This window comes from Saccoglossus kowalevskii, chromosome 22, assembly GCF_978046115.1.
Source record: "Saccoglossus kowalevskii chromosome 22, keSacKowa6.1, whole genome shotgun sequence".
Lineage (NCBI taxonomy): Eukaryota > Metazoa > Hemichordata > Enteropneusta > Harrimaniidae > Saccoglossus > Saccoglossus kowalevskii.
The window spans coordinates 19,211,351-19,279,705 of record NC_140662.1 but is presented as its reverse complement, the minus strand read 5'-3'; the positions used below and the strand labels follow the sequence as shown (position 1 = coordinate 19,279,705).

Below are 68,355 nucleotides of genomic sequence, written 5' to 3'. Positions count from 1 at the left end.
GACAATCTGAATACTTCATATCTCACAATTCAAACACATTTTGGTTAACATATTGTTGCAGGTCTTGATCAAAAGTGAAAGAAAAATGGATTACTTTGTAAAAGATGAAAAAAGTTGACTCAAAAAATTTTAAATATTGACCCCACCATGTTGCACTAAATATTGTAGTAACTAAATATGCAGTAACTAAATTATTGAAATACGCTAAATTAGTACACAAGATCACAAACAGCATGCTAGTGATAATAAACAATATTTACTATCTGAATTTTCAAATACCTCATAAAAAGTGTTCTTGGTGTAATGAGGTGTTTATATGCAAGGGATTTTTCCACAAAAACCATGAATTCAGCCAAATTTTTTTAGTGTTAATTAGCGCTTAATGTTGCCCAAACGAATTGTTTGGCTGTGAAAGTTTGGTATTTTACCCCCGATTTGTAGGAAACTGAAAAACGTGTTTCACAACTTGTCTCTTTCTTCAGTTTTAACCTTTTCCCATTTATAGTCTGCACTTTCCTTCAAAAGATTGGGACAAAAATAGCCAAAATTTGTGAGTGAGAACTGAAAATTGTCTCAAATTTTGTCTGTTGGCTCCAAAATTAGGGTTCATGTCAGAAAAATTTGTCGAGAAAGTCTGGTGGTGAAAAAGTTAAGCTGCCCCCCAATATAGTAAATATCGGTAAATTTTATTATCACTTGTACGCCAGCTGACTGTGGACAAGATGTCATTGCTAAAAGAGCAGTTTGTAACTGTCATGTAATGAATATCTATTTCACTACCTATAATAGAAAAACGAAATGATGACAAGATCAAGACACGATGCATTCAAACAAATAATAATGCACTCTGAATTGGTTAGTTATCTAACTATTCAAATATCTTTGTTACACTTGTAATTTCTTGTTTACAGATTGGACATTGTTTCTTCTCTTCGAAAATTTTATCTGCGCAGGTTTTACAAAACTTGTAATGTGAGCATGGCAAGAACACATGTGATCTTCTTTTAGTTGCACAGATGTTGCAAATATAGGGTTGAGCCTGTCAAAAAAACATAAAATAATTCACTGTGAAGTCAAAACGCGTAAAAACCCAATAAATCTAATGCTGTAGACGAATTGTTGTTGCATGAAAAAATGGTATATGCAAGTATTTATCACCAATTTCAAAAGTAAGAGTTGTAACTTTACATTTCACTTACGTTTATTACACTCGAATAAAGTCTACGCTTGAAAAGAATGCTATTTACGAAGAAAATAGTATTAGTTGAATTCAAACATGCTTTAGAAAGCTTGATAACTCAAAATGACTTGATTTTGGTCACGATAGCAGGCTGGGGTCAGGTTAAATGAGATATAAGTGAAAGTTTTAAAGACCTCATGGAAATCTCACCAATTTAATTCTGAATTAACAGACAGATAACCGGCAATCATTTGGCTCAACGTTTAAATCCCCAAAATACATTGTCACCTACAGAGAACAAATTAAGTGATGTGTGTTTCTCTGAAACCGTTGTGCACTTACCTCTAACTCTGTGCATATGTCTTTACAAATACTAGCAACCTCGTTACAAAGAGTGGAGGCATATTCTTGTGTTCTATTAGCTGTAAGTACATCGTTTGCCCTGACAGACAAAAACAAATACAGATGACTTTAATTATCTATATCAGTGTGATATGCTGCAAAAAATAATCTGCCCGACCACATGAAACTTAGAAATAGAAATGGACAGAGTAATAATTTTCATACAATGTAGACATGGTTTCAGTATCTTGTCGCTGTGCTACTGGGACAGAGACTGGAAATGAAGTCTTCATACAATGAAGCACTCAATTTTATATTATGGACACCTTTTCACCACCATTTCATCGCAAATTCACAAAATATTCCCATTTTTAGTCAGCACTTTCCTTCAGAAGATTATCTGATACATGAAGTACAATATATGACATACCCATAGTTATTGAAAGTTAATGACATTAACTGTATCCTTATGCGTAAATGTGAATTATTCAAGATTATATGCATTATATATCTTGTATATGCATCATTGTCACAGCGCATATACACATGTACTATGTTGAACTTCAACATCAGCATTCTATTATTTTAGGCCAGTCTGGAAGAATACCTCAGCATTGTCAGATGATTATTTTTTCACAAACATGGAAGTTGACCTTACTTTTCTTTAAGTTTATCTCTATAGTGTGTGACCTTCTCCACCATCACAGTGTGTTTATGGTCCAATGTCTTGGAGTACCCTTCCAACTGCTTTTCTCTATTATTCAGTAGCTGAATCTTATGATTCAAATCTTTTTCTAACTCCAAAATATCATCTTCTTGTGCCTTAATATGTGCATCTTTGTCTTGAATTGATTTCTGAAAATAAAGTAAAAAATTGTAATGATCATCAATAATTAAATCACATGATGTTTATTTTTTCCTTTTGAATGAGTGTAGTTAAAAAAGAATTTGTCCGGCATGACCAAGATTCATTTCAGAAATGCTCACTGTTTTTTTTAAAAAAAAAAACAACAACAAATTTGAACAGAATTGTCAAATACATGTACAATATATGTGACATGATGTTTGATGAATATGTACAGTTTGATCATGATCGCTAAAGAAATATGGCTTCAAAACAGCGCTCACTAAAAGAAAATGTCCACCAGTCAGCCATTTTGAATCTTATCTGAAAAACTGAATGATGTCCATCAAGGTCTAAATTGCAATTAGTCAGTGATTCTAAATTAGATCACTAACTAATGAATGTTTATAAGTATCCTAAGATGCATAATATATGAGCGAAGTTTCAACGTAATCGGTCAAGGCACGTCCAAGATACAGGTGTGATCACACAGATACATAAATTCTTGTTAATGAACTATGTTCAAATGGGGCTATTACAGAGATGAAGAAAATTGGTGACTACACTGACCTGCCATTTTCCTTTTTGATCTTGAAATTGTCTTTCATATTGTTCTCCTATTTCCTTGATCCTGGAATCAGAGTCTGTGTTCCTGACCATTGAATCCATCAGTTGTTTCTCCAAAATGGCATTATTTCCACGCATCTTCTTAAGTTCATCTTGGAAATTTTTTTCATAGTCCATGAGATCAATCTGTAATTAACAATTAATATGTTAGGGGGTCACTATATTTACATCATCCATACTTCCCTGTACCAGACTTCCCTTGGTGCTAGTTAACATCTTCTATATACCAGACTCCCTAGTTGTTAATACCCTGCAACAGACACAATATGTGCAGGTTAACACATGCTTCCCTTAACCAGACTCCCTAAGTATGTGTTAGTTAACATGCTTCCATACACATTGTTACAGTACTAAATTCCAGGTGTTTCCGAACTGAATTTCCAACTCTAGACAACATATGTCGATATCAGACTCACTAGATGTCCTTTACAAGACACAAGCAATGCAGGTAAACAATTCTATCATGCACCAGACTCCCTAACCTCTTGCTAACATGTTTCTCTGTACATTGTACATTCTTAGTGTCAGTTCTTTGAATGAGACTCCCTAGGTGCCAGTTAACATGCTGTCCTGTACCAGACTCCCTAGCTTCTCACAAATATGTTATCTCTAAGATGCATTTACATTAGAGTGTATAGTATTTAGGTACTGAATTCAGAACTCGAGACAACATATGTCAATATATCAGACTCCTCAACTTATTGCTAATATGCTTTCCTGTACATTGCACATTCGTAGTGTTAGTTCCCTGAATAAGACTGCCTAGGTGCCAGTTAACATGCTGTCCTGTACCATACTCCCTAGCTTCTCACAAACATGTTATCTCTAAGATTTGTTTACATTAGAGTGTATAGTATTTAGGTACTGAATTCAGAACTCCAGACAACATATGTCAATATATCAGACTCCCTAACCTATTGCTAATATGCTTCCCTGTACATTGCACATTCATAGTGTTAGTTCCCTGAATGAGACTCCCCAGGTGCCAGTTAACATGCTGTCTTGTACCAGACTCCCTAGCTTCTCAAAAACATGTTATCTCTAGGGCTAATCTGCACTGGCTCGGAAGGTTGTAAATGATTAGCTAGTTTGAATTTGCATAACAATACTGACAATGAATGTGCATTCAACGTCACAAGTTTTTTTGTTTTTTTAGCCAATCAGAATTCATCTTCCGAGCCAGTGCAGATCAGCCGTATCTCTAAGATTTAACATTACAGTGTACAATATTTAGGCACAGAATTTAGAACTCTTGGCAACATATGTCAATATATCAGACTCCCTAACTTACCTGTAAGCTTTTTATTTTACTTCTAAGCTCTTCTTCTAGTGTAACACAATGAGCATGAGTTTTAGAGTAGTCCAGAACATGTCCAACTGCATGTAACTCAGTGCAGTAAGGAGATGTCCTCTGACACTCAGGACTAACAAAGTGAGACACAATTTTCATAATGGATTGGTCTATGCCTGGTTCTCTGGAATGCTTGGTAACCTTCTGTGGAATGTGATCTCTACGCAGTGCGATAAGACTATTACAGATACGTATTTCTCTGCATAAGCATTTCTCAGCTCCACACATTTTTCCAAACTTGTGAATGATTCCGATATCCAGCATCCAAAAAGGAAGCTCTATTCTCTTATCATGAGTCACTGGTCTCTGAAACAAAACAAGTTATTATAAATAAATTTTACAATCCAATCTGAAGAATGAACTAAAGTGCATTAGAAATAAATGCACATACATGTACCAGACGGTCATGATTGTCAATAACTATATACTGTAAACAGTTCAATTTTCACTGCTACAAATGTTTGTGATTTCAGGTACCTCACACTCGATCCATGTTGTGGGACCCCAGTAAAATTTTCACTGCTAAAAATTTTGCAGTTTTCACTGACTCACTTCAACCTCTTCACCGCCACCTTGCCCAAAAATTTCTGCCAATTTGTCTTGCATTCGACTATATTTCTGTACATGAACCCGAGTGTGGAGCCAACAAACAAAATTTTAGACAATTTTTAGTTTTTACTCAAAAAATTTGGCTATTTTTGTCCCAATCTTCCAAAGGAAAGTGCATACTGTAGAATACTTTATTTTCGCTTGGAATTTATTTTCGCTATTTTCGCTGAAGGCATGATTCCGTGAAAATTTAATCCAGCGAATATACTTTTTTTCCTATATTTTACATTAAACTCATCAAAAATCAGTGAAAATAAATTCCAAGCAAAATGCCCAAAAAGCCTTTTCAGTGAAAATTAATTCCAGCGAAAATAAAGTATTCCACAGTATTATAAATAGGACTAGGACTGTTTTATGAATTTGTAATATCAAGTATAATTTAATTCAGTCTGCTCATTTTCATTCTGGTCTATTCAGTGCAAAACTGTGATTCTACAATATTTATGGTTTATGGTTTTATTACCATCATTAGTGTGTTAGTCTCATTTGGTTTAAACAATCTTAACTAAATTGTGTTAACACAGCACTTTTATGCTCAACATTAGGGTGCTCGCACTGGCCACTAGAGGGCAACATACCCACCTCTTCATCTTTGGTGTCAATGACATCTATCATAGATAAATTTAATTTTGGTTCAACTAGATTAGCTAACTTTATTCCATGCTGCAAAATACTTCGTTGATCATCAGTAAGTCGTGCAAATGGTTTAACAAGCAGTGTTTTGGTTTTCATGGCTTCCCTGGCTTCTTCTAAAGTAGTGTAGCGACCAGATTTGTGTAAAAGAGTCAGCAAGGTTTGATTGCAGCGCACGACCTAAAAAATAGCATATATCACCAGTTAGAGGAGCATTATTGTTTAAATAAATCATATGTTCCTGTTGATCATACAAATCAGATACTTTGGAATACTTTATTTTCGCTGGAATTAATTTTCGCTGAAAAGGCTTTTTGGGCGTTTTGTATGGAACTTATTTTCACTGATTTTTGATGAATTTAATGTGAAATATAGGAAAAAAAGTATATTCGCTGGATTTTATTTTCACGAAATCATCCATTCAGCGAAAATAGCGAAAATAAATTCCAAGCGAAAATAAAGTATTCTACAGTAAATAGAGGAGAACTCATGAGTGACACTAAAATATAAGATGTTAGTAGTGAAATTACTATATGAGTTTAATAAATCTGATAATAAAGGGGTAATTTCATAAGCTGTAATCAATTGTTTTTATTTTCGTTATAATGTAATTTAAATAAAAACGTAAATTCATAGACATGGACAAGGTGTAAAATGTAATCAGCTATTTTATTCGTCCGCAATTTGTACAAAAATCATATTTTATGTATGTATAAAGCATTTTCCACCTTAAATGTTGTAATTTGTATGCAATTTCCAATTTTGATTTTTAAACACAAATTATCAAATATATTATAAAAATGTAATTAGGAAATTGCTTTATTTGTAAAGTGTAAAAACCTATTTTTTACTGCAAATGGAACTTTCATTATATTTCTTGTAAAATCGTAAAATGCCGTTTTTATTTCCTGTAACTTATACAAGCTAGCTCTCACCCTGGCTCCCCTTGATAATGTAGGATCACAAATTTGATATTGTGTTCATCTCATGTATCCATTCTAAAAGGCTAAAAACTAATGCAATGATTATTATTAGTGGGTGTGTATGTACAGAATTCTGGCTCATTTGCATAAAAGAATGCTGTTCATGAACATTGATTACCATTAGCTTACTGTAAAATATTTATTTTCGCTTGGAATTAATTTTCGCTATATTTGCTGAAGCAATGATTGGGTGAAAATAAAAAAACAGTGAATATACCTTTTTTGCTATATTTTACATTGTCAAAAATTAGTTAAAATAAATTCAAAAAAATACCCAAAAAGTCTTTTCAGCAAAAATTAATTCTAACTAAAATAAAGTATTTTACAGTTACGATTAAGAAATAGTTTTCGAGCCATCACAATATTTATGGTTTAGAGGGATATAAATATTTAATAATTTTGTAGTCAAATCATCTGAGTCTGTTTTATATTACATGAGATTCACTACACATGGGTCAATCTAATTTCTGTGGGCGCAGAATTTGAGGTTAGAAATATAATTTTAAATATATGCAGCTTTATATCACACAATAATAATACTGAAAATTCTGTGTGAAACCGTCCACATCTTGTTGCCGTATTTTTAGCAATAGCAGTAGGGAACCTACAAACAAACAAGTCTTCATTAATTGCACAGTCTTCATTGCAATTAAGGGAAATGTTATTCATAATAATACTGAAATACTCAGTGAAACCGCCCACATCTTGTTGGCGTATTTTTAGCAATAGCCAATCATGTCAAAAGGTGAATCTGCTTGCATGGACCAATCAGATTTCCTAAATTTTTATTAAAGTATAAGAAATATAGAAAATTAATATACTGCTTTATTACACTGAATTGTCATGACATAAGGGATCCAGTTGGAATACAGCAGTAGATGTTGAATCTGGTGAGAGTAAATAATATAAGTATGTTTTGAAAACCACAGTACACTGACTAACCTTTCTCTGTATTTCATCTTGTACTTTACCAAGTTCTTGCCAGGCAAAAGAGTCAATTACTGGAAAGGCATCGTCATTCACTCTGTGAGAAAAAGTATAGTAAATGTATAATAGAAGAGGCCTCATGCATTGAAAATGGATAAAAACTACATATACATAGATGGATTTATTTATAGTACGTTTTCTTTATTGAAACACATCCCAGCGTTCATGTTCGTAAGGATTAATTCAACTAATTGCAGCGAGTTTTATAGAGCTTTATGAAAGATGGCTGGCTGAGAAGTACGTAAAGTCGCAACTTCATACCGCCGTCAGCCTTTGTATCTCAGTAATTGATGGTCAGTAGGTGTTAAGTCATCTCCTCCAGCCATTTAACGGCCAATTAAATACACAATGCGAAAAGCACTTGCGACTTAGCGAGGGGCCACTGTATTAGCAAAATAAACCCCTGGGCTTAGGTTAGAGTAATGTATTATATCAACACTGACATAATGAATAATAAAAACCTTTCTATTTAAATATAATAGAAAACTTACTTGCGGAACTGTTCAGCCATCAGAGCTGCTGTTGTTTCTGTCATGGCATATGTATTGGCATGCCTCACATCTCTACAGTTACTGTAGAAAATATTTAAAATATGTTTTGGTTAGGTGTTTGTGTCCAATGTTTGAAGAACAACATTTTCATATTAGAATTACATGTATATGTCTATCAGAAAGATTGCAGAGTGGTAACGCAGAATGAAGGACGGGATGGCATAGGAGGGAGGGAGGGAGGGAGGGAGGGAGGAGGGAGGGAGGGAGGGAGGGAGGGAGGGAGGGCGGGAGGGACTGAGGGCGGGAGGGAGGAGGGAGGGAGGCAGGCAGGAACCACAAGAAAAAAAGAGATATGGAAGGAGAGAGAGATGGAAGGAAGGAATTAAGGATGAAATGAATGAATGAATGAATGAATGAATGAATGAATGAATGAATGAATGAATGAACGAACAAGCAAAGGATGGTAGTGTGGTATCACAAGGAAGTAAGGTAAGCCTAATTAGGAAGGAAAGAAATGGTATATAATACTTACGGATTATTTGCCAATAAATCAAAGTATCTGCCAGCTAAATCGCTTCTTTGTTCTAAAGCACGTGGCCACATAGAACTCAACTACAAATGAAAAATCCAAGGTGAATTCAATGAAGGTTTATGTTCAGTGATACAAAGATGATTTCATAATTACTATGAAAAAGCTGGCAAGAACTGAACAACAATTTGGTATCAAATCTCTGCTTTGATGCAAATATCAAGGATGTCAGTGGGAGTGAAAAACAAGGTTTAGATACCAAATACATGTTTGTATGGTGAATAAGTGGCAGGGGTAAGAGCCTACATTTGGTAGGAGTGTCACGACACCGCTCATAGGATCTAAAGTTTCATGAAAAACTGAGATAAAGTATTCCTATCAAAAGTGCTATTCATAATTACCGTAAAATACTTTATTTTAGATGGAATTAATTTTAGCTGAAACGACTTTTTAGGTGTTTTGTATGGAATTTATTTTCACTGATTTGTGACTGAGTTGAATGTAAAAAGGTATATTCAGCGTATAAGGTATAAAAGGTATATTAGGTATAAAATTAATTCCAAGCGAAAATAAAGTAATTTACGGTAATTATGAATAGCACTTTTGATAGGAATACTTGGTAACCAATCTCAATTGGCTGAGATACGATATTCCTATAGAAGTTACTATTCATAATTACCTTATGATCAATCTCGGTTGGCTGAGATACAGCATTTCTATCTCTATCGATTCTCAATTCACAAAAATTAACACCAGTATGCAAATTATCCTCTCTCCAATCAGCAACCCAGGTACCTTTAACAAATAACTGACCACGAAATTGATCATCAAGCAGTAGGGAACCTACAAACAAACAAGTCTTCGTTAATTTCACAGTCTCTCATTCCAATTAGGGGAAATGTTATTGCCTAAAATAAAGTAATTTATTTCGTACTGTGGCCAAGTACATGTAATATAATAAAAAGCAAGATGGCTGCAAGCCTGTTATCTTTTATCTGTCATTGTTATAGACATGTATCGTTACATGCATAATATATCCAATCAAGTTGAATGTGCAAATGACTGATCATGTGACCAGGTAAATTATTTCTAAATGAATTTTTTCGTGTATGGACAGTTTTTGAAAGTGAATAATATTCTAATCTACCGGTAGTATCAACAAAAATCATTTTCCCGACTTCTATTTGTTCACAAACTTTATATTTCTATTTGCTATTATTTCTCATATTTATACAATTTTTGGTTCCAAATTCAAGTAAAGAGTATATCTACAGTATCATAAGTGTGTGCCAGCTTAGGCCAAAAAAAAAAATTGTTTTGTTGCTCTCAGCAACCGACCAAAAAATATGAAATATCGGGTCGCAGTTTTTTTTTTATTTTTTAATAGGCCCAAATATTAAAAACTCACCATTTTAAGCAGTAAAAAAGTGTTCCTCTAAAAATTATCGATCCCGGCCGTTGTTTGATCCCCAGGGTCCCCGGGGAATAAGTGCCGACTTTGAACCTCGAGTTGATCTGTATTTCACTGACATGTTCCGAATACTATAAAGTCAATATACCTTGGCTATTTACGATACCCTTAGTTTTTACAAGTTTAAAAAAAAAAATCAGACCGACCGACCCAATTTTTCTGACTTGAGGGCAACTTAAGTTTTTTTTCTTTTTGCCCTTATTTGTTTACCATTACCCAGTCACAATCTTTCTAACAATGTTTTAATGGTGAAAAATTAAGCAACTTTACAATTTAATGAGAATGAAACATAAGTCAAACATGAACATGTACCATGTGACTAACATACATTGTATCTTAGAGAATTCACAACTAAGAGTATCAGTTGAAATATACTCATGTCAGACGTAATCTCAGGAGGAAATCTGAATTTCTTTGCAACCAGACTCACTCAGGTTATGCTAAATGATCTACTAGTATGTACATTATTTTTTATATTTAATAAATATTTTTTTTTTATTTTTTATTTATATTTACAGATGATGAACATTTGATGCAACATTTGTGGAAGACATTCCCAGAAACAAACATAGGTGTGTATTATGATGAATGTGACACATATATAAGACTATATATGAGTATCATGGATATAGTAGTATCACCAATATCAGCAGTAGACCATCTTTGATCCTATCATAGAACAAATCATGATGCATATTTTTGTTTTTATTTTATGTCAGATGGCCATCTTTGAATCATAGTACATACCAGTAGGTGAAAGAGATATTATAGTAGTTTGGCTAAAAAAGGAAATGGCTGCCAGTTGACCATCTTTGATCTGATTGTGAAACTAATTGTCACGGACATGTATCCTAACATTTATAATTTGAATAAAACAAAAAAACAAATGTAAATGATACATTTAAAAAAACCCAATATGGCTGCTAATTGGCCATTTTGAATCTTATCACGAAACAAATCTTTACAAACATGTATCTCAACACGTATAATGTATGTAACTTAATTTGAACAAAAACTGATAAAGTGTGTCCAAGTAACCATATTCTCAAAAAACAAGGTGGCTGCTCGTCGGCCATCTTTAATCTAATTATGAAACAAACTGACATGGACCTGTATTCCAATGTGTATGATGTACAAAATGGTTGCTAGTCACCCATATTTCATCCAATCGTGAAACCAATTATCATGAATATATATCCAAGCAATTATATGTATAATAGTATAATGTATGTACCAACAACATGTCCAAAATACCACATTTAAAAAAAAATTACTGCCAGTTGGACATCGCTAAACCACTGCATGTGCTCATGTGCTTATATGATCAATTTGGGCCAGAGGGTTCTGAAATATGACTGTGGATGGACAGATGGGTGAATTATAGATGGACGAAGATCAAAATATAGGTCCCTGTTTTTGAAATTTGTTTCAACAGGAACAAATAAACATTCTTACACAAATATTTGATTTGATACATACATGTACTGTAGAATACTTTATTTTAACTGGAATTGATTTTGCTGAAAACACTTTTTAAGTGTTTTGTATGGAATTTATTTTCACTAATTTCTGATGAGTTGAATGTAAAATATAGGAAAAAGGGTATATTTGCTGGATTTTATTTTTACTGAATCATTCCTTCAGCGAAAATTAATTCTAAGCGAAAATAAAAAAAAAAAAAGTATTTCACAGTATTTGAAATCCTGAGGCTGTGTGACACTTGGATTTGGTTCAGAAAACTGATCACATGATAAACATGTGCCTTCAGGTGTCACACAAAGAAAATACAATGTATTTACAAACAAAAATACAAATAGAACAACACGTACACCACTTAGAATACCTTCAAAAGAAAGGCATCTTTCCAGCCCTGAATGCTACCAGCATGGCAAGCAGGCATATGTACTTTGAGTTGAGTCAAACTAGAAATCTCTCTAATGTTGGGCAGGCATTCTAACCACGTGCATGTCATTGAATATTTAATTTATTGCAGAAGAACTATATTTCTAAAAGACCCCGAATGAGGGCAGTATACTCTAAGAGATGCTTACCATTTCCAGTGTCTACACTTTCATTGGGTGGAGTTAAAAAGAGGAATCTTTTTCTGCATTCAGCCCATTCATCCAATGATACCGATGAGATAGAGCAGCATGTATCACCATCCTTCAATTTGACGGGACTAATATATAAAAGAAATTATCACATTTCATTGTTACCATGCTATGATTGGTTAGAACTTAGTCACATGACATTGAATACAAATAATACATTGGTATATTGCATACACGCCTTTGGGGAAAGTCCCGTTTGGACGCTCACATCAACGGTAAATTCAAAACGAATGTCTGGCTGTGTCATTGTAGGTCAGTAGTCGCTGAAATGCGGACTGTAGTACGAAAATAAAAGAAGTGAACAGTGTTTTACACTGTGGCAGGCAAAACAAACTCAAGCTTCCATACAAGGGCATGCGATCAGTAACAGGTTGACCTCTTTTTGCACAGAATATTATGCTGAATAATCAGGCCATGTTTCAACTTTGTTCCACGAATAAACTATGCAACCATGTGATTTTTTTCATCTAGGAGAAAACCAAAACTGGTCGTAATTTTTGAATAAGAATAAGTCGGCAACTTTTGGTGAAGTCGAAAATTTGGAGGTCAAAAAAATACTGAAATTGGGCAAATAATTACACACTCAAATTTTTAGAGAGGACGAAATTTTAGAATTTTTACGGTACCTACTACCTGACATTACACAGTATATTTAACATAGCTGATGTCACTGAAACTACTATGGAATGATACTCTGCATAACAAAATGTCATTCACTGATCTGCTGTTGTCATTTTCAAGGTTTTGAAAAAAGGATTGCCATCCAAACTATATAAACAACCAACAAACTAGAATAGCAATTAAATAAGATATGATGTTTAAGATTTTTTTTATAAATATTTACTTATGAATCGCATCAAGAATCATTCATGATGATTGAGTTCTATGCTGTGAGCATTCTACTTGCGATTTGCATATAAAAGTGTCAGGAGAAACAATGCTCAGGGGGACGACATCCGGACATTTTCACCGCATGGCAACCATCACGATGATAACAAAGGCCAAAAATTCTCAAAGAAAACGATACTTCGGGATGGTTGTTGAGACTCCCCTGAACAGTGTAACAAGATTACCCATGCATGTGTAACATATAAATTTGGTTGTGCAGGACTACATTGTGCTTCAAAGTTGAGTTTATGTTGAACGTTTTCTCAAATTTAGCTATTTTCACTGTCCCTTCGCTCGGCATTCCACAGCAGCACATGCAGAGCCCATAGAAATACGTAGTACAGTGGTGTGCGTCTTAGCAATGTGGAACGTCTTGCGACGTAGCTTCGCCCCAGAAGATAGAGACATTTAATCCCTTAATCTGCTACAAAACCATGTCTTTCTTACAGTTACTCTGAAATTAACTAGTCAGCTCTTCAAAACACAAATTGGTATGCATATGTATTCCTATTTTCACAGAGATATGTGTAGAGGGGGGGGGCAACTTTTTCTAATATCACAATCAGTGAAATGGAATACCGGTATATAATGACGCTTTACCTGAATGTTATCACAAATTTAGTATAAGGTAAATAGAGATTGTTCTGTAACAAGTTCTTAGAGAATGAGGGAATATCTGAAAAATCAGGAGTAAGCAGCGGTACTATAAAACATGTTAAAAAAGCGACATGCAATTTTAGCGAATTGTGGTAAAATGACGTAATACCGTAATGTTGATTTTAAATAGCGAATCTCTCCTGTCATTGTTGATTTCCTGTTTTCACAATACTTGTCTGTCGCGTGCCAAAACAAATGCACAGTTATCACCTCCATAAAAACAAAGAAAAAATGTATAAGCCTTGGTCATTTTGAATTTATAATAAAGTCATTATCAACATCTTGAATTAGCGAATCAGTTCTCTCGCTAAATTCACTAAAAAGACATGCTCACAAAAAAGACATGTTTTACAGTAATAATTTCCCCCAAAATAGCAATCACTGAAAATGGCAGACCAGATGGAGAGACAGTGATTGCATAATTTGGTGTTATGCGAATTCTACAATGATAAACAATAGATAAATGTGCACTTACCATGGTGGGAATTTCATGTCATAATGTCTCTCCTCACTACCACTGACCCAGGCTGAAAATAATGTCAGAAAATACAGCAAGCTTTAAGTGTTATGTCAGAACCTTATGGTCTTTTCTACATGTTAGAGGGTATGGAAGTTATTTCCGAAGAGAAAATAATTTTTATACACCACAATTTATGTAATTTATCTAGGTTCTGTTTCGTGAAACTGACATCCTCCTAGGAATAAGATCATTCTCATATTGCTCTAATTTCCATAACGTAGAAGATGAAATACATCATTTGATAAACAGTAAATTATTCAACAAAGAAAGAAACAAACTATTCAACACATCAAACATAACAAAGAACAATATCAATTTATACTAAAATCAAAACACCACAATATTATAGTTGCATTACCATACTACCTGCCATCTTGTAACAGGATTTAAACAAATTAATTTTTCAGTTTTCTCACTTTATATTTTATTATTATTGAAACCTTATTTTATTTTCATTAACTTCATTTTGAAAATAAGAAAATTAGAAATGTCAGAATTTTTATTTTTATTTTTATCTTTATCTTATCTTTATTGTATTAAATAGAATAATCCAAACATAAAACATTTCCTCATATAATACTATATGTACAATACTATGAGGTTATTACGAGGATACCTCAAAGTATGCACGAAGACAGTACAGCGGGAGTATTGACCGATGACAGCGAAGGTTGATGCACGGCGTACTGTCTGAGTGCTTATTTTGAGGTGTCCTCGTAATAATCTTATTATTATACAATTTTTCCTTCCAAGGATACACCATGGGAATGCTAAAATCCAAAATGTTTAGAACAGAATCAGAAAATTTTGTTGTGTGGATTCTGGTCAAACCCTGTAGCAGCCATGTTTGTTTTTATTATTAGAGAACGCTTACGCATGTAATGATTCCATTTTTGGGATTCGCATTACCTAAAAAATAGAGTAATAATACAGTTGTATGAAAAAAAAAAAAATACTAGTCAGTTTTCAAAAAGCGAAAAAAAACTATGCTGTCATAATGAAAACAATATTTTGGCTTACTACCAGTACACTTATCTAATTGACAGATTTTGATAAGCATATTACTAAGATCTGGTTCTCATTATCAGCAGAATTAATGTCTTCATTTATTTCTACGTCTAACAAATGTTTATTTCAGCCAAATTTTACTCCATATCACACAAATTGCATTTGCTAGTTACATCAAAATTGAACTTGGTTGACTTTTCACAACCAATCCATGTCTACTACAATAAGAATTACCATATATGGGATACAATATTTACAAGCAACTACAACCAATCCATGCCCACCACAGAAGGAAATACCATATATGGCATAGAATACTTACAAGCAACTACAACCAATCCATGCCCACCACAAAAGGAAATACCATATATGGCATAGAATACTTACAAGCAACTACAACCAATCCATGCCCACCACAAAAGGAAATACCATATATGGCATAGAATACTTACAAGCAACTACAACCAATCCGTGCCCACCACAGAAGGAAATACCATATATGGGATAGAATACGTACAAGCAACTACAACCAATCCATGCCCACCACAGAAGGAAATACCATATATGGGATAGAATACTTACAAGCAACTACAACCAATCCATGCCCACCACAAAAGGAAATACCATATATGGGATAGAATACTTACAAGCAACTACAACCAATCCGTGCCCACCACAGAAGGAAATACCATATATGGGATAGAATACGTACAAGCAACTACAACCAATCCATGCCCACCACAAAAGGAAATACCATATATGGGATAGAATACTTACAAGCAACTACAACCAATCCATGCCCACCACAAAAGGAAATACCATATATGGGATAGAATACTTACAAGCAACTACAATCAATCCATGCCCACCACGAAAGGAAATACCATATATGGGATAGAATACTTACAAGCAACTACAACCAATCCATGCCCACCACAAAAGGAAATACCATATATGGGATAGAATACTTACAAGCAACTACAACCAAGCCATGCCCGCCACAAAAGTAAATAGCATATATGGCATAGAATACTTACAAGGCTTGGATACAACTACAACCAATCCACTTTCATCACCAAAATCTTCATAGGCTTGAAGTTCAAACATCCATCTCTCCTTATTAGTTTCCATGGTAACTTGATGACCACTTCGTATCAAAGCAAGAGCTCCAACTTTTAGACCTTCTCCAAATTCACCAATCACGTCTTTGTGTCTTGATTTATGCGTGTAACCAAGCAACAAAATCTTTTTCTCTAATGCAGTTTCTGAGTTGATCATTGAGAGACGTTTGCCATGTTTGTCATAGTGCAGAATCCCATAACATTTCTTTGGTTCTTTTTTGATTTTTACATAAGCTTTATACTCAACGCAAGTAGAATCATCTTGTGTCTAAAATATAAATAAAACTGGTTCATTGAAATTTCTAGCCTTTGTTTAATAGACTATATTAATTTATTAACATTAATTTCTAACACTTGTTTAATTAATTAATTAATTAATTAAGGCAACAATACTACTTCTTGATTGACAACAGCAACAGAATATTTGACTACTGTAGAATAGTTTATATATGCTTGGAATTTATTTTCGCTATTTTCGCTGAAGGGATGATTCCGTGAAAATAAAATCCAGCGAATATACTTTTTTTCCTATATTTCACATTAAACTCACCAAAAATCAGTGAAAATAAATTCCATACAAAACGCCCAAAAAGCCTTTTCAGCAAAAATTAATTCCAACGAAAATAAAGTATTCCACAGTATTATAACAGCGCTCCCTAAGATTTTTTTATTTTTTATTATGGCACTATTACTGCATACATGTAACTCTTGATTAATTTACTATTACTCTAAAATATTTTATTTTCGCTTTTTTCACTGAAAGAATGATTCACTGAAAATAAAATCGAGCGAATATACTTTTTTCCCTATATTTTACATTTAACTGATTAAAACTCATCAGTGAATTATTTCCAGCTAAAATAAAGTATTTTACAGTACACTACTAATTAGAGCTAGACCACACGCAGTGAATAAAATGTCCTTTAAAATTTTACGTCACAATTATAATCAGTTTCAACAATTTCTGAAAGAATTTCATTTTAAGCTTTAAAAAAATAATGTTAGTTCAGCTAAAATAAAGTATTTTACAGTATAGTAACATTAGTTTCTATCTCTTTTTAATTGATTATGGTAATTACACTTTATTGTCTTATTATGGAATCTTACTTGCTGTATTTGTACAATACCATGCCCATCTAAAAACTTGTCCATTGTTGAGGACAGTGGTCGATGCACGCATCCTGTTTAATATGGGACTCATAGCGATGTATACAACGCATGTAAAATGCATTGTTTGTTAACGTGAAATTCAAACATGCACTGACCATCACCCTGACCATCAAGTCAGCTTAAAAGATAGCTAAATGTTAGGTTACATATTACTACACTTTAGCTGGTAATAGACTTTGATCACCATAGTACAACCTAGTTAGACCTTGAATACCATAAAACTCCCTAGGTAATATTTAACAGACCTTGGTAACCAAAGAACTCCCTAGCTGGTATCTAATGAACCTTGGTAACCATACATTATGATCCTACACATACATGTACATCATGTAATGCATACATTTTCAACTCACATTTTTAAAATCAACCTTCTGTTCAGTTGCAAATAATGTTTCCATGACATTCTTTTCACTGGCATCATAAACACCATCATGCCAGTTCTGTATGAATTCACGGATACCTTCCCAGGTTTTCCAGGTGTGAGCATATTTGGATGTCAAGTTAAGGGGTACAATCTTGCATGGTGGGGGGCAGTTAGGCTGAACCTGAGTTTGAGATTGGGGTATAGGTGTATATGTTGACATCTGTTCACTGGTTGCAGATGACACCTCATAATCCATCTGCTCTTCGTGACTCATGGTGATATTTCTGGAAAAAACAAAAGTTGTACATAATTATATCTGGAGTTGTATAAGTGCATATATACATGTGTCACAATTGTAGATTTGAAATGTGTTCGCAATGAGTGATAGATCCAGGGGATAGAATCTATGGTCTTCAGACTTCAGTGTTAGAAGTTGTTGTTTTATGAGTTCTACAAGGTCTTCAACAACATTTGTCAAGTCAAGTTTCTCATTGGTTTATCTTAGAGCCTGGTTCATTGGTTTATCCGACAGGCCTAACCATTGTTCTTCCGATAGCCCAGGCCATTGGTTTATCTGATAGGCAAGGCCATTGGTTTTGCTGACAGACCAGACTATTGGGTTATTAGAACAAACAGGCCGATTGGGGCATCTGACAAACCAGGTCATTGGTTTATCTGACAAACCAGGTCATTGGTTTATCTGACAAACCAGGTCATTGGTTTATCTGACAAACCAGGCCATTGGTTCATCTGACAGCCCAGGCCATTGGTGTATCTGATGACCTAGGCCATTGGTTCATCTGACAAACCAGGCCATTGGTTCATCTGATGACCTAGGCCATTGGTTTATCTGACAGCCCAGGCCATTGGTGTATCTGATGACCCAGGTCATTGGTTTATCTGACAAACCAGGTCATTGGTTTATCTGACAGCCCAGGCCATTGCTGTATCTGATGACCTAGGCCATTGGTTCATCTGACAAACCAGGCCATTGGTTCATCTGATGACCTAGGCCATTGGTTTATCTGGCAGCTAGGCCATTGGTTTATCTGACAGCCCAGGCCATTGGTTTATCTGACAGCCCAGGCCATTGGTGTATCTGATGACCTAGGCCATTGGTTTATCTGACAGCCCAGGCCATTGGTGTATCTGATGACCCAGGTCATTGGTTCATCTGACAAACCAGGCCATTGGTTCATCTGATGACCTAGGCCATTGGTTTATCTGGCAGCTAGGTCATTGGTTCATCTGATGACCTAGGCCATTGATTTATCTGACAGCCCAGGCCATTGGTGTATCTGATGACCTAGGCCATTGGTTTATCTGACAGCCCAGGCCATTGGTGTATCTGATGACCTAGGCCATTGGTTTATCTGACAGCCCAGGCCATTGGTGTATCTGATGACCCAGGTCATTGGTTTATCTGACAAACCAGGTCATTGGTTTATCTGACAGCCCAGGCCATTGGTGTATCTGATGACCTAGGCCATTGGTTTATCTGACAGCCCAGGCCATTGGTGTATCTGATGACCTAGGCCATTGGTTTATCTGACAGCCAGGCCATTGGTGTATCTGATGACCCAGGACATTGGTTTATCTGACCATCCAAGCATTGGTTTATCTGACAGTCCAGGCCATTGGTTTATCTGACAGCCCAGGCCACTGGTTTATCTGACAGCCCAGGCCACTGGTTATCTGAAAGCACAGGCAATTGGTTTATCTGACACCCCAGCCCACTGGTTTATCTGACAGCCCAGCCCACTGGTTTATCTGACAGGCCAGGCCACTGGTTTATCTGACAGCCCAGGCCACTGGGTTTATCTGACAGGCAAGGCCATTGGATCATCTTACAGCCTGGTTCATTGTTTCATCTGACAGACAAGGCCATTGGTTTTGCTGACAGACTATGCAGGCAAAAGGATTGTCTGACTGAGCAGGCCATGACATGTAACCTGGTAAAAAAGGTCAACTCGATTTGGAAATTGAAATGTTCTAACCAATGGGAACTAAAAAAAATACAAAAAAAAGGTTGAAAATCAACAATCACGTGACAAAAAACACCACCAACAGCAGTGCCTCCATATTGAGAGACATGCTCATTGTATGGCATCGTCTACGCACATACAATATGCAGCAGTCCAGTGAATATTCAGAATACTACAAGTCACTTGATGACATTTATAAGTCAAAATAACTAGAACACTTTGAGATGGTTTTGATCCATATTGCTTGAAGGAAAACATCCTGTCAACAAATTCAAAATTTTTCTCAGACAACATACATTACCTGGTCATGATGACACGACACAACAGATGTAAAACAGAAAACGCTCAAAACTTTTTTGTTTCGGGCTGGATACAAGAGCTTCCCACTAAAGTTTTGATGTAGGTAGATTAAGTGAATAATTTTGTTCATAGTTGATCATATTTTAGCAGATACATGTAATGATATTTGAATTAATGTGAAAATGAATATTGTTAATAATGAATGCTTGACAATACTGTTTTTTATTTTCGTTACACTTAGGTCAACTAAATGCAAACAATGGTGACAGTTTACCCAACAATGAAGCCATAATAGGCAACCATTTAGAATACTGATATGGTAATTAATTATACTAATTAATCTTCCATTAATATTAATATTCTAAGGAGAATTACACCATAATATTTGCAAAAATATAAACATGTAATATGAAAATTTTAATTACAATGTATTAATAATTTATTATGTGTATTGTGTTTTATTGGGTCTAAAACTCAGTGTCCTTGAAGACTAAACAATGGTATAAATTGTATTATAATTCATCCCAAAACACATCAGTGTCAGATTTACACAATGACAAAATGAAATCAGCATTTTAGAATCACCGTTCAAATTTGTGAGTTTCCTTGATAATCGGTTGAATGAATTGTTGAATTTCTATAAACATCATCTTTCTATGTCAATCTTGGTCTAAATACACATTATTTCCCATTGATATCAGGTATTCTCAAGGGCGGAGCTATGTCACAGAACATTCTATGTTGCTAAGACTACTGTACCATGCATGGGCTTTGTGCGAGCTGATGTGGAACACCAATTGAATAAGAAAACACTCAATAACAAACTAGAAGACTTATTTAAATTGTACTAGAAAATAAATGATGACTCTAGTGAAAAACAGAAGAAAAACAATTTAGAACCTACAGAAATTCAAAAACTATTTCAAACTTGAGAAATATCTCAATTTAATAGAAAATGTAATTTTTCAAGAAAGCTTTTAAATTATTATTTGCATACTTGTTTTCATCTTCTAATTGTGACTAAATGACTACAAATAGACCCGGGAAAGTATATATTTTTAGAATCGCCAGACTTCAAGCTTTTCACCTGTGTATTTTGCATGCCTGTATCTGCATTCTACGACGCGTTACTCAATCAATGGTGAAAAATAACTTTTTCTGTAAAAAAAATAATTACGCATTTATGCTGGCGATAAGAAGTATTTTTTTCACTTTTCCTAGTTGTTCAATAGTCTGGTAAATTGAATGTGTCTGGTTCGTTTTATTCAATCAACGCATTTTAAAAAATAGTGTGCTGAATTTCAATTACTGTTTTAGTCGCATTGCCCCCAACTCAAACCACAACTCGCTGGTAAATAATCGATGAAATAGTTTGTCGTGACACATTCAAGTTCCTCTCACTGTCACCTTAAAGCTGTGAAAAGTTGGTGTTAATCCGACGACAATAAGTATACGTTATTTTTTGTTAAGGACCTTGTATTTTGAAAAACATAAACTCCTAGAAAACGTCCATGAAGTAACAGCAAAGATTTTCAAACTTGTTTATCGGCACAATCAATTTGTTTTCCCATCAAGGTCTGTTTTAACATGCGTAGGGACATCCAAATGTGTAAGGCTATTGGAAACCAAAAAAAATAAAGGAATGGGATAGCTATAATTGGATAAATTCGGCATATGAAAACACCAAAATCAATGATTTTTTGTCAGTGGCTGTATGACCTTGTGTCTGACACATTCATATGCAAATGACTAATCTGTGAAACAAACAGGGGCGGAGACAAACCACTCAAATGTTTGGAAACACTCATTGTGTGTCAGATAGCTACTGATAACACATCCTAACATTGCTTTGTCTTGAGTTTATCTTTGAAACTTATAGACACACAGATTAAACCTGTGTTGTTGATTTTGGAAAACACTACTGAGGCTGCCTTGCTTCCCTTCAGAAAATCTACATTTTAACCAACTTACATGACATTCTATGTTATGTTGACTTTATCACATGAAAGTTTATAGTGCATTTCATCAATTAATAAATAAATGTGAAAATCGTAATTTTCAACACAAATAATAGTCTTGCTACCTTAAATGTTGCTTAGAAACCGATTCTGGGGATAAATGTACATTATCATATATTGCCTGCCTTGTAGCGCTTTGGGAATCCCGATGCGTGAGCCTAGCAATAATTTTCCATATCACGTCCAGGCCCTGTTTACCATATTTGGTAAACACGTCTATTTCCTGGAACTACTTTCTGTTTACAAACATCACCCATAATTTGAGATTATCGTCTGCGCTTTGATAATGGCCGACGATATTATTCAGTGGATGGGAAATATTCCGAAAGACCAGGTGGACCCTGACGAAAGCTGGCATGCCACCACAACAAATCATAATAAAAACGTAATTTGTGGATATATTTGGCGACATTTGTTTGTGTATTGAGTGAGAGTTGTTGACGCATTTCCACGCCAGTAAAAAGGCCTATATCAAAATCGGATTAAATTTAATAGGTTTTCTTTTGGGGCCAGACGAGCGAAAAATAACATAACTACAGACTTTTTTTCATATAAAAGCGCTTCCGCCACACGTTATCGAGCCGCAGAAGCTGTATCCAGTCCATAAAGAATAATATAGCAAAAACGATGTGATTCGTTTTATAATATAATGTGTCTCTTCACAAAAACCAAAGACGAGATCTATTTGACAAAACAAATGAATATATTCTATTCTAAATAATCAAATTAAAATTGAAAATGAAAATGAAAAAAAAAAAAATTAGGATGGCTTATTCATTTCGCTGGCCGATTTCAAAAACAAATTATGTGTTTCTGAGACACCTCACCTTTTAGTTGTCACCTTTTAGTTGCCCATTGTCAACTTCTGGACTTGAAATAATTTATTAGGCCATACAAGTTGTTTTGTTATATTTTTTTCACCAGTAGATAAGGTTGCCTAGTATGACTGTATTTTAGACATTCTTTTCATATGATTAGACATATCAGTTTACCCATTTTTTTTAAAAGTAGTTTTAATAACTTGTTTTTACTAAACCTAAAAGCACCAAACACATCCGTACCATAAAGTTTAGTTGGTTTTACAATTTGGGTGAAATAGTCTGGTAATGTTAGCTAAACTCATAGAAACTCAATTGATAACTAAAAAACTAACTAACTAGGAATTATAAGAAAACAAATGACATCACAATAGGTAACAAATGCTGATAAACCGGAATAGACTGGAATGAAAAAAGCAAAACAAGGGCGTAATAAAATGCAGTCTGTCAATATTAACTTGATATATGGCCAAGTTGCCTCTCATGGCGGCACCATGTTAGCATTTAATAATGTGTTGCATTGTCTAATCGGGGGTCTGCCGCGTTTAAGATATGTTCATTTAAAATTGGCTATTTTTTTTCAAAAGTAGTTTTAATACTAGTAACATTAGCAGGCCTAAAAGCACTGCACACACCCGTACCATAAAGTTTAGTTGGTTTTACAATTGGGTAAAACAGTCTGTTAATGTTAGCTAGGCTCATAGAAACTCAATTGATTGCAAACCCATAACATTCTAAACATTTGAAATATTGCATTCTGGGCCTTATTATGCAATATGTAACAAGCGCTGATATACCGGAATAAACTGGTGAAAAAACAAACAAAAAAAAACATGGGTGTAATAGAATGCAGTCTGTCAATATTTAACTTGTTGCCTCTCATGGCAGGCAGTACCATGTTAGCATTTAATAATGTGTTGGATTGTCTAATGGGGGGGGGGGGTCTTGTATAATTAGTCATTTCAAATTGGGTATTTTCTTTCAAAAGTAGTTTTAATAACTTATTTATAACTGAACCTAAAAGCACCAAATACATCCGTACCATAAAGTTTAGTTGGTTTTACAATTGGGTAAAACAGTCTGTTAATGTTAGCTAGACTCATGGAAACTAAATTGATTGCAAACCCATAGCATTCTAAACATTTGAAATATTGCATTCTGTGGGCCTTATTATGCAACACGTAAAAAGTGCTGATATACCAGAATGAAACAAGCAGCCTGTCGGCTGAGATAGCTCCATTGTTAGCAATGCACATTTCAATTAAGGAACTGAAGATATCATTAGAAAATGAACAATATGTATAGTAATAAAGCAATCAGACTTGTGGTTTTCAACAAGCATTCAAAAATATCACTTTTTACCAAAAATGACAAAAATATTCACCAAAATTAGAGAATTGAAGATATGATCATGAAATGAACAAATCTAAGAGAAGTCTACGTAAGGTACATATACACCAAGTATCAAAGCATTCAGGCTTGTAGTTTTCAAGAAAAAGTCGAAAAAGTAAAACATTGACATGGACGATGACGAAGGACAATCATTCATATGATAAGGTCCGCTCAACAAAGTCGACAGTAGAGCTAAAAAAACAAAAACAAGGTCGTAATACTAATAGAATGCAGTCTGTTAATATTTAACTCGATATATGGCTGATTTGCCTCTCATGGCGGCACCATGTTAGCATTTAATAATGCGTTGCATTGTCAAATCGGGGAGGGGGGGTGCAGTGTTTAAGATACATGTTCAAAAGTAGTTTTAATACGTAACCCATTTTTCCTAGACCTAAAAGCACCAAACACATCCGTACCACAAAGTTTAGTTAGTTTTACAATTGGGTAAAACAGTCTGTTAATGTTAGCTAGACTCATAGAAACTAAATTGATTGCAAACCAATAGCATTCTAAACATTTGAAATATTGCATTCTGGGCCTTGTTATGCAACACGTAAAAAACGCTGATATACCGGAATAAACTGGTAAAAAAATGAAGAAAATCAAACAAACATGGGCGAAATAGAATGCAGTCTGTAAATATTTAACTCGATATATGGCCGAGTTGCCTCTTATGGCGGCTACGACGCGAGCAGTCGATGAAGTCACAGTCCTCTGCAGAGGAACACTGATAAAGTGTTACATTGCCTAACCCGGGCTCCTCGGTGTTTGGGATATGTTGTATATCGCACCAGTCAGTATACACGACTCGGTCGATGGACATGTACATGCTGGGTCCCAGCCTGTATAGTGTCAGAGCTGTAGCTATAGTGTCCTGGTCAAATACATCACCAGGACGGCAAACTTTAACGGAGTGCAAATGTCGGTAGTCGTCTGCCCTACTTTGCCATTCACACAAGTGACACTGTAGTCTGTAGTTCTTTCTCGCAAAAAGTTGCTTTCCCTGCACACTTTTCCCAGATTTTTAACTACAAAGACCAATGGACGGGCGACACAGTTACTTACCTCGATAGAATTAGGGAATTCAGTCCGGTCGAAAAGAGCTCTTTTCAAAGCGACGCTATATAGAGAAGTTGCTTTGACCTAAAGGTCGGGGATTTCCTGGAAATCTAAAACGAGGCTTGGAGATTTACAGCGTCCAATCTGATTAACAAATGAGCATCGACAAAAGAATTTAAAGGGCGGCAGTCGTCGTGCTGCGTCCTGTTCGATATGGGACTCATAGCGACGTATACAACGCGTTTAAAATACATTGTTTATTTACATGAACTTCGAACACGCGCTGCGCGACGACCACCACGCTTTAAGTCAATTCGTCCAATTCACATTCGTCCCACAAGTCGATTCGTTCCAACTTACGTTCGTCTAATTTTCCATTCGTTCCAGTACATTTCATTTTTCTAATTGTTTTTGGCCAATGAATAAATAAATTGCGTGCTACATTTTGCATAGAACAGGACCAAATTTTAAATACGGAATATGTATGTTATGTGTGGCGTAGGGTACTTAGTAAACGAAAAGTGAAGTAAATCTCTGTCAAATAAAAAGGTGTATGGCGTCATGCTTTCTCAAGCACTATCCATCAATCATTTCATTGACGCACCAGTCACTAAACATGTATTCCATCTTATTCAACGTGAATATTTGTCCATTCCCAAACTGATTAAAATAAGACCCTGGCTGGATTATTTTTTAAATTAAATTTTAATATATTTCATTTTCATCATTAATTTTAATTATTTATTTATTTTAATATTTGTTTTTACAATAATTTGCTCCATCCGGTGGCTCTCACAAACAAAGCAATTCTTACAGCAAAATAATCGTAACGTCAACAAATAATTAAAATAAATAATAATTATAGTAATTATAAAAAAAAAATATTAAAAAACAATTAGCCAACCAGGATCTTATTTTAATCAGATTGGTTCATTCCGATGTAAATACTTGAACATACAGATGGAACAATGTGTTACTTTCAGAGCATTTCCGAGTGTGAAACTTTTTTGTGTGTTACACGCGTAGCTTTTACAGTGAATATCATTAACTCTGGCCAAACCCAAGGTTAAAACGTGTTATGTTAATGTGCGGTGATATATTTTTAAGTGAAATTTTAGAGCTTTCATTTGGTTATATTGTGCTTGGTTAGCTTCATCCTAATGTTTTCTTTGGTGAAGATAAGGGTCTAGTAAATGGTTTATGATTCAGTACAGAGATGGCATGTAATGACTCGGTTGTCAGCATTTACAGTTAGCATTTTCACTGTCATTTGATGCTGTTGAATTAAGAATTTTAAGAAGATGAATCGGTTGCCTTACAATTGTTCTGCTGTTCGCATTTCTCCAGAATGTCTTAGGGTTACGTTTAACATTTTTGCAATGTTGTTTTCCCCACGAATCTTCTTGCTGGATTTCTATAGTTAGCATACTACAAGTAGTCTTTTTTTGTCATTGGTTCTAGGTATGATCTCCAGGCTTTTTGTAACTTATTTTAACTTTGCGTTGATCTATTCCTGGACCATTGATTACTATTAGGAATGCAAGTATCGGTAGCAGCACTAATATCCGACTTATTACAGTGAAGAACGCATGTATGTGGTTGACAAGCCAAGAAACTCTGATTCCCAGTTCTTTGTCAAAATATTTCTCATATATTTGTAGAACACACATGTAAACTGTGGTTCCAAATACTTGTGTAAGACATAGCCCCTTTAGATAGTGTCAGAACTGTCAGTGTGTGTAAGACGATGTTTTTTTTGTTTCAGTGTAATATTGTTGAATTTGTCACCATGCGTTGACTAAACGCGATTGCTTGTCATGCTATACATTTTTTTACAAATTATAAAAAAAATACTGTTGTCTGCATGTATGACTTAAGATACTCAAAAATTTTAAAAAAAAACCCACAATTTATTCATTTTGCAATAAATTGTACTCCAAGGCAATATAAGGACCCATAATTGACCTAAAAAAAGTTGGGGGTCACCGGTCATTTTTTCGAGAAATTGATGATTGTATTTTAGTGAAAAGTCGCCATTTTGACGCTATTATAGCACTTTTACCACAGGAGATATTATGCAAAATCTCAAAATCTAACCTGGTGACATAGGCTGAAAAAATCATATATTGTTAATGATGGAGTACTTTTTGTTGTTCTGAATTATTTAAAAAATCTGGGTTTTGAAAAGTATCAAAAAATGCAATTCTTCTTCAACATTGTGTTCTATAGAATTGTTCTAAAAATAGCAATTTTCAAGAAATATTAGGACATGTTTCTCAAAAAGCATAACTGTAATGCACAAAATAATGCTATTTCATTGTACCACGAGACATTAGCTTCATGATTGTACATAATAAACTAATGAACATTGTCATGTGATTTATGACCAATTTTGTCAAAAATTATGACTAGGCTTCTACCTTAAGTATTTATTGGTAACAAGACAATGTGCAATGTGCACGTAATATTCAGGAATAAACAACGCGTTGGTACCTCAAAAATTTAGTTTGGAAGTTGCTATTTGGCGAGTTAGTATCGGGCTAACGGGCTAACCTTAAATTGGACTAATCGACAGGACGAATCGATTTGGGGCGAATCAATCTGAGGGACGAATGGACTTGGGAGGAATGTGACTTGTGTCATGAATTTGTTTTCGCGTATCTGTTAACCGACTTAATTAACTGATTATTAGCGAATTGCTGTGTTATGTCTGTCATCGTGTAGGTCTATTTGAAGTTTTGGACGGAACTTGGCTCAGTGATTTGGAACTAATTACAAGATACCGTCGCTATTCTAACATCCGTAGTTATTAATGTAGTGAACGATTAATCAAAAGATATGACGTATTCAGTACTTAGTGTGATTGGCTTTATGATTGAAGGTTACGCCCTAGAGTCTTTTTACTGTTTTGTAATTGGTTAGAGTTTTGAAAATGAATAAAGAGAGTTTGAGTTGGTCTTGGCGAATACTCTACGATAGACGAGTAGAGAGAGAAGGCAGTCCTGGGCAGTCGAGTCCAGTCCAGGGGCGAGCCTTGAGGCAGTCCAGTCTTGGGGCAAGCCTTGACGCAGACCAGTCTTGGGCGAGTCTTGGTTCAGCCTTGTGAGAGTCTTGGGGACTTTTCCCCAGGGCGCTGTGTCTTACAGAGTGCTCGACAGACCGACTAAGACGAGAGCTGAAACGTATTTCGTTGTGTGTGCCTTATTTGACTGTAAAGTTAAAGTGACTTTCCCGATCCCGTACCTCAAGGGGACGATATAGAGACGAGACGAGATTCCCCCCTGGCAAGGGTGGAGAACCCGAGAGAGAGAAGATTTCCCCCTGATACTTGGGACAAATCGACCGGGCACCGACACAAGCATACATTGCATATATTCTTTATTACCAGCCGTGCCAAATTTGTTAAAAAGGTAGGGGGTGGTAATCACACACATAATAATAATAATACAATATTTGTTTACGGAAAAAACAAATAAACAAACGAGCAAAAAAACAGAAACACATTTATGCTGTACCACCGTCCCTCACCATTGAGAGACGGTGGCTGTACCAAACAAACATTTCTCAATCGTCGGAGATAGAGGCAAGTCCTATTTTGTGTAGGGGACAATGCAAGATGAGAAATATCTATGCTTAAAATGAAAACCGAATAACACACTGAGAATGAGAAAGGTAAAAGAAAAAAGAATAACTCATTGACACCCTCCCCTTTTCTTACGAAGTAAAGACATGCAGGCGATCACGTGGTAGCTGACACGTCGTAGTTGTTGGCACGAGTGGCGCCCTCGTCGGCCGAACGGCATCAGACCTCGTGTGTCGGATTTGGAGCACGGCGGAGGGCGCAACTCACGCGTCCTTATCAGGCTAAAGATGTGTTAGACTATTTGAACTAAATCACAGACCCTAAACCATGTGCTTTTAAAGGCCACGTTACACGCACAGTCAGTTGGCGTACATGTGATAATAAAATAAATGCGACCAATTTATCAATATTTACTACTAGTATATGGGGCAGCAACCATGAAAGTAAATAAGGTTCCTACAAATCAGAGAAAAATGACAAACTTTCCCAGCAAACGATTCGTTTGGGGTAATATTAAGCTAACCGTATTCCTTATTGTTTGGCGTGGGGAATTCCTTTCCACTTTATAGTGTATTTGAAATCAAAATTGTTTTATACGTCGGGATGACGAGGTGACCTACCAATAGAAGCAATAGAAAGCAATAGGAAGCAATAGAAAGCAATAGAAAGCAATAGGAAGCAAATAGAAAGCAATAGAAAGCAATAGAAAGCAATAGAAAGCAATAGAAAGCAATAGGAAGCAAATAGAAAGCAATAGAAAGCAATAGAAAGCAAATAGAAAGCAATAGAAAACAAATAGAAAGCAATAGAAAGCAAATAGAAAGCAATAGAAAGCAATAGGAAGCAAATAGAAAGCAATAGAAAGCAATAGAAAGCAAATAGAAAGCAATAGAAAGCAAATAGAAAGCAATAGAAAGCAAATAGAAAGAAATAGAAAGCAATAGGAAGCAAATAGAAAGCAATAGAAAGCAATAGAAAGCAATAGAAAGCAAATAGAAAGCAATAGAAAGCAATAGGAAGCAAATAGAAAGCAATAGAAAGCAATAGAAAGCAAATAGAAAGCAATAGAAAGCAAATAGAAAGCAATAGAAAGCAATAGAAAGCAAATAGAAAGCAATAGAAAACAAATAGAAAGCAATAGAAAGCAAATAGAAAGCAATAGGAAGCAAATAGAAAGCAAATAGAAAGAAATAGAAAGCAATAGAAAGCAAATAGAAAGCAATAGAAAACAAATAGAAAGCAATAGAAAGCAAATAGAAAGCAATAGAAAGCAATAGGAAGCAAATAGAAAGCAATAGAAAGCAAATAGAAAGCAATAGAAAGCAAATAGAAAGCAATAGAAAACAAATAGAAAGCAATAGAAAGCAAATAGAAAGCAATAGAAAGCAATAGGAAGCAAATAGAAAGCAATAGAAAGCAAATAGAAAGCAATAGAAAGCAAATAGAAAGCAAATAGAAAGCAATAGGAAGCAAATAGAAAGCAATAGAAAGCAATAGAAAGCAATAGAAAGCAAATAGAAAGCAATAGAAAGCAAATAGAAAGCAATAGAAAGCAAATAGAAAGCAATAGAAAGCAATAGAAAGCAAATAGAAAGCAATAGAAAGCAAATAGAAAGCAATAGAAAGCAAACAGAAAGCAATAGAAAACAAATAGAAAGCAATAGAAAGCAAATAGAAAGCAATAGAAAGCAAATAGAAAGAAATAGAAAGCAATAGGAAGCAATAGAAAGCAATAGAAAGCAATAGAAAACAAATAGAAAGCAATAGAAAGCAAATAGAAAGCAAATTGTAAGAAATAGAAAGCAAATAGAAAGCAATATAAAGCAAATAGAAAGCAATAGAAAGCAAATAGAAAGCAATAGAAAACAAATAGAAAGCAATAGGAAGCAAATAGAAAGCAATAGAAAGCAATAGAAAGCAATAGGAAGCAAATAGAAAGCAATAGAAAGCAAAAGAAAGCAATAGAAAGCAATAGAAAGCAATAGGAAGCAAATAGAAAGCAATAGAAAGCAATAGAAAGCAATAGGAAGCAAATAGAAAGCAATAGAAAGCAAATAGAAAGCAATAGAAAGCAAATAGAAAGCAAATAGTAAGCAATAGAAAGCAATAGAAAACAAATAGAAAGCAATAGAAAGCAAATAGAAAGCAATAGAAAGCAAATAGAAAGAAATAGAAAGCAATAGGAAGCAAATAGAAAGCAATAGAAAGCAATAGAAAGCAATAGGAAGCAAATAGAAAGCAATAGGAAGCAAATAGAAAGCAATAGAAAGCAATAGAAAGCAATAGGAAGCAAATAGAAAGCAATAGAAAGCAAATAGAAAGCAATAGAAAGCAAATAGAAAGCAATAGAAAACAAATAGAAAGCAATAGAAAGCAAATAGAAAGCAATAGAAAGCAATAGGAAGCAAATAGAAAGCAATAGAAAGCAAATAGAAAGCAATAGAAAACAAATAGAAAGCAATAGGAACAATGTGTTACTTTCAGAGCATTTCCGAGTGTGAAACTTTTTTGTGTGTTACACGCGTAGCTTTTACAGTGAATATCATTAACTCTGGCCAAACCCAAGGTTAAAACGTGTTATGTTAATGTGCGGTGATATATTTTTAAGTGAAATTTTAGAGCTTTCATTTGGTTATATTGTGCTTGGTTAGCTTCATCCTAATGTTTTCTTTGGTGAAGATAAGGGTCTAGTAAATGGTTTATGATTCAGTACAGAGATGGCATGTAATGACTCGGTTGTCAGCATTTACAGTTAGCATTTTCACTGTCATTTGATGCTGTTGAATTAAGAATTTTAAGAAGATGAATCGGTTGCCTTACAATTGTTCTGCTGTTCGCATTTCTCCAGAATGTCTTAGGGTTACGTTTAACATTTTTGCAATGTTGTTTTCCCCACGAATCTTCTTGCTGGATTTCTATAGTTAGCATACTACAAGTAGTCTTTTTTTGTCATTGGTTCTAGGTATGATCTCCAGGCTTTTTGTAACTTATTTTAACTTTGCGTTGATCTATTCCTGGACCATTGATTACTATTAGGAATGCAAGTATCGGTAGCAGCACTAATATCCGACTTATTACAGTGAAGAACGCATGTATGTGGTTGACAAGCCAAGAAACTCTGATTCCCAGTTCTTTGTCAAAATATTTCTCATATATTTGTAGAACACACATGTAAACTGTGGTTCCAAATACTTGTGTAAGACATAGCCCCTTTAGATAGTGTCAGAACTGTCAGTGTGTGTAAGACGATGTTTTTTTTGTTTCAGTGTAATATTGTTGAATTTGTCACCATGCGTTGACTAAACGCGATTGCTTGTCATGCTATACATTTTTTTACAAATTATAAAAAAAATACTGTTGTCTGCATGTATGACTTAAGATACTCAAAAATTTTAAAAAAAAACCCACAATTTATTCATTTTGCAATAAATTGTACTCCAAGGCAATATAAGGACCCATAATTGACCTAAAAAAAGTTGGGGGTCACCGGTCATTTTTTCGAGAAATTGATGATTGTATTTTAGTGAAAAGTCGCCATTTTGACGCTATTATAGCACTTTTACCACAGGAGATATTATGCAAAATCTCAAAATCTAACCTGGTGACATAGGCTGAAAAAATCATATATTGTTAATGATGGAGTACTTTTTGTTGTTCTGAATTATTTAAAAAATCTGGGTTTTGAAAAGTATCAAAAAATGCAATTCTTCTTCAACATTGTGTTCTATAGAATTGTTCTAAAAATAGCAATTTTCAAGAAATATTAGGACATGTTTCTCAAAAAGCATAACTGTAATGCACAAAATAATGCTATTTCATTGTACCACGAGACATTAGCTTCATGATTGTACATAATAAACTAATGAACATTGTCATGTGATTTATGACCAATTTTGTCAAAAATTATGACTAGGCTTCTACCTTAAGTATTTATTGGTAACAAGACAATGTGCAATGTGCACGTAATATTCAGGAATAAACAACGCGTTGGTACCTCAAAAATTTAGTTTGGAAGTTGCTATTTGGCGAGTTAGTATCGGGCTAACGGGCTAACCTTAAATTGGACTAATCGACAGGACGAATCGATTTGGGGCGAATCAATCTGAGGGACGAATGGACTTGGGAGGAATGTGACTTGTGTCATGAATTTGTTTTCGCGTATCTGTTAACCGACTTAATTAACTGATTATTAGCGAATTGCTGTGTTATGTCTGTCATCGTGTAGGTCTATTTGAAGTTTTGGACGGAACTTGGCTCAGTGATTTGGAACTAATTACAAGATACCGTCGCTATTCTAACATCCGTAGTTATTAATGTAGTGAACGATTAATCAAAAGATATGACGTATTCAGTACTTAGTGTGATTGGCTTTATGATTGAAGGTTACGCCCTAGAGTCTTTTTACTGTTTTGTAATTGGTTAGAGTTTTGAAAATGAATAAAGAGAGTTTGAGTTGGTCTTGGCGAATACTCTACGATAGACGAGTAGAGAGAGAAGGCAGTCCTGGGCAGTCGAGTCCAGTCCAGGGGCGAGCCTTGAGGCAGTCCAGTCTTGGGGCAAGCCTTGACGCAGACCAGTCTTGGGCGAGTCTTGGTTCAGCCTTGTGAGAGTCTTGGGGACTTTTCCCCAGGGCGCTGTGTCTTACAGAGTGCTCGACAGACCGACTAAGACGAGAGCTGAAACGTATTTCGTTGTGTGTGCCTTATTTGACTGTAAAGTTAAAGTGACTTTCCCGATCCCGTACCTCAAGGGGACGATATAGAGACGAGACGAGATTCCCCCCTGGCAAGGGTGGAGAACCCGAGAGAGAGAAGATTTCCCCCTGATACTTGGGACAAATCGACCGGGCACCGACACAAGCATACATTGCATATATTCTTTATTACCAGCCGTGCCAAATTTGTTAAAAAGGTAGGGGGTGGTAATCACACACATAATAATAATAATACAATGTTTGTTTACGGAAAAAAACAAATAAACAAACGAGCAAAAAAACAGAAACACATCTATGCTGTACCACCGTCCCTCACCATTGAGAGACGGTGGCTGTACCAAACAAACATTTCTCAATCGTCGAAGATAGAGGCAAGTCCTATTTTGTGTAGGGGACAATGCAAGATGAGAAATATCTATGCTTAAAATGAAAACCGAATAACACACTGAGAATGCGAGAAGGTAAAAAAAAAAGAATAACTCATTGACACCCTCCCCTTTTCTTACGAAGTAAAGACATGCAGGCGATCACGCGGTAGCTGACACGTCGTAGTTGTTGGCACGAGTGGCGCCCTCGTCGGCCGAACGGCATCAGACCTCGTGTGTCGGATTTGGAGCACGGCGGAGGGCGCAACTCACGCGTCCTTATCAGGCTAAAGATGTGTTAGACTATTTGAACTAAATCACAGACCCTAAACCATGTGCTTTTAAAGGCCACGTTACACGCACAGTCAGTTGGCGTACATGTGATAATAAAATAAATGCGACCAATTTATCAATATTTACTACTTGTATATGGGGCAGCAACCATGAAAGTAAATAAGATTCCTACAAATCAGAGAAAAATGACAAACTTTCCCAGCAAACGATTCGTTTGGGGTAATATTAAGCTAACCGTATTCCTTATTGTTTGGCGTGGGGAATTCCTTTCCACTTTATAGTGTATTTGAAATCAAAATTGTTTTATACGTCGGGATGACGAGGTGACCTACCCCTAGCTGAGAGTTTAAAAGGCGGTGACCGTCGCGCACCTCCTGCATGAATTTCTATATTATTTCTACGATATTAGTTTCTAATCCTGTCACCTGAGGGCGCGGTTAGGTCGGTCTTAAGACAACTAAAAATCATAGCAGATTGGGACATTAAATTAACAAATTTGACTTGAGGAACACCATAGGAGGAAAGTCCCCCAGAAGACTGCAGTATATAGGTTTAATAGACTTCAATATAATACACACTAAACAATGTATTGTAATGTTACTAAAACAGAGTCAAATGTCTTATTGATGTTTATACCGAGTAATGAGAATTAATTTACTTTGTCATGGAGTCAATATAGTGGCCGTGACCACGGCCTGATTACTTGCAGATAGAAAGTCGTTGATTTTTTCTACATTTTTATGTCAGAAATGAAGTATTTATTGAAGCACATTATGCTTCAGGGAATTTCAATATCCTTAGCAATTAGAAAGCAATAGAAAGTAATAGAAAGCAATATAAAGCAATAGAAAGCAATATTAAGCAATAGAAAGCAAATAGAAAGCAATAGAAAGCAAATAGAAAGCAATAGAAAGCAATAGAAAGCAAATAGAAAGCAACAGTAAGCAAATAGAAAGCAATAGAAAGCAAATAGAAAGCAATAGAAAGCAATAGAAAGCAATATAAAGCAATAGAAAGCAATATTAAGCAATAGAAAGCAATAGAAAGCAAATAGTAAGCAATAGAAAGCAAATAGAAAGCAATAGAAAGCAATAGAAAGCAATAGAAAGCAAATAGAAAGCAATAGAAAGCAATAGAAAGCAATAGAAAGCAAATAGAAAGCATTAGAAAGCAATATAAAGCAATAGAAAGCAATAAAAAGCAATAGAAAGCAGATAGAAAGCAATAGAAAGCAATAGAAAGCAATAGAAAGCAAATAGAAAGCAATAGAAAGCAAATAGAAAGCAAATAGAAAGCAACAGAAAGCAATAGGACGCAATGGAAAGCAAATAGAAAGCAATAGAAAGCAAATAGAAAGCAATAGAAAGCAAATAGAAAGCAAATAGTAAGTAATAGAAAGCAAATAGAAAGCAATAGAAAGCAAATAGAAAGCAATAGAAAGCAAATAGAAAGCAATAGAAAGCAATAGAAAGCAATAGAAAGCAAATAGTAAGCAATAGAAAGCAATAGAAAGCAATAGAAAGCAAATAGAAAGCAATAGAAAGCAATATAAAGCAATAGAAAGCAAATAGTAAGCAATAGAAAGCAATAGAAAGCAAATAGAAAGCAATAGAAAGCAATAGAAAGCAATAGAAAGCAATATAAAGCAATAGAAAGCAAATAGTAAGCAATAGAAAGCAATAGAAAGCAATAGAAAGCAAATAGAAAGCAATAGAAAGCAATAGAAAGCAATAGAAAGCAAACAGAAAGCAATAGAAAGCAAATAGAAAGCAATAGAAAGCAAGAGAAAGCAAATAGAAAGCAAGAGAAAGCAATAGAAAGCAAATAGAAAGCAATAGAAAGCAAATAGAAAGCAATAGAAAGCAATAGGAAGCAAATAGAAAGCAATAGAAAGCAATAGAAAGCAATAGGAAGCAAATAGAAAGCAATAGAAAGCAAATAGAAAGAAATAGAAAGCAATAGAAAGCAAAAAAAGCAATAGAAAGCAATAAAAAGCAATAGAAAGCAACAGAAAGCAATAGAAAGCAATAGAAAGCAAATAGAAAGAAATAGAAAGCAATAGAAAGCAAATAGAAAGCAATAGAAAGCAATAGAAAGCAAACAGAAAGCAATAGAAAGCAAATAGAAAGCAATAGAAAGCAATAGGAAGCAAATAGAAAGCAATAGAAAGCAAATAGAAAGCAATAGAAAGCAAATAGAAAGCAATAGAAAGCAAATAGAAAGAAATAGAAAGCAATAGAAAGCAAAAAAAGCAATAGAAAGCAATAGAAAGCAATAGAAAGCAATAGAAAGCAATAGAAAGCAAATAGAAAGCAATAGAAAGCAATAGAAAGCAATAGAAAGCAATAGAAAGCAAATTGAAAGCAATAGAAAGCAAATAGAAAGCAACAGAGAGCAACAGAAAGCAATAGAAAGCAATAGAAAGCAATAGAAAGCAATAGAAAGCAATAGAAAGCAACAGAAAGCAATAGAAAGCAAATAGAAAGCAATAGAAAGCAAATAGAAAGCAATAGAAAGCAATAGAAAGCAAATAGAAAGCAAATAGAAAGCAAATAGAAAGCAATAGAAAGCAATAGAAAGCAATAGAAAGCAAATAGAAAGCAATAGAAAGCAAATAGAAAGCAATAGAAAGCAAATAGAAAGCAATAGAAAGCAAGAGAAAGCAATAGGAAGCAAATAGAAAGCAATAGAAAGCAAATAGAAAGCAATAGAAAGCAAATAAAAAACAATAGAAAGCAATAGGAAACAAATAGAAAGCAATAGAAAGCAAATAGAAAGCAAATAGAAAGCAATAGAAAGCAAATAGAAAGCAATAGAAAGCAATAGAAAGCAAATAGAAAGCAAATAGAAAGCAATAGAAAGCAATAGAAAGCAAATAGAAAGCAATAGAAAGCAATAGAAAGCAATAGAAAGCAAATAGAAAGCAATAGAAAGCAAATAGAAAGCAAATAGAAAGCAAGAGAAAGCAAATAGAAAGCAAGAGAAAGCAATAGAAAGCAAATAGAAAGCAATAGAAAGCAAATAGAAAGCAATAGAAAGCAATAGAAAGCAATAGGAAGCAATAGAAAGCAATAGAAAGCAATAGAAAGCAATAGGAAGCAAATAGAAAGCAATAGAAAGCAAATAGAAAGAAATAGAAAGCAATAGAAAGCAAAAAAAGCAATAGAAAGCAATAAAAAGCAATAGAAAGCAACAGAAAGCAATAGAAAGCAATAGAAAGCAAATAGAAAGCAAATAGAAAGAAATAGAAAGCAATAGAAAGCAAATAGAAAGCAATAGAAAACAAATAGAAAGCAATAGAAAGCAAATAGAAAGCAATAGAAAGCAATAGGAAGCAAATAGAAAGCAATAGAAAGCAAATAGAAAGCAATAGAAAGCAAATAGAAAGCAATAGAAAACAAATAGAAAGCAATAGAAAGCAAATAGAAAGCAATAGAAAGCAATAGAAAGCAAATAGAAAGCAATAGAAAGCAAATAGAAAGAAATAGAAAGCAATAGAAAGCAAAAAAAGCAATAGAAAGCAATAAAAAGCAATAGAAAGCAACAGAAAGCAATAGAAAGCAAATAGAAAGCAATAGAAAGCAATAGAATGCAATAGAAAGCAATAGAAAGCAATAGAAAGCAAATAGAAAGCAATAGAAAGCAAATAGAAAGCAATAGAAAGCAAATAGAAAGAAATAGAAAGCAATAGAAAGCAAAAAAAGCAATAGAAAGCAATAAAAAGCAATAGAAAGCAAATAGAAAGCAATAGAAAGCAATAGAAAGCAATGGAAAGCAAATAGAAAGCAATAGAAAGCAATAGAAAGCAAAAGAAAGCAATGGAAAGCAAATAGAAAGCAATAGAAAGCAATAGAAAGACGAATGATCAATAACTGTGCCGAGTTATACATCCACCTCGTCATTCTTGAGGTCTTCAAATGCAATTCCATCCGACCAATTGTATTCTTGATGGTGATGGACACATCAACAGAAGCAGATTTCTAACATCTATGTTTATTACATGGCAGAATTTGATTCTACATAATGAACAATGGCCTTTTTAAACCATTCAGATAATATTCAACATTCAATAACAGATTGGGCTATGATTTAATTGCATTTGTAGAAAGTGTAATCTCATCAAATGACAAAGACATAGATATGTTGTAAATGTTTATTTATTAGTGGAAATATGAATTGACTTATTATAATTTCACTTTAGTATTTCAAACTTTTTTTGTGAATATTATTTGCTCCATAAATATTCCCACACATAAAAAAATATAAAAAATATAAATATTGGTAATGAGAAATATATAACACTCCATTCAAGTTTAAATAGTATTTGTTTTAAATTGTGAGCTATGTAATAAATTCGCAGATAAATTTGTATGAAAATATTATTTTACATGACTTTCAAAACAATCTGAGTATGTACATGTCTTGTATAGAGTTATATTAGTTATATTAATATTTCATACATTTTAATTCTTGTAATAAAATCAGTTTTTAAAAGTCTTGATAGTTTATGTAAATATAGTGAGATATCAAGACTGATATTTAGAAATAACAAATGCCCATATATTATTGTTATTATTATTACATTTTCATAATTGGAAAAAAAAATATTGTTGTGTTCAGATTCTGCACAAATTGAAAAACAAAATGGAGAAAAAAAATGTCCCTGATGAATGAAGTTCAATTCAGTTGAAGTAATCAAGGTCCTGAGCATAAGAGAAAACAACAATATGTATCATCGGAATTATGAAGTCAAATATCATTGATGAATAGTCCATAAAAATAGACTTGCCCATTTTAATTATTCATGGTTTTGTAAATTAGGAAAAACATATACAGAGATATTGTGTTTATTTATTGCGTATCACTTTAACTGTGTCTAGCTTGTATTGGCAGACATTGGCAGACAGTGACTGTGAGCTGTTTGGTAGACACTGACTGTGAGCTCCTTGGTAGATATGTGACTGTGAGCTGTTTGGTGGATACTGACAGTGAGCTGTTTGGTGGATACTGACTGTGAGCTGTTTGGTGGATACTGACTGTGAGCTGTTTGGTGGGCACGGACTGTGAGCTGTTTGGTGGACACGGACTGTGAGCTGTTTGGTGTACATGTGACTGTGAGCTGTTTAGTGGACATGGACTGTGAGCTGTTTGGTGTACATGTGACTGTGAGCTGTTTGGTGGATACTGATTGTGAGCTGTTTGGTGGATATGTGACTGTAAGCTGTTTGGTGGACATAGACTGTGAGCTATTTGGTGGACGCAAACTGTGAGCTGTTTGGTGGATACGTTTTTGCAGTTTACTTGATACTGCCTCTAGTTTAATTTAAAAATGGAATATATACATACAAGCTGAGCATAATTTCAGTTTTAAAATCACCAAATGGACGATTGACATATTTGTTCTATTCTCTCTGACTTGTAATTACTAATAACTTTTTATAACTATTAAACAAGGGCCATAACTAGGTTACAATATAAATAATGTGCACACACAATTCTTTCTTTGATTCAGATTACATTACAAGATCATAATTACAATCATTTCTTATAAATCTTGTAATACAATATGCATATAATATTTACATATTTATCAAATTGTAAAATTCTGTCAAAATAAGATAAGAGATAATACTCCTGTGATAACAAAGATGATATAATTCATCATAACAACAGTGCCACAATCAATATCCAGAATGTTTTCAATTGCAACCATAGTTACAGTTGAGATGCTGCTGCCTAGCAACATAGGGGAAGTAGAGCTACATAGTGGGTTTAGATTGTCATCTAATATATCTTTGATAAAATTATATTCCGTAGGTGTTGCATCTGCTGTAAAGTAGTAGCCTAGCTGGTGAGCTTTCCTGAGAGCCCAGTCACTGTCTTTACAATCCAAGTAACCAGCAATTGCTACCGTGAACACAGCTGCAATAAGAAAGTAAAATATTACAGTGATAGAACTATTGAAACATGGTAAACATACAAGGATTGGTCCATATTAACGCAGTCTATATCTAGTTCTACAATATACAAAGACTGGTTCATACTCACCTGATCTATATCCAGTTCTACAATATACAAGAACTGGTCTATACTCGTCTGATCAATATCAAGTTCTACAATGTACAAAGACTGGTTCATACTCACCTGATCTATATCCAGTTCTACAATGTACAAAGACTGGTTCATATACCCACCTGATCTATATCCAGTTCTACAATGTACAAGGACTGGTCTATACACGTCTGATCAATATCAAGTTCTACAATGTACAAAGACTGGTTCATACTCACCTGATCTATACCCAGTTCTATAATGTACAAAGACTGGTCATATACCCACCTGATCTATATCCAGTTCTACAATGTACAAGGACTGGTCTATACTCGTCTGATCAATATCAAGTTCTACAATGTACAAAGACTGGTTCATACTCACCTGATCTATACCCAGTTCTATAATGTACAAAGACTGGTTCATACTCACCTGATCTATATCCAGTTCTACAATGTACAAGGACTGGTTCATACTCACCTGATCTATACCCAGTTCTACAATGTACAAGGACTGGTGCATACTCACCTGATCTATATCCAGTTCTACAATGTACAAGGACTGGTTCATACTCACCTGATCTATACCCAGTTCTACAATGTACAAGGACTGGTTCATACTCACCTGATCTATACCCAGTTCTATAATGTACAAGGACTGGTTCATATACCCACCTGATCTATATCTAGTTCTACAATATACAAGGACTGGTTCATACTCACCTGATCTATACCCAGTTCTACAATGTACAAAGACTGGTTCATACTCACCTGATCTATACCCAGTTCTATAATGTACAAAGACTGGTTCATACTCACCTGATCTATATCCAGTTCTACAATGTACAAGGACTGGTTCATACTCACCTGATCTATACCCAGTTCTACAATGTACAAGGACTGGTGCATACTCACCTGATCTATATCCAGTTCTACAATGTACAAGGACTGGTTCATACTCACCTGATCTATACCCAGTTCTATAATGTACAAGGACTGGTTCATATACCCACCTGATCTATATCTAGTTCTACAATGTACAAGGACTGGTTCATACTCACCTGATCTATATCCAGTTCTACAATGTACAAGAACTGGTTCATACTCATCTGATCTATATCCAGTTCTACAATGTACAAGGACTGATTCATATACCCACCTGATCTATACCCAGTTCTATAATGTACAAGGACTGGTTCATATACTCACCTGATCTATACCCAGTTCTATAATGTACAAGGACTGGTTCATATACTCACCTAATCTATACCCAGTTCTATAATGTACAAGGACTGGTTCATACTCACCTGATCTATATCCAGTTCTACAATGTAAAGGATTGGTTCATACTCACCTGATCTACATTCAGTTCTACAATGTACAAGGACTGGTTCATACTCACCTAATCTTTATCCAGTTCTACAATGTACAAGGACTGGTTCATATGCTCACCTGATCTATACCCAGTTCTATAATGTACAAGGACTGGTCCATATACCCACCTGATCTATACCCAGTTCTATAATGTACAAGGACTGGTTCATATACTCACTTGATCTATACCCAGTTCTATAATGTACAAGGACTGGTTCATATACTCACCTGATCTATATCCAGTTCTACAATGTACAAGGACTGGTTCATACTCGCGTGATCTATATCCAGTTCTACAATGTACAAGGACTGGTTTATACTCACCTGATCTATATCCTGTTCTACAATGTACAAGGACTGGTGCATACTCACCTGATCCATATCCAGTTCCACAATGTACAAGGACTGGTTCATACTCACCTGATCTATATCCAGTTCTACAATGTACAAGGACTGGTTCATATACTCACCTGATCTATACCTAGTTCTATAATGTACAAGGACTGGTTCATATACTAACCTGATCTATATCCAGTTCTATAATGTACAAGGACTGGTTCATATACTCACCTGATCTATATCCAGTTCTACAATGTACAAGGACTGGTTCATATACTCACCTGATCTATACCTAGTTCTATAATGTACAAGGACTGGTTCATATACTAACCTGATCTATATCCAGTTCTACAATGTACAAGGACTGGTTCATACTCATCTGATCTATATCCAGTTCTACAATGTACAAGGACTGGTTCATACTCACCTGATCTATATCCAGTTCTACAATGTACAAGGACTGGTTCATACTCACCTGATCTATATCCAGTTCTATAATGTACAAAGACTGGTTCATATACCCACCTGATCTATATCCAGTTCTACAATGTACAAGGACTGGTTCATACTCATCTGATCTATATCCAGTTCTACAATGTACAAGGACTGGTTCATACTCACCTGATCTATATCCAGTTCCACAATGTACAAGGACTGGTTCATACTCACCTGATCTATATCCAGTTCTACAATGTACAAGGACTGGTTCATACTCACCTGATCTATATAAAGTTCTACAATGTACAAGGACTGGTTCATACTCACATGATCTATATCCAGTTCTACAATGTACAAGGACTGGTTCATATACTCACCTGATCTATATCCAGTTCTGCAATGTACAAGGACTGGTTCATACTCACCTGATCTATATACAGTTCTACAATGTACAAGAACTGGTTCATACTCATCTGATCTATATCCAGTTCTACAATGCACAAGGACTGGTTCATACTCACCTGATCTATATCCAGTTCTACAATGTACAATGACTGGTTCATATACTCACCTGATCTATATCCAGTTCTACAATGTACAAGGACTGGTTCATATACTCACCTGATCTATATCCAGTTCTACAATGTACAAGGACTGGTGCATACTCACCTGATCCATATCCAGTTCTACAATGTACACGGACTGGTTCATACTCACCTGATCTATATCCAGTTCTACAATGTACACAGACTAGTTCATACTCACCTGATCTATATAAAGTTCTATAATGTACAAAGACTGGTTCATATACCCACCTGATCTATATCCAGTTCTACAATGTACAAGAACTGGTTCATACTCACCTGATCTATATCCAGTTCTATAATGTACAAAGACTGGTTCATATACCCACCTGATCTATATCCAGTTCTACAATGTACAAGGACTGGTTCATACTCATCTGATCTATATCCAGTTCTACAATGTACAAGGACTGGTTCATACTCACCTGATCTATATCCAGTTCTACAATGTACAAGGACTGGTTCATACTCACCTGATCTATATCCAGTTCTATAATTTACAAGGACAGGTTCATACTCACCTGATCTATATCCAGTTCTACAATGTACAAGAACTGGTGCATGTTCCAAAGCATCCATAAATGTATCCACAAACATATCAAAGCTATATCTATTATAGCCATACTGTCCACCTGTATATATATAATATATACAATGACCATCAAATATGATAGAAATTGCTATGAGGTATACAACGATACTGTTAAATACTTTATTTTAGCTGAATCATTCCTTCAGCGAAAATAGCGAAAATTAATTCCAAGCGAAAATAAAGTAGTCTACTATAACATAAATGCTACACGATATTGTATATATAAGTGCTTATTACTGATACATGACTGTTGCATATCATTTACAGATGTTTAGTGTAAAATATAGTATGGTAAATGTCACAGTATTCATGATAAACATCCCCATAATTGTATTCAAATATTTGTACTGTTTCTGTTGCACTGATACAAGGTTTTCAGGCTGTACAATAACTAGAATCGTGCAATGACACAAACTCGCAATAGTATAGACTGAAAGTATTTTTTAAAAAGATATCGATAAAAGAATTATAATTCTGCCAAGCATCACTAACTATCAGCATCTATGTGATAATGTATGCAAATGTGTCTCCATTGAGCTTGTACTTAGACAGCAGATGATATGATATGATATACATGATATATGATATGATATGATATATATGATATGATATGATATGATATGATATATGATACGATATGATATATGATACGATATGATATATGATATGATATGATACGATATATGATATGATATGATATGATATGATATGATATGATATGATATGATATGATATGATATGATATGAGGGCAAGGTCATGCTTCATTATTTTAAGAAAAACATCTGCACTTTACTTGCCTGCAATTTTATTAGTAATGTTACACTCCAGAAATAAAGATTGTCTTTCAATTTAAAAACACGTACATTACAGAGTGAAATGTATCTCATTCTCTATCACATCATTATTACATTTCTTGCACTTTCTATTCTCAAGTTGGATTTTTGGATTTTTTTGGCGAGCTACCAGTAACTGTATTTGTAGAGTGTGATTACTTATAACATGGTGATGTACATGTTTTATTGAGTTTACATGATTTGAGGCAATAGATTACAGAAAACAAAGCCGAACTCACCAACAGGTAGATGGTAGTAATATAGTCCAGTGTTACCAATAATATATTCGTGTTCTATTGTTTCATTGTACCCAATGTTATCACCAAACTCTCCAGTATTCATTCCTTCATAGTTGTTAAGTGATACTTCTGAGATATAGGTATTAGGTAGGTTGTCGTCTATTCTGGATTGTAGAAGTTTCGATGCTGACTGGCGTCCACTGCCACTATATGTGCCAGTCCTATCATGAATATTAAGGAGGGTAACTTCTTCTTGTGATGGCTCATTATGTGTTCCTCCTTGAACACCTTTCCTGAGATTAATTATAGCCTTGTATCCAGCTGATTCTATCATAGGTATGTGTTGTTTGTATGTCTGTCCACTGATATACCAATTAGATTCTATTGGTTTAGCCAACCAGTAATTCAACAAGGGCGATGATGAAAATTCACTGGTTGATATGGTAACATTATCACCAGTTTCCGTGGCGATTAATTGTAGTATAGCTGGTTGTGTGTAATCATGACCTAAGGAATGTCCAATGTCAATGATGTCTTGCGATTCAAAGTCTGGATTTGTCTTAACTAGATACACTAGGGTATACAAAGTAGCATAGTATGAATGGATACATGTAACAAGTATAGGTGTTTGTAGACTATCAACAGACAATGAAAACAGATTCAAAACACTGGAACTGACCAGATTTTCTGTTTCTACAGGCAATACAGTCAATGAAATCCCTGCGATTCCAGCAATATTTACACTTTCCGAAGATGACGGCAAATACTCATCACCAAAAACCCCATCTTCAGGAAAATTAAAGACAGATAATATCGATTTAAACCCAACTTCTGATGCATACTTTATTTGTCTCTGTGATAATCGCCCTGCTGTGTGGAAATCATTTGTAATACGTCTAGTCCACCATCCTTTACGAGAGGGGAATGAGACTCCGTTTAGTGGCATATAAATGCTAAGAAGTAATCCAACGAGTATACTAGTCGTAAGAACCAGCATGATAGCAACACTGATGTATTTAATTCTTTTGATTGTACGCCTGTCAAACTTTAACATGAGTTAGATTTGTTGATGTTGTGGAATTGTTGCAGCAGTTAGATATATAGTAGTCTCCACTGTAAAGAAAAAATATTACTCAACCATAACTATAATTTGCATGTTTATGACAAAAAAAGCTCCTGAATGCAGAAGTCAGACTAAACTAATGGAAACAAATGACAATCTTTCTATAGGTATTCTTTGAAGAGGATTTACAATTATTATAAAATGCAACGTTGTCAAGGTAATCATGAAAACTGTCATGGTTTAGTATTTTAAACATGATAGAGTGTACAAACTGACTTAACGACAAACTTAGCCTGAACATGTGTAAATATAATTAACAATACACAGCATTTAGCACTTATGCAATAGGAGAGCCAGCTAATTAACATAATTTTCAGTCATTAGCAGACCTACCTTAATTGTCTTTCAAGTGATGGATTCAATGAATAACTATAAATTACTTACAGTTTTCTCAATCAGTTGTAATAAAAATAAGAATTCCAGTACACACTACAGGTACCACCATGGTCCACTGGTGTTCTAAAAATTTGAACAACTGAAAAAATCAGGTGATTTGTCACATGACCTAGCATCTTAGTTTGTCTTCGTAGAATGAGAAAATTGTTGTTTCCTGTTTTGAAAGGTTATTTTGTGTATCCAAATCAATTTTTAATTATGCAATAATCATTTTTTGAGATAAGAATGGAGAATCTAATAATTAATATGCAAATTAGGTAATTAATATGCATGATTTTGGACCCCAAACTAAACAGGTGTATGTATTCTCCAGGTACACCTACATACCAAGCTTCATTGGAATTTGGTGATTATAGTTTTTTAAAAATCAGATTGGTGTGCAAGATATCTATGGAAAAAATGATTAATTATCATGCAAATTAGGTAATTAACATGTGCTGGTTTTAGCGTCAAACTAATCAGAAATGTGGATTGTTTGAGAGCATCTACGTAGCATGCTTCATTGAAATGTAGGTAAATAATCCTTAAAGCAAGTTAAATCTTTGAGATTGTTTTCATACTTTTACTAAATACTGATATTTTGATTACAGTGTATATAGCCATTTGATCATTTTCAGTTTATTGTGAGATCCCGCGTTATGCGTGAAATTGAACGTAAAAACAGGACAAACAAAGGTCATAGCGTCATGATGATATAAAAAAAATTGCGTGGGATTCGACAAACGCGAAAATATTTTGGGGGTAGTTTCATGCTTAATAGACTGCTAAACCTCTGCCTTCATAAATACATTTTCTAAGAGGATTAATATTATTTTGGTGTTCATATAGAAATAACATATTTCAACACATAAATAACGCATTTTGGTTCTTAAAGTGGTTTAGAGGTCAATTTTTGACATGATTTTCTTTTTCGTTTCCCATCTTTTAGGAATAATATTCATCAGAATTCTTTTCTTCTATGACCATTGTCATTTTTTAATGAGGTATCAAACAGAATTTTAATATAGATATATTTAGTAATTTTAGTAAATTTAAATCTGCATTGCTGAATTATTTTTATATAAAGTCTTATTAATTAATTGTTGTATTTTAAGGTAGAAGCCTACTCAGAATTTTTGAGAAAGTTGGTCATTAATTGCAGGACAGCGTTCATTGGTCTATTATGTAAAATCATGAACATTTCTCGAAAATTAAGCTGGTAACCCCCAAATTTGTTTAGTCAATATTCTTATAAACTAGAAGTACAATTTATTTTTATTCATGAGTAGGCTTAACTTAGGTATTATTGTCATTTGTCTTGTTAGTTTGTTTGTTGTTGTGGAACCTGTAATTGGGAAATTTATTCCTGTTTGTAAACCAAATGAATGAATGAATGAATGAATGAATGAATGAATGAATGAATGAATGAATGAATAAATGAAAGAATGAATGAATGAATGAATAAATATTTGAACAAAGAGCTTAGGGTATGGATTAACGGGGAGCCAGCCACCCACTGACTGCCAGCAATCAACACTGCTCATTTTTATAAATATCAAGGTAGTAAACAAGTTAAAAATGTTTGAATTTATTTGGATTAAAATAGTACAAGCAAAACATGACAGCTGGCATTGAAGGGTTCAAAATGGAAAAAGGTCACAATATCCCCCTTTTCAGTCAGGTTTTTTTTCATTTTTTTTCATTTTTGTCACTGTAACCCATTCTGTTATTATTGTGTGGAAAATATAAAAATTATTAAAATAAAAAAAAAGAACTTTTGAAGACTCAAAGACTCTATGGTTGTGGTTCCTGGAAAAGACATTTGTACGCCATATTAATTCAAACAAAATGAAAACAATTATAAATGAATATATTATTAGCTTTATCAAAAGTGCGAATAGGGAATTTACTTGACGTCCAAAACAAAAAAAGTTCGCTTAATGTCCTAGGAAAAATTCGAAAAATGATGAGGTAATGAAATTTCATTTTATTTTCATATTTTTTTTTTCTGTATGAAGATTATTTAATAACGCAACAACAAGATACAAGTTCAATGTTTAACATTTTCTAATTAATGCTTTCGAATACATGTATTTAAGATTGATTTGGAAGATTAAAACTTCCTCTGAAACACAGTACAAAACATTTTCCCATTCTATCGTATGTGGCACACTTTACCAATATGCAGATTGCAAAAAATGTGTGAGGTGAAGTTTTCAAACTGATGCGTGCAATGACGAGAAACAAATTTAAAGCTCTTTTTTCTAGCCTTAAAAAGTATTTCTAAGCTTACGAATTGTACCGGTATCATAAAACTGAATACCCTTCACGTCATGAAGTTATTTTAATAGCTATTTCTTACACTAAGAATGCACTTTTTTAATCAGACTATTCTGGGTATGTGATATTAATTAAAGGATGGGGGGGGGGGGGTAGTGATACAATCAATGTGGGTCCCATAATGCCATACATATAACAAGTGTAAAAAAAAAAACATTTTCCCATTCTACCATAAGTGGCACACTTTATGATGCATGCAATGACAAAAAGCCCTAAAAAGTATTTCAAATTGTACCAGTATTATAAAACTGAACACCCTTCATGTTTTCATATTTTGACAGCTAATTCATATTTTGATAATGCCATACAAGTGTCAAAAAATCAAAAAAACAAAACAAACAAACATTGTATTGAAGTTGATATGAGAACCTCAGGGTGTGGATTTAAAAAAACAAAAAAAAATAATCTGCAATGAAAATTCGTTCATAGGCTTTCGCTATAAAATCTAATAAATAAGTAGCTAAACGAAAATAAATTATCACTTGTATATGGTATGCCAGGATTTCTAAAAAAGTTAAATTAAGGTAGAAGCATACTCATAATTTTTGACAAAATTGGTCATAAATCACATAACAATGTTCATTAGTTTATTATGTACAATCATGAAGCTAATGTCCCATGGTACAATTAAATAGCATTAATTTGTGTGTTACAGTTAAGCTTTTTGAGAAACGTGTCCTAATATTTCTTGAAAATTGCTATTTTTAGAACAATTTCATAGAACACAATGTTAAAGAAAATTGCATTTTTTGACACTTTTTAAAACCTAGATTTAAAAAAAAAATTCAGAACAACCAAAAGTACTCATTAACATTATATGATGTCACCAGGCTAGATTTTGAGATATTGCATAATATCTCTGCCATAGGAATCTGTGGTAAAAGTGTTGTAATAGTGTCAAAATGGCGACTTTCCACTAAAATACAACCATCAATTTCTCGAAAAAAAGGCTGGTAACCCCCAACTTTGTTCAGGTTAAAATCCTTATATTACCTTGGAGTACAGTTTATTGCAAAATGATTAAATTCTGGGTATTTTAATTTATGAGTAGGCTTCTACCTTAAAACAAGTACTCAGTCACTAGTTTGAAGGGAGCAAAGGGGAATAGCTGATACAGTTTACAGGAAATAGAAAAAGGCATTTTATGTTTTTACAGGAAATGAAATGAAAGTTCCATTTACAGTAAAAAATAGGTTTTTACACTTTACAGTTAAAGCAATTTCCATTTTACATTTTAATACCATATTTTATAATTTGCGTTTAAGAATCAAAATTCGGAATTGCGAACGAATTACGACATTTAATGTGAAAAAAAAAAATCTTTGTACAAATTACGAACGAATAAAGTAGCTGATTACATTTTACATTTGCCCATGTCTATGAATTTACGTTTATTCATTTAAATTACAATATTATGAAAATAAAAACAATTGATTACAACTTACGAAAATATCCCTTGGTGACCCATTAGTTTTGCTAAAAGAGGGGCCTTGAATTCCACAGAAAAAGAACATCCTATACACACTTGAAAGAGAAAAGTAACCCAAAACGTATAGCAAAAACATAATGTGTTCTAAAAAATACAACTCAGAACAAGAAAAAATAAAATATGTGAAGAAAAAATAAATATATAACCCCCTCCCGACAATGGTCAACCCTTAATACAATATTGTTGTTTCTGGCTACAAAACTTATTAATACCAGACTACATCGATCGGTACCAAGTTGAAGGAAGTACTGGAGTACAAATTACAGTAAATGATTATATGTTTTTAATCTGCTTTCCTGGTTTGCCTACAGCTTTGCACAAAAGTTCAGATGAGGCCGGGAAGAAAATTTGCAGTTTTTCTACAACCAAGACTTTCTAATGGCTACCTCTTCAAAAGTATTCCATTTCGCATTCGCAGTCAGTTATTGTATAGTTCAGTTCACACAAATATCGTCACATATATATAATTCAAACTTTAAAAATATCGATTTACCTGTTGGTGGCGAGCCAGTAAAAGCCGAATAATAAACATATGTGACCCTACCATGACCCCGAACATGTCAGGGTCATCCGAGGTCAAATTGCATTGTTGAATATAAAAAACGTAAACACTATTATACGAATCAATTCATAAACGAACATATTGAACGTGCCGTTCTTCGTGTTGTCTATAACTATTCGGACTTGGTAAATGTTGGATTTAGTTGAAGAAATGCCGGGCAACATCTTGGAGTGGGTTAACGAGGCCAGTGTTAGTTGGTTGTTCTTTCTTTACTCCTTTTTCAGCGAACTGTCGATCAAGATGCCGGCGGCAACTGCATCGTCGATATTCTCGCTGTTTTCATACGACAACCTTGTCCATGCTGTTGCCGGTGCTACTGGAAGTGCCGTGTCGATGACGGTCTTCTATCCACTCGATGCAGCAAGGGTCCGATTACAGATTGACGACAAACGCAAGGCTAAACACACACCACAGGTTATTGCTGATATCGCACAGGAAGAAGGAATAAGCTCACTGTACAAAGGTCTGTTACCGGTGCTACAGAGCCTTTGCTGCTCCAATTTCGTATATTTCTACACCTATAACGGACTAAAACTCTCGTACTATGGCGCTACTCGTACACCAACCGGATTCAGCGATCTCGCGATTGGTTTTATTGCCGGGGTGACCAACGTACTGATTACCACACCGTTATGGGTGGCCAACACTCGCCTCAAATTACAAGGCGTGCGACTGAAAAGTAATGCAGACAAGGAGGTAAAACATCCCCGGTATAATGGAATGATTGATGCACTTTGTAAGATTTATAAGGACGAAGGCATCAACATATTATGGAGTGGGACATTCCCGTCGTTGATGCTTGTGGCAAACCCTTCCATTCAGTTTGCTGTGTACGAAGCATTGAAAAGATCACAGTTGCCGCTGGCTGGCACTGGTAACGAACTGTCTTCGCTCACTATCTTCCTCATGGGAGCAGTTGCTAAAGCAGTTGCAACCATAGCGACGTATCCACTTCAGGTTATCCAATCACGACTACGTTACCATGGCAACAAAGGGGAAAATGGCAAAAAGATGGGGTTTCTAGCAATGGTAATGGACTTAGTGAAGACTCGTGGATTGCGCGGCATGTTCAAAGGATTAGAGGCCAAACTATTGCAAACTGTTCTCATGGCTGCTCTCATGTTTTTAACTTATGAAAAAATAGCAATATTTGTATTCACATTGTTGAGAGCAAACATTTCATCTAGCCAACACAAATGATAATAATGACACTTTTATTTTCCAATATAATATTTGTGCATGCATTATTTCTATATTGTTAAATAAATTCACAAGTATGTTCCAATACTGAGCTGGTTTTGTCATTTGCAAGGAGGTTAAGACTTCATTTATTCACTGTATACTATGCTGTGTTTCAGGAAGACATGTATGGTTGACTATACTGCATCACAGAAAGCCATGTATTGTTCACTATACTGCATCACAGAAAGCCATGTATGGTTGACTATACTCCATCACAGAAAGCTGTGTATGGTTGGCTATACTGAATCACAGAAAGCCATGTATGGTTGGTTATACTGCATCACAGAAAATTATATATTGTTGATTATTATATACTACATCACAGAAAGCCATGTATGGTTGACTATACTGAATCACAGAAAGCCATGTATGGTTGACTATACTGCATAACAGAAAGCCATGTATGGTTGACTATACTGAATCACAGAAAGCCATGTATGGTTGACTATACTGAATCACAGAAAGCCATGTATGGTTGACTATACTGAATCACAGAAAGCCATGTATGGTTGACTATACTGCATCACAGAAAGCCTTGTATGGTTGACTATACTGCATCACAGAAAGCCATGTATGTTTGACTATACTGCATCACAGAAAGCCATGTATGGTTGACTATACTGAATCACAGAAAGCCATGTATGGTTGACTATACTGCATCACACATAGCTATGTATGGTTGACTATACTGCATCACAGAAAGCCATGTATGGTTGGCTATACTGCATCACAGAAAGCCATGTATGGTTGGCTATACTGCATCACAGTAAGCCATGTATGGTTGACAATACTGCATCACAGAAAGCCATGTATGGTTGACTATACTGCATCACAGAAAGCCATGTATGGTTGACTATACTGCATCACAGAAAGCCATATAGTTCACTATACTGCATCACAGAAAGCTATGTACGGTTGACTATAATGCATCACAGAAAGCCATGTATGGTTGACTATACTGAATCACAGAAAGACATGTATGTTTGACTATACTGTATCACAGAAAGCCATGTATGGTTGACTACTGCATCACACATAGCTATGTATGGTTGACTATACTGCATCTTAGAAAGCCATGTATGGTTGACTATACTGAATTACAGAAAGCCATGTATGGTTGACTATACTGAATCACAGAAAGCCATGTATGGTTGACTATACTGCATCACAGAAAGCCTTGTATGGTTGACTATACTGCATCACAGAAAGCCATGTATGTTTGACTATACTGCATCACAGAAAGCCATGTATGGTTGACTATACTGAATCACAGAAAGACATGTATGTTTGACTATACTGTATCACAGAAAGCCATGTATGGTTGACTATACTCCATCACACATAGCTATGTATGGTTGACTAAACTGCATCGCAGAAAGCCATGTATGGTTGACTATACTGCATCTTAGAAAGCCATGTATGGTTGACTATACTGAATTACAGAAAGCCATGTATGGTTGCTATACTGAATCACAGAAAGCCATGTATGGTTGACTATACTGCATCTTAGAAAGCCATGTATGGTTGACTATACTGAATTACAGAAAGCCATGTATGGTTGACTATACTGAATCACAGAAAGCCATGTATGGTTGACTATACTGAATCACAGAAAGCCATGTATGGTTAACTATACTGAATCACAGAAAGCCATGAATGGTTAACTATACTGCATCACAGAAAGCCATGTATGGTTCACTATACTGCATCACAGAAAGCCATGTATGGTCGACTATACAGCATCACAGAAAGCCATGTATGGTCGACTATACTGCATCACAGAAAGCCATGTATGGTCGACTATACTGCATCACAGAAAACCATGTGTGGTTGACTATACTGCATCACAGAAAGCCATGTATGGTTGACTATACTGCATCACAGAAAGCTATGTATGGTTGACTATACTGCATCACAGAAAGTAATGTATGGCTGACTATACTGCATCACAGAAAGCCATGCATGGTTAACTATACTTCATCACAGAAAGCCATGTATGGTTGACTATACTGCATCACAGAAAGCAATGTGTGGTTGACTATACTGCATCACAGAAAGCCATGTACGGTTGACTATACTGCATCACAGAAAGCCATGTATGGTTGGCTATACTGCATCACAGAAAGCCATGTATGGTTGGCTATACTGCATCACAGTAAGCCATGTATGGTTGACAATACTGCATCACAGAAAGCCATGCATGGTTAACTATACTTCATCACAGAAAGCCATGTATGGTTGACAATACTGCATCACAGAAAGCCATGCATGGTTAACTATACTGCATCACAGAAAGCCATGTATGGTTGACTGTACTGCATCACAGAAAGCCATGTATGGTTGGCTATACTGCATCACAGAAAGCCATGTATGGTTGGCTATACTACATCACAGTAAGCCATGTATGGTTGACAATACTGCATCACAGAAAGCCATGTATGGTTGACTATAATGCATCACAGAAAGCCATGTATGGTTGACTATACTGCATCACAGAAAGCCATATAGTTGACTATACTGCATCACAAAAAGCCATGTATGGTCGACTATACTGCATCACACATAGCCATGTATGGTTGACTATACTGCATGACAGAAAGCCATATAGTTCACTATACTGCATCACAGAAAGCCATGTATGGTTGACTATACTGAATCACAAAAAGCAATGTATGGTTGGCTATACTGAATCAGAGAAAGCCATATATGGTTGGCTATACTGCATCACAGAAAGCCATGCATGGTTGACTGTACTGCATCAAAGGAAGCCATGTATGGTTGCCTATACTGCATCACAGAAAGCCATGTATGGTTGACTATACTGCATCACAGAAAGCCATGTATGGTTGACTATACTGCATCACAGAAAGCCATTATGGTTAACTATACTGCATCACAGAAAGCCATTATGGTTGACTATACTGCATCACAGAAATCTATGTATGGTTGACTATACTGCATCACAGAAAGCCATGTATGGTTGACTATACTGCATCACAGAAAGCAATGTATGGTTGACTATACTGCATCACACATAGCTATGTATGGTTGACTATACTGCATCACACATAGCTATATATGGTTGACTATACTGCATGACAGAAAGCCATATAGTTCACTATACTGCATCACAGAAAGCCATGTATGTTTGATTATACTGCATCACAGAAAGCCATGTATGGTTGACTATACTGCATCACAGAAAGCAATGTATGGTTGACTATACTGCATCACACATAGCTATGTATGGTTGACTATACTGCATCACGCATAGCTATGTATGGTTGACTATACTGCATCACAGAAAGCAATGTATGGTTGACTATACTGCATCACACATAGCTATGTATGGTTGACTATACTGCATCACAGAAAGCCATGTATGGTCGACTATACTGCATCACAGAAAGCCATGTATGGTTGACTATACTGAATCACAAAAAGCAATGTATGGTTGGCTATACTGCATAACAGAAAGCCTTGTATGGTTGACTATACTGCATCACAGAAAGCCATGTATGTTTGACTATACTGCATCACACATAGCTATGTATGGTTGACTATACTGAATCACAGAAATCTATGTATGGTTGACTATACTGCATCACAGAAAGCCATGTATGGTTGACTATACTGCATCACAGAAAGCAATGTATGGTTGACTATACTGCATCACACATAGCTATGTATGGTTGACTATACTGCATCACACATAGCTATGTATGGTTGACTATACTGCATGACAGAAAGCCATATAGTTCACTATACTGCATCACAGAAAGCCATGTATGTTTGATTATACTGCATCACAGAAAGCCATGTATGGTTGACTATACTGCATCACAGAAAGCAATGTATGGTTGACTATACTGCATCACACATAGCTATGTATGGTTGACTATACTGCATCACACATAGCTATGTATGGTTGACTATACTGCATCACAGAAAGCAATGTATGGTTGACTATACTGCATCACACATAGCTATGTATGGTTGACTATACTGCATAACAGAAAGCCATATAGTTCACTATACTGCATCACAGAAAGCCATGTATGGTTGATTATACTGCATCACAGAAAGCCATGTATGGTTGACTATACTGCATCACAGAAAGCAATGTATGGTTGACTATACTGCATCACACATAGCTATGTATGGTTGACTATACTGCATCACACATAGCTATGTATGGTTGACTATACTGCATCACAGAAAGCAATGTATGGTTGACTATACTGCATCACACATAGCTATGTATGGTTGACTATACTGCATCACAGAAAGCCATGTATGGTCGACTATACTGCATCACAGAAAGCCATGTATGGTTGACTATACTGAATCACAGAAAGGAATGTATGGTTGGCTATACTGCATAACAGAAAGCCTTGTATGGTTGACTATACTGCATCACAGAAAGCCATGTATGTTTGACTATACTGCATCACAGAAAGCCATGTATGGTTGACTATACTGAATCACAGAAAGACATGTATGTTTGACTATACTGTATCACAGAAAGCCATGTATGGTCGACTATACTGCATCACAGAAAGCCATGTATGGTCGACTATACTGCATCACAGAAAACCATGTGTGGTTGACTATACTGCATCACAGAAAGCCATGTATGGTTGACTATACTGCATCACAGAAAGCTATGTATGGTTGACTATACTGCATCACAGAAAGTAATGTATGGCTGACTATACTGCATCACAGAAAGCCATGCATGGTTAACTATACTTCATCACAGAAAGCCATGTATGGTTGACTATACTGCATCACAGAAAGCAATGTGTGGTTGACTATACTGCATCACAGAAAGCCATGTATGGTTGACTATACTGCATCACAGAAAGCCATGTATGGTTGGCTATACTGCATCACAGAAAGCCATGTATGGTTGGCTATACTGCATCACAGTAAGCCATGTATGGTTGACAATACTGCATCACAGAAAGCCATGCATGGTTAACTATACTTCATCACAGAAAGCCATGTATGGTTGACAATACTGCATCACAGAAAGCCATGCATGGTTAACTATACTGCATCACAGAAAGCCATGTATGGTTGACTGTACTGCATCACAGAAAGCCATGTATGGTTGGCTATACTGCATCACAGAAAGCCATGTATGGTTGGCTATACTACATCACAGTAAGCCATGTATGGTTGACAATACTGCATCACAGAAAGCCATGTATGGTTGACTATAATGCATCACAGAAAGCCATGTATGGTTGACTATACTGCATGACAGAAAGCCATATAGTTCACTATACTGCATCACAGAAAGCCGTGTATGGTTGATTATACTGAATCACAGAAAGCCATGTATGGTTGACTATACTGAATCACAAAAAGCAATGTATGGTTGGCTATACTGAATCAGAGAAAGCCATATATGGTTGGCTATACTGCATCACAGAAAGCCATGCATGGTTGACTGTACTGCATCAAAGGAAGCCATGTATGGTTGCCTATACTGCATCACAGAAAGCCATGTATGGTTGACTATACTGCATCACAGAAAGCCATGTATGGTTGACTATACTGCATCACAGAAAGCCATTATGGTTGACTATACTGCATCACAGAAAGCCATTATGGTTGACTATACTGCATCACAGAAATCTATGTATGGTTGACTATACTGCATCACAGAAAGCCATGTATGGTTGACTATACTGCATCACAGAAAGCAATGTATGGTTGACTATACTGCATCACACATAGCTATGTATGGTTGACTATACTGCATCACACATAGCTATGTATGGTTGACTATACTGCATGACAGAAAGCCATATAGTTCACTATACTGCATCACAGAAAGCCATGTATGTTTGATTATACTGCATCACAGAAAGCCATGTATGGTTGACTATACTGCATCACAGAAAGCAATGTATGGTTGACTATACTGCATCACACATAGCTATGTATGGTTGACTATACTGCATCACACATAGCTATGTATGGTTGACTATACTGCATCACAGAAAGCAATGTATGGTTGACTATACTGCATCACACATAGCTATGTATGGTTGACTATACTGCATCACAGAAAGCCATGTATGGTTGACTATACTGCATCACAGAAAGCCATGTATGGTTGACTATACTGAATCACAAAAAGCAATGTATGGTTGGCTATACTGCATAACAGAAAGCCTTGTATGGTTGACTATACTGCATCACAGAAAGCCATGTATGTTTGACTATACTGCATCACACATAGCTATGTATGGTTGACTATACTGAATCACAGAAATCTATGTATGGTTGACTATACTGCATCACAGAAAGCCATGTATGGTTGACTATACTGCATCACAGAAAGCAATGTATGGTTGACTATACTGCATCACACATAGCTATGTATGGTTGACTATACTGCATCACACATAGCTATGTATGGTTGACTATACTGCATGACAGAAAGCCATATAGTTCACTATACTGCATCACAGAAAGCCATGTATGTTTGATTATACTGCATCACAGAAAGCCATGTATGGTTGACTATACTGCATCACAGAAAGCAATGTATGGTTGACTATACTGCATCACACATAGCTATGTATGGTTGACTATACTGCATCACACATAGCTATGTATGGTTGACTATACTGCATCACAGAAAGCAATGTATGGTTGACTATACTGCATCACACATAGCTATGTATGGTTGACTATACTGCATAACAGAAAGCCATATAGTTCACTATACTGCATCACAGAAAGCCATGTATGGTTGATTATACTGCATCACAGAAAGCCATGTATGGTTGACTATACTGCATCACAGAAAGCAATGTATGGTTGACTATACTGCATCACACATAGCTATGTATGGTTGACTATACTGCATCACACATAGCTATGTATGGTTGACTATACTGCATCACAGAAAGCAATGTATGGTTGACTATACTGCATCACACATAGCTATGTATGGTTGACTATACTGCATCACAGAAAGCCATGTATGGTCGACTATACTGCATCACAGAAAGCCATGTATGGTTGACTATACTGAATCACAAAAAGCAATGTATGGTTGGCTATACTGCATAACAGATAGCTTTGTATGGTTGACTATACTGCATCACAGAAAGCCATGTATGTTTGACTATACTGCATCACAGAAAGCCATGTATGGTTGACTATACTGAATCACAGAAAGACATGTATGTTTGACTATACTGTATCACAGAAAGCCATGTATGGTTGACTATACTGAATCACAGAAAGCCATGTGTGGTTCACTATACTGCATCACAGAAAGCCATGTATGGTTGACTATACTGAATCACAGAAAGCCATGTATGGTTGACTATACTGAATCACAAAAAGCAATGTATGGTTGGCTATACTGAATCAGAGAAAGCCACGTATGGTTGGCTATACTGCATCACAGAAAGCCATGCATGGTTGACTGTACTGCATCAAAGAAAGCCATGTATGGTTGCCTATACTGCATCACAGAAAGCCATGTATGGTTGACTATACTGCATCACAGAAAGCCATGTATGGTTGACTATACTCCCTGCCCCCCCACTCAGGATCCATAGGGGCCGCATGCACGTTCCCATTTTCTCGGGAAAGGGGATACTTTTTGACGATCTGTCTCGGGAACATTTTCCCGAGAAAATCGTAGAAAAGGGGGTATTTTTTGCTTGTTTTCCCGAGATTCTCAAAATAGGGGGTGTATTTCAAAACACTTCCCGAGATATACAAAAAAAGAGGGTTTAAAAGGAGTTCTAGACTGAAAAGTTCCATAGATAGGGGGTGAAATTCATCGGAAAAGCCCGTGAAAGGGGGGGGGGTTAAATTTTCTTCTTTTCCCTAGATGGGGGGGGGGGGGGTCAAAAAATGAGGGCACAAGCATAGGCCCCCCTAAATATAGGGAGTGTGGGGGGGGGGGGCTGGGACTATACTGCATCACAGAAAACCATATATGGTTGATTATACTACATCACAGAAAGCCATGTATGGTTGACTATACTGAATCACAGAAAGCCATGTATGGTTGACTATACTGCATCACAGAAAGCCTTGTATGGTTGACTATACTGCATCACAGAAAGCCAAGTATGTTTGACTATACTGCATCACAGAAAGCCATGTATGGTTGACTATACTGAATCACAGAAAGACATGTATGTTTGACTATACTGTATCACAGAAAGCCATGTATGGTTAACTATACTGCATCACACATAGCTATGTATGGTTGACTATACTGCATCACAGAAAGCCATGTATGGTTGACTATACTGCATCTTAGAAAGCCATGTATGGTTGACTATACTGAATTACAGAAAGCCTTGTATGGTTGACTATACTGAATCACAGAAAGCCATGTATGGTTGACTATACTGCATCTTAGAAACCATGTATGGTTGATTATACTGAATTACAGAAAGCCATGTATGGTTGACTATACTGAATCACAGAAAGCCATGTATGGTTGTGTAACCGGCCTTTAACACCGGGCCCAGGTACGCTATACCAAATGATGGTCACCACACTTATTATCATTCACAACAACTTATTTAATGATTACTAACACGAAATTATAAATTCTAAAGTCAGTCACGCCCATGCCGAGTGTACGTCATCTAAGGAGAATGTACCAACTAATTGTAACAAAACGAGGTCCACCTTGTCGGTAACCCGCAGGTTAGATTAGAGTGGCCAAATCCAATCAACCCAATTTTCCACCGAATACTTCAGGTACACTCTCACCTGTGTAACGTGCACACGATAATGGAACAACCAATAATGGCAATAGACTATTATACAACAATATGCAACACAGTGGCACCTGACTTGCGGTAATATGCACACAGGCACACCCCGGTAGGAATAGATTAAGTGCTGATCACACTAGTTAGGCAGGACATGTTCGCAGATACATTTAACAATAATATAAAATTCAATTAACAAATCACTACAGTTCACTATAATCTCTTCATATATCGGCAATAATTGCGACAGCAAGGTAGTTATCCAGCACGGCTATTTGTAGCTAACTCCGGGATCCTGGTTATACGTGTTCCGAGTCTATCGATTTCTCCCACGTGGCACGTCCCCTTACGGCGCAAAAATATAGCCCGACAACTCTGCAACTGAATTTAAATTACAGTCTTAGTGCAAGCTTTAAGGACCGACTTTCCCCACGTTTCAAATTTGGAACGACACGTGGTGGAAATAGCGATATAAATATACAGTTCAATAAATATAAATTATATCCATTTCGCTACAAAACCGAGTAACGATATCATTATATGTTGTTAGATAAGACAAAAAAAGAACGAGTTTACAAAGTATGGCATAGAAATACGGTACGCATATTTTCAAGCTCCGACGTGCCGGTAGCCAGGTGTTCAAATTGCACACGATAAATACTAAAATACATGTACGAATTACAAATATATACAACCTTTGGTAAAAGTAATGGTTTACTAAATACCTGAATTTAAATTACAGTCTTAGTGCAAGCTTTAAGGACCGACTGCTGGCAAGACAATTCCGTGGCTCACAAAAAGCGACAGGCAACCACTCCACATGGTGACCGACCGACCAACAAGTCAAAAGGGATTCGGAGAGCGCAATGCATCATGGGGTAAAACAACCCAACATTTGCATATACACATCTGTACTCGATTAGGAATCGGGTTACATCTCCCCCCTCCAACTCATCAGGGCGTCTCGACCTACAGTAACTTCAGATATAGTAACAACCATGCTTCACCATTAAAATAATAAGATTAATAACAATTACATTTCCTCATTGAATGCAACTGCCCAGAACATCCCAAGCTGAAGAAGCAAGTCTGTTGGGATGGAACCATGGAATAAAGTGAAAATTATCATAAACAATCCTGGAACTTGGTGACCCTAGTCTATCATAAGTTAGTCTTTCTGCTGGTATGCCAGCATTCATCCTCTGAGGTCTAACTCTATTAGCTGGAGACATCGTGGGAGATCCTTCAATAGTACTACCATTACTTAGACCATGCTTATCTGGATCGACACTATTAGATACAATATCTGTATCCAATCCTATTTCTGGTTCCGTTAATAGGGCGTTAGCGAAGCCTGGAACAGTTTCCAGTGGAGTAGTCTTTAGTGAGTCATTAGGTGGATAGTCCAATGGTGTGCTTTCCAGATTAGTGTCTGTCTGCGATTTTGGCTGTGATGCATGTTTATCACCATCCAGCTGTGACATTGGATGACTGATAGTACGGGAGTCAAGTTCTTGCACATTCGTAACTATGGTGGAGTCATTTGGTTGATAACAGGGCCTATTCGTGCTCTGTTTTCCCATCTCTGAATGCTTACAGTTCATCTCTGTGGTGACTGGAATATGTTGTTCATAATAGTCTTCATCGGATTCACTACTGCAGCTGACAATGTCAATACTTTTCTTTTCTCTAGTGTACTGCCTGGTTATAGGGCGAGATATGGGCGAAGGGTCTGATTTGATTGCTGGTCCAGATAGATAACCCACAGGTAGTAGCATATTTCTGTGAACTGTCCTTTCTGGTCCATCTCCTTCTATTGGTCGGACCACGTATACTGGAGTACGATCACCCACTCTCTTGGTCACAATGTGCAACTCTGGTCTCCATCTATCTGACAATTTGTGTTTACCCTTCAGCCCACAATTACGGACTAAGATCTGATCACCAGCTTGTAGGTCGCATACTCTGACTTTGCCATCGTATCGCCTTTTGTTGTTAGTTGCTAATTTGTCTGCCTCTCGTTTAGCAAGTTTGTAAGCATCTTGTAATCTACTCTTCAGCTCTTCGGTATATTGCAAGTAGTCTGAACTGGAGTTCCAGGTGTCCTCTAAACCAAAACAAAGGTCGAGTGGGAGTCTAGCCTCTCTCCCAAACATTAGGTAGTATGGGGAGAAGTTAGTGGCATCATTTTTGGTGCAATTATAAGCATGCACAAGGAAGCTGATATGCTGGCTCCAATAGGGTTTCTGCTTTTCCTCTAGAGTACCAAGTAAGTTGAGTAATGTACGATTGAACCGTTCAGGTTGTGGGTCCCCTTGAGGGTGATATGGGGTAGTTCTAGATTTACGTATGCCTGCTATCTGTAATACCTCTTTTATCAACCGGCTTTCAAAGTTTCTTCCTTGGTCTGAGTGTATTCTGTTTGGCAATCCATAATGCACAAAGTACTTTTCCCACAAAACCTTTGCTACTGTCTTAGCTTCTTGGTCTTTAGTGGGGTAGGCCTGAGCATAGCGTGTGAAGTGGTCAGTTATTACCAGAATACTGTGATGGTTACTACGATCTGGTTCCACCGACAGGAAATCAATGCAAACCAGCTCCATCGGTCTACTGGTTGAGAAGTTGACCAATGGCGCTGCCTTCTGTGGCAGTGTTTTGCGCTTCACACATCGATCACAGCTTCGGATCTTGGCTTCCACCATTTCCTTTAGTTTGGGCCAATAAAATCTTGCCCGTACAAGGTCTAAGGTTCTTTCAATGCCCATGTGCCCCAAATCATCATGCAATGACTTGAGTGCCCGTTCCCGGTGAACAGCAGGTAGAACCAATTGATCAATTTGTTTCCCGCTTGGATCCTGGATATGTCTGTACAGAACTCTGTTCTTCAAGCGCAATTTTCCCCATTCTTTTAATAAGAGTTTCACTTCTTTGGGTTCTTGCTTGATATTCTTGGGTTTTCTTCCATCTTCCAGGTGTCGTATAATTATATCTATGTTTTTGTCCTCTCTCTGGGCTTCATACCAGTCAATTACCACTGAGGCATGTGACAAATCTGAGCCAGGCTGTCTAGGCGTACAGTACTGTGGTGGGATTGAGTCTGGGGACATCGATATCGTTTCAATTAAGGCTGGTGTAGCGTTTGAGCAGTTGAGCAGATCTTTGTAGGCAGATGTAGTGTTACACAATACATTATGAGGCTGGGCATCCACAGATTGATTACTCCATTGTATGCCATGACTCATAGCAATCGCACCAATCACTGCACCAGGTAGAACTTCTTCAGTCTCTTCTCCCTGCCCTTGGAGCCGTGACTTCAGACGTTGGATTTTCTGCTCAGTGGTAAGAAAGTGTGGGTCATCAATGGGGGGACCTCTGGGACGTCTTGACAGTCCATCAGCATCGATATTTGTGGGGCCTCTTCTGTACTGCAGGGTAAAGTCATATGCAGCTAACGCAGACAGCCAGCGATGCCCAGTAGCATCAAGTTTGGCAGTGGTCAAAATATAGGTTACTGGATTATTATCTGTGAGTACCTTGAACTTAGCACCATACAAATAGTCCCTAAATTTGTCTGTGATACACCATTTTAGTGCCAGAAACTCTAACTTGTGTACAGGGTATGCTTTTTCACTCTTGGTTAGTCCACGGCTAGCATATGCAACAGGTCGCAAATTACCTGCTTGGTCTTGATAGAGTACACCTCCGAGTCCGTCCAAACTGGCATCCACATGCACAACAAACGGCAAGGTAAGATCTGCAAACGCCAACACCGGAGTCTTAGTCAATCTGTCAATGATAGTTTCCATGGCTCGTTGACATTGGGTCGTCCACCTGTCACCAAAAAGCTCTGTCGCTGACTTGTAGGCGATGGTTGGGTTAGACTTGGTTCGATGTTTCTGTCTTAATTTGGGAGGAAGGTAGCCAGCTGTTAGATCATTCAAAGGTTTAACAATTCTGGAATAACCTTCTACAAATCGCCTGTAGTACCCACAGAAACCCAAGAATGACTTTAGTTGCTTGATATTAGTAGGGGTGGGCCATGTGACCAAAGCCTCGATCTTGTCTGGATCAGGTTTCACACCCTCTTCACTTACTACATGTCCAACATACTTGACAGATTTTTTGAATAGTTGGCACTTCCCTGGTGACAGTTTTAGACCATATTCCACCAATCTATCTAAAACTTTCATTAGCCTATCTTCTGCTTCAGTCAATGTTCTGCCAAATACGATCAGATCATCCAGGTAAACAAGCACATCAAGGAGATGCATATCACTCATACACTTCTCCATTAACCTCTGGAAGGTTGCTGGGGCACCTGAGACACCCTGGGGCATTGATTCAAACTGAAAGAAACCAAGAGGGCAAATAAAAGCAGTTTTCTCTTTGTCTTCTTCACACATGGGAATTTGATAATAACCAGATTTTAAATCTAACACATGAAACCAAACACATCCATTCAATGAGTCCAGAGCTTCCTGTATCTTTGGGACAGTGTACTGATCTGGAATGGTACGTCGATTCAGCGTGCGATAATCGATACAGAGTCTCACCTGACCGGACTTCTTGCGTACTATTACAATAGGAGAAGCATATGGGCTTTTAGAATCTTTGATTATCCCAGCATCAAGAAGTTCTTGTAAATGGCGCTTAGTGTCCATAAAGTCGGCTGGGGCTAACCTCCGAGAACGTTCCCTAAAGGGTGTAGTGTCATTCAAAGGTATTCGGTGTTCTACTGCCGAAGTGCGACCTATATCCCAATCATGCTTCGAGAAAACACTGGCACGTTGATTAAGCTTCTTTAGGATACGTGACCTGTCATCAGGGGTAAGAGGTGAATCTCCAAAGTCTACAGTAACTTCTGCATCAGACTGGGATTCTTTATGTGTAGTCGAGACAGTTACATTATTGCTGCAACACATTGTACGTCTCACATTTTTCTTGGTTGTTGAGGTGCTAAAGCTAGCACGCAGGTCATCGGGTGACAAAGTCTTCACCCAATCAGGTAGGTATAAGTCTGCAATTATGGAGTGTGGCGGAAGCGAGACACTATGGTTAGTACAATTATGAACCATGACGTTAATTCTCTGATATCGCCCAGGCAAGAATGTAACAACACTGTTCTTTATGATCAGGCCATTAGGCAAATTTGAGTTACATGGGACCTCCACCAAAGCTGGGGTCTCAGGTAGACCTAATCTGCTACGCACCAGCCCACTCACTAGTCCAGTTTCACCACTTTGAATTGTACGACCACTCCTTCCAGCCAAACGAACGGTACCAATCTTCCCATCAGGCATGCACTTCTCCAACGCTTCTGCTTTTTTGTAGGCATTGGCACAAACATTGCTTACATTACACACCCTCAAATAATTCTTTCCGAACATCTGTCTGCAGTACTGGGCCATGTTCTTGAAAAGGTTAGCATTTGTCCCAAATATAACTGGAGTCATCTCATTTTGGATGGAGTCAGGGCAGATCAAAGCTAAGGTCGTGAAAGTCTTTGTTGTTCCTGTAACTCCCTCTGGAAAGCACACTCCCATCTGTATGTAACCATAATATGGAACCACTTGATCAGCTGATCCCAAAACCACCAGGTTGTTCAATGGCTGAAGCTCACAATGAGCTAAGTGTTCTTTGTAAAATCTATTGGACAACATAGTAACTTGAGAGCCACTGTCCAAAAGTGCTTTACAGGGCACGCCTTCAAGAAAAGTGTCAATTATTACCATATCCCCAATTAAACCTTCAAGTCCGTCATTATTAGTGGTAGATGAAACACTAGAGTTAGTGTTAATGGTTATATCAGGTTTTGGTTCGGGAGAGTATTCAGGTTCTTCAACTATGTTGGGACGTTCTTGTGATTGGGCACCAATACGCCCCATTAGTGGCGCCCTTGACAGTTTCCCTTTGACTCAAAGAACCACTTGATAAACTTCTTGCTGACAGTTTCAGGGTTACTTCTTTTCTGACATGCGCGTGCTGGATGCCCTTCTTCACCACACTTGAAACAAAAGTTTGGTTGACCAGTAGGTGACTGGGGCATTTCATCTGCTGGAATAGCTGAATGTTCATGGGTAGTGGTACTTGCATAGGAGGAGCCTGGAGTAATCTTTGGTCTCCACTTCTTAGTCTCTCGCAAGGGTTCTTTACTTGGTGGTTGGTCTAACACAGGAACTGTGGCTTGACTAGCTGAAACATATTCTCTCTGGTCACTGAACTTCTGCTCCAGTACATTTATTCTGTCCAACAAAGTTTGCAGCACTGATGATTCACTACTGTGGTTAGCCATGGAACTGGCACTCAATGAATGGGAGATATTCCTGTTTGATGACTTCACAGCATGTAATTTCTGAGTTTCCCTCTTTAACTGTTCAGCCTCTTCTTCCCTAACCAACGACATTAACGTGACATAGTCAGGGGAAAAGTCTAAGTTATATTTAGGGTTACACTTCAACCTCACCATAAGAGAATCGTTATACAAGACCCCCTTTTCGAACTGTTTCAACAACACTCGATTAATATCTTCTGCTGATACCGCTTTCTTCAACACTGCCCTATTGAGTAATTTCCATAAATGATGAAGGTAGGTTGTTGGTGTCCAATTTGGTCGCTGATATGTACCAAGAAACGCTTGATATGCATCCTCTCCGTCTCCAGTCGGTCCAAACGCCTTCTCCAATGCGCATAGGTAGTCAAGGGCAGTGGCATCTGGCTTGGATTTTTTAAATGCTATGATAGTACCAAGTGCTGGCCCCTTCAAGCTTTCAGAGATTCGTTTCATTTTCTCCTTTTCTGATGATAACGAATCTTCTACCATTTGTCTGGCTTGTTCAGACCAGGCTTCATATTCTTCCTCCCCAGGGGGTGTCGGATCAGTTCCTGAGAAAAGCTTCAGCTTCCGATACCATGTAGACTCTGTCTTAGGTTTACCAATAGTGTCCAACACTCGGTTCATCAACTCTATCCATGATACATCACTATTCCCCGCCCCTGCCGATGGCGTAGATTTACGATCAGTATTTTCTCCGCTCCTTTTTGGGATGCTGTCATTCAATATATGACCAGCATTAAGTTGTTCTTCCAGAAATGAGGAATGGATTCTTTCTCTGGCAAGTTCCTCATTCAATGCATCCTTTTCATCTCGCCACACTTTATGTGACCTTTCCAGTAGGCTCCAATGCTCGGCAAGTTGCCGAAAATTAGGTTTACCAGCAAGGTCATCTTCATTACCTCTGGAACACTCAATGTTTGGTTCCGCCCCGCCCACAATCAGACCAGGTCTCATAACATCAGGCTGCACAAAAACAGTTTCCCAACTGCAACCTTTGTACATCGGAAAAGTAGAAGGCAGTTCTAAGTAAGAAACTCTACATTCTGCTCGACACAATACTAAAGTATCCACACCTTTGGACACCACTGTCCGTTCCTCAACAACACTTAATTGGGGAAACTTGTGAACAATTATGTCAGAAACTGACCTCCCTTCTTCCTCTGCCCCAGCCAAACCTTGGAAAACCACTGCATGGTCAACATCTACCCCTTTACTTCCACACCAGTCTATGAAATCTATGATGCTCACCATA

At 36.1% G+C, this 68,355-nt stretch overlaps 3 protein-coding genes across 3 annotated transcripts; 1 reads left to right on the top strand and 2 right to left on the bottom strand.

The window, feature by feature from the left end:
- Positions 1–825: 825 nt before the first annotated feature.
- Positions 826–25,554, bottom strand: LOC100369106 (uncharacterized). The gene is made up of 15 exons (XM_085495508.1): positions 25,468–25,554; positions 17,876–18,170; positions 16,269–16,620; positions 14,179–14,230; positions 12,099–12,226; positions 9,256–9,419; positions 8,580–8,659; positions 8,048–8,128; positions 7,512–7,593; positions 5,536–5,766; positions 4,285–4,650; positions 2,937–3,119; positions 2,181–2,377; positions 1,523–1,622; positions 826–1,039 (listed from the first exon to the last, which is right to left on the bottom strand). Exons 2-15 carry the CDS (start codon positions 18,158–18,160, stop codon positions 869–871), a joined length of 2,472 nt encoding a protein of 823 aa, XP_085351634.1. The 5' UTR covers positions 18,161–18,170; positions 25,468–25,554; the 3' UTR covers positions 826–868.
- Positions 25,555–38,908: 13,354 nt separating this feature from the next.
- On the bottom strand, positions 38,909–45,945 carry LOC144363583 (uncharacterized). The gene is made up of 3 exons (XM_085495606.1): positions 44,868–45,945; positions 43,724–43,834; positions 38,909–40,339 (listed from the first exon to the last, which is right to left on the bottom strand). The coding sequence occupies exons 1-3, from the start codon at positions 45,919–45,921 to the stop codon at positions 40,026–40,028; spliced, it is 1,479 nt and encodes a 492-aa protein (XP_085351732.1). The 5' UTR covers positions 45,922–45,945; the 3' UTR covers positions 38,909–40,025.
- A 4,925-nt stretch (positions 45,946–50,870) lies between these two features.
- Positions 50,871–52,043, top strand: LOC100368961 (peroxisomal membrane protein PMP34-like). Its single transcript, XM_002740484.4, has one exon. The coding sequence runs from the start codon at positions 50,886–50,888 to the stop codon at positions 51,954–51,956; it is 1,071 nt and encodes a 356-aa protein (XP_002740530.2). The 5' UTR covers positions 50,871–50,885; the 3' UTR covers positions 51,957–52,043.
- Positions 52,044–68,355: the final 16,312 nt, after the last annotated feature.

Excerpts from the sequence above, each read along its gene's own strand:
- LOC144363583 (XM_085495606.1), bottom strand. The coding sequence starts at position 45,921 with ATGTTAAAGTTTGACAGGCGTACAATCAAAAGAATTAAATACATCAGT. Across the intron at positions 43,835-44,867 it reads TTACTACCATCTACCTGTTG|GTGGACAGTATGGCTATAAT; the intron begins GTGAGTTCGGCT and ends ATATATATACAG. Across the intron at positions 40,340-43,723 it reads TAGAACTGGATATAGATCAG|CTGTGTTCACGGTAGCAATT; the intron begins GTGAGTATGAAC and ends TTCTTATTGCAG.
- LOC100368961 (XM_002740484.4), top strand. The coding sequence starts at position 50,886 with ATGTTGGATTTAGTTGAAGAAATGCCGGGCAACATCTTGGAGTGGGTT.
- LOC100369106 (XM_085495508.1), bottom strand. The coding sequence starts at position 18,160 with ATGAGTCACGAAGAGCAGATGGATTATGAGGTGTCATCTGCAACCAGT. Across the intron at positions 12,227-14,178 it reads GACATGAAATTCCCACCATG|TCCCGTCAAATTGAAGGATG; the intron begins GTAAGTGCACAT and ends TTTATATATTAG. Across the intron at positions 2,378-2,936 it reads ATCAAAAAGGAAAATGGCAG|AAATCAATTCAAGACAAAGA; the intron begins GTCAGTGTAGTC and ends CTTTATTTTCAG.